Source organism: Pyrus communis, chromosome 6 (genome assembly GCF_041283825.1).
Source record: "Pyrus communis isolate YQ-2024b chromosome 6, ASM4128382v1, whole genome shotgun sequence".
Taxonomy (NCBI): domain Eukaryota; kingdom Viridiplantae; phylum Streptophyta; class Magnoliopsida; order Rosales; family Rosaceae; genus Pyrus; species Pyrus communis.
This window is the reverse complement of record NC_142570.1, coordinates 4924480-4992558: the sequence shown is the minus strand read 5'-3', so window position 1 is coordinate 4992558 and position 68079 is coordinate 4924480. Positions and strand designations below refer to the sequence as shown.

General features: G+C 37.1%; 11 protein-coding genes and 1 long non-coding RNA gene across 24 annotated transcripts in view; 4 read left to right on the top strand and 8 right to left on the bottom strand.

The window, feature by feature from the left end:
- Positions 1-13295: 13295 nt before the first annotated feature.
- Positions 13296-15600, bottom strand: LOC137709684 (Pectin lyase-like superfamily protein). The gene is made up of 4 exons (XM_068448669.2): positions 15377-15600; positions 14379-15125; positions 13933-14071; positions 13296-13831 (listed from the first exon to the last, which is right to left on the bottom strand). The coding sequence occupies exons 1-4, from the start codon at positions 15511-15513 to the stop codon at positions 13610-13612; spliced, it is 1245 nt and encodes a 414-aa protein (XP_068304770.2). The 5' UTR covers positions 15514-15600; the 3' UTR covers positions 13296-13609.
- A 6714-nt stretch (positions 15601-22314) lies between these two features.
- LOC148696148 (uncharacterized) lies at positions 22315-23541 on the bottom strand. Its single transcript, XR_015963446.1, has 2 exons — positions 23448-23541; positions 22315-22568 (listed from the first exon to the last, which is right to left on the bottom strand). It is a non-coding gene; the product is annotated as an uncharacterized LOC148696148 (long non-coding RNA).
- A 434-nt stretch (positions 23542-23975) lies between these two features.
- On the bottom strand, positions 23976-24395 carry LOC148696147 (uncharacterized). Its single transcript, XM_088696168.1, has one exon. The coding sequence runs from the start codon at positions 24393-24395 to the stop codon at positions 23976-23978; it is 420 nt and encodes a 139-aa protein (XP_088552294.1).
- Positions 24396-25142: 747 nt separating this feature from the next.
- On the top strand, positions 25143-30255 carry LOC137709685 (centromere protein X). Of its 8 annotated transcripts, none has more exons than XR_015963445.1 (8): positions 25144-25275; positions 25357-25405; positions 25501-25541; positions 25678-25717; positions 25827-25880; positions 25979-26083; positions 26953-27019; positions 29924-30255. XR_015963445.1 is itself a non-coding variant. In XM_088695502.1 (7 exons), exons 1-6 carry the CDS (start codon positions 25252-25254, stop codon positions 26080-26082), a joined length of 312 nt encoding a protein of 103 aa, XP_088551628.1. In that variant the 5' UTR covers positions 25143-25251; the 3' UTR covers position 26083; positions 26217-26466. The 8 variants fall into 8 exon arrangements, 4 of the variants coding, with proteins under 4 accessions (XP_088551628.1, XP_088551627.1, XP_068304772.1 ...); XR_015963444.1 differs by having other exon boundaries at positions 29921-30255; XR_015963443.1 differs by having other exon boundaries at positions 26798-27019.
- LOC137709683 (leucine-rich repeat receptor-like serine/threonine/tyrosine-protein kinase SOBIR1) lies at positions 27330-29508 on the bottom strand. Its single transcript, XM_068448668.2, has one exon. The coding sequence runs from the start codon at positions 29350-29352 to the stop codon at positions 27460-27462; it is 1893 nt and encodes a 630-aa protein (XP_068304769.2). The 5' UTR covers positions 29353-29508; the 3' UTR covers positions 27330-27459.
- A 5009-nt stretch (positions 30256-35264) lies between the features above and the next one.
- Positions 35265-38620, bottom strand: LOC137711453 (protein SIEVE ELEMENT OCCLUSION B). The gene is made up of 7 exons (XM_068450696.2): positions 38244-38620; positions 38019-38123; positions 37386-37843; positions 37192-37301; positions 36954-37096; positions 36376-36855; positions 35265-36140 (listed from the first exon to the last, which is right to left on the bottom strand). Exons 1-7 carry the CDS (start codon positions 38463-38465, stop codon positions 35520-35522), a joined length of 2139 nt encoding a protein of 712 aa, XP_068306797.2. The 5' UTR covers positions 38466-38620; the 3' UTR covers positions 35265-35519.
- A 1781-nt stretch (positions 38621-40401) lies between these two features.
- LOC137711204 (protein-L-isoaspartate O-methyltransferase 1) lies at positions 40402-42731 on the top strand. Its single transcript, XM_068450415.2, has 4 exons — positions 40402-40754; positions 41254-41524; positions 41708-41872; positions 42188-42731. The coding sequence occupies exons 1-4, from the start codon at positions 40500-40502 to the stop codon at positions 42436-42438; spliced, it is 942 nt and encodes a 313-aa protein (XP_068306516.2). The 5' UTR covers positions 40402-40499; the 3' UTR covers positions 42439-42731.
- A 364-nt stretch (positions 42732-43095) lies between these two features.
- On the bottom strand, positions 43096-45621 carry LOC137710634 (28 kDa ribonucleoprotein, chloroplastic). Its single transcript, XM_068449709.2, has 4 exons — positions 45052-45621; positions 44842-44943; positions 43462-43743; positions 43096-43342 (listed from the first exon to the last, which is right to left on the bottom strand). Exons 1-4 carry the CDS (start codon positions 45499-45501, stop codon positions 43277-43279), a joined length of 900 nt encoding a protein of 299 aa, XP_068305810.1. The 5' UTR covers positions 45502-45621; the 3' UTR covers positions 43096-43276.
- A 2397-nt stretch (positions 45622-48018) lies between these two features.
- Positions 48019-50710, top strand: LOC137711473 (proline transporter 2). 2 transcript variants are annotated; one of them, XM_068450720.2, is made up of 8 exons: positions 48020-48208; positions 48608-48832; positions 49110-49204; positions 49298-49484; positions 49580-49704; positions 49807-50022; positions 50112-50342; positions 50431-50710. In XM_068450720.2, the coding sequence occupies exons 1-8, from the start codon at positions 48088-48090 to the stop codon at positions 50578-50580; spliced, it is 1350 nt and encodes a 449-aa protein (XP_068306821.1). In that variant the 5' UTR covers positions 48020-48087; the 3' UTR covers positions 50581-50710. The 2 variants fall into 2 exon arrangements, with proteins under 2 accessions (XP_088551623.1, XP_068306821.1); XM_088695497.1 differs by lacking the exon at positions 48608-48832 and having other exon boundaries at positions 48019-48208.
- Positions 50614-53646, bottom strand: LOC137710163 (putative pentatricopeptide repeat-containing protein At3g15930). 3 transcript variants are annotated; one of them, XR_015963439.1, is made up of 3 exons: positions 51891-53646; positions 50944-51784; positions 50614-50867 (listed from the first exon to the last, which is right to left on the bottom strand). XR_015963439.1 is itself a non-coding variant. In XM_088695496.1 (2 exons), the coding sequence occupies exons 1-2, from the start codon at positions 53291-53293 to the stop codon at positions 51760-51762; spliced, it is 1428 nt and encodes a 475-aa protein (XP_088551622.1). In that variant the 5' UTR covers positions 53294-53646; the 3' UTR covers positions 50614-51759. The 3 variants fall into 3 exon arrangements, 1 of the variants encoding a protein (XP_088551622.1); XR_015963440.1 differs by having other exon boundaries at positions 50614-51118; positions 51560-51784; XM_088695496.1 differs by having other exon boundaries at positions 50614-51784.
- Positions 53647-57335: 3689 nt separating this feature from the next.
- LOC137710738 (E3 ubiquitin-protein ligase RGLG2) lies at positions 57336-61650 on the bottom strand. 3 transcript variants are annotated; one of them, XM_088695493.1, is made up of 11 exons: positions 61290-61650; positions 59774-60066; positions 59380-59605; positions 59176-59292; positions 58989-59086; positions 58767-58846; positions 58564-58669; positions 58311-58438; positions 58022-58199; positions 57856-57912; positions 57336-57765 (listed from the first exon to the last, which is right to left on the bottom strand). In XM_088695493.1, the coding sequence occupies exons 2-11, from the start codon at positions 60041-60043 to the stop codon at positions 57685-57687; spliced, it is 1341 nt and encodes a 446-aa protein (XP_088551619.1). In that variant the 5' UTR covers positions 60044-60066; positions 61290-61650; the 3' UTR covers positions 57336-57684. The 3 variants fall into 3 exon arrangements, with proteins under 3 accessions (XP_088551619.1, XP_088551621.1, XP_088551620.1); XM_088695495.1 differs by having other exon boundaries at positions 57856-57934; positions 61290-61520; XM_088695494.1 differs by lacking the exon at positions 61290-61650 and adding an exon at positions 60847-60870.
- Positions 61651-67654: 6004 nt separating this feature from the next.
- Positions 67655-68079, top strand: part of LOC137710164 (uncharacterized) — a 1821-nt gene continuing 1396 nt past the window's right edge. The window contains exon 1 of the mRNA XM_068449113.2: positions 67655-68079. This exon is cut by the window's right edge and continues 1396 nt beyond it. Within this exon, the coding sequence (XP_068305214.2) occupies positions 67655-68079 (425 nt within the window).

The following is a 68079-nucleotide window of genomic DNA, read 5'->3' as shown; positions in this document are numbered from 1 at the left end:
ATCTCCATTTTTTAAAAATAAAATGAAAATCTCTTCTCTTAAAAGGCCTGTTAAAACTCATTAGGGTTGGTTTGGGATTGTGGTGCTCTAAAAAAAGCAGATTATTAAAAAATTTGAAACATTAAATATGTTTGGTAAAACAAAAAAAATATATTTTTTTTAAAACTGATGTCAATGAAAGTAAAAAAGCAGAAGCAGAGTCTATCATGCTTCTAAAAAAAATACTTTTTTTTCAAAGCATAATAATCAATGCTCATTTAATGAAATTTTCAAATGGCAAGTATACCCCCACATGTTTTACAAAATTACAATCTTTGTCCCTACATTATTGTATTTGACAATTATTGACACACCTTGACCGAAATCAAAGCGTGTTGGCCGTCACGAGAAGGTGACGTAGCCATGTGCACATTACGGAAGCTAAAGATAATAATAAAAGTACGAATAAATAAAAATCAAACTACTAAACAATGTAGTTAACGTACAAGTGCAAGTGTAAGTGTGAAAAACAATATTCAGAGCACAGAAAGCCTATTGCAGTCCAGAGGAACAAATACTAACTAAACACATCTAGAAGTGGTCCTACACTGGTGATAATCTGTTAGATACGCCGTGGATTCCTCGTAAGCCACCAAAAGAGCAAACCAAACTAGAACCTGGAGGGGCGCAAAACAGAAAGTGTGAATGGGCAAAAACAAAACTTTTCAAAATCATATCATTAACAAAAGTTATAACCCCCCACCGTAAAACCTGTATAGTTTCCCAGAAAATAGAATATACACATATATCGAAAACATGCTCAGAAATATGCCATGTCGAATGCCTCCACATAAAATGTAAGTAACCCAGGTAATGTCAATCAATGCAAGTAATATGTCAACTGGAGTCACCTAACGTGACCTATACGGCATATCATCCTCAGACAGACAGACAAGAGAGGACCATTCAGACGTTGGAAGATATGTTGAGATCTTCAGTGTTGCAGTTTGGCGATGCTTGGCACAAGCGGTTAGGTTTAATGGAATTTGCCTACAACAACAGCTTTCATTCGAGTATTGGCATGTCACCATTTGAGGCATTGTATGATAAATCTTGACCCATCGGGAAGTTCTCGTGTGAGTTCCCAAAAACAAAACCGTGAGGGCGTGGTTGGGGCCCAAAGCGGACAATATTGTGCTACGGTGGAGTCGGGCCTAGAAAGTGGTCCGGCCCGAGCCGGGATGTGACAATTATTATATCACATTAAATATTATATATATTTTTTAGTCATTTAACATATTCAAAGCAATTTAAATAAAAATTTATCAAACACTGAAACACTGTTTTTTTTTATTAAAAGCACTTTCACAAAAAAAAAAGGTTTATCAAACACTTAATAATTTTATTTTACAGCTATTTATTCTCATAGCATAGTAGAAACAGTTTTTTAAAAAACACAATAATACCAAACTAGCCCTTAGATACTGTTTGATTCTACGACAATCGATCATGAGATTTTAACACATTGAAGATCAAATGCCACTAAAAAAAAATGGCAATGGGTATTTCAAATTGAAGTTGTTATGTGTGTGTGAGTCCATTTATCATGATGCTTTGTGATTTATAAATGAGTGTTGTTTATCTCTCTCTCTTTTTTTTTTTTTTTTTTTTTTTAATCTCTAATTTAAATTCCGTTTCAATAAAGACCAAATTTTAAGTTTCAATATTAGCAATGTTTAAAATATTGGTATTGGTCGAAATATTGATATGTAAATTTGTGAAAATATCAACATAAATATTTGTATTGATATTATTTCTCTTCAATGGAAATGATGAAAATTTGCTTTAAAATGTGGAATTGAAAATGAAACTTGAGAGAATATCGTATGGCTGTTTGTTGATATTTAACTGATATGTTGAAAATATCAACGAAATTTGTCAGCCAAAGTTTAAGAGTTTATTCGACACAGGGTGAAGTCCCTTTTCTATATATTTTTCTAATTTTTCCGTTGTTTCTACGTAAACATCGACCCAATCGAGGAAATTTTAAATATTGAAACTACTATCTACCATTATTTTCAATTCAATAATAGTTTTTCTTTGCATCACGTTATTGGTCTATTTAATCGTCGTTCTTCAATTGTTAGGTTTCTCGTAATGAAGATATGGTATAACATTGAACAAATTGTTTTGAAAAAGTAAATTATAGTTTGGAGACTACACTATCGATTTGTCTAAAAAACGCAACAAATAAAATAAGAAAAAGAAAAAGAAAATAACTTTTTTGTTTGAATAAATGATTTTATCTATATTAAAGGGGTATAGGAGTCCGACGTAAGACCTTTCATTTATAAGTAAAAAGAAATATTATTAGACTGTAATACTTAGTGATAATATTTTTCATTTTTATGTCATGGCTTTAGTTGATTGAAATGTCCAAGTCAGCCATGCGCGTGGGGGAACATCCCATAATTTGCTAGCAAAATAACTACACTTCCATAATTAACCCTGCCAATTTGGAAGCTTTCTATTTTTTAATTTCGTAATTATCCAAAGACTATACGGATAAATTGATCTTTTTCGTCTGATGTGGAAGGCATAGACCGACTTGACTGAGGTCGTTTGGAATGGAAGAGGATGCTCTCCGGATTTACTTTGTGGGATCCTAGAAATTATCACATTTTAATTATATATCATATATTGTACTGTCAGTTTATAATATTTATGTTTAATTTTAAATAAAAAATCAAATAAGTTCTTAGCTCACGATACATGATGAATTACAAAGATGTAAGAATCCTTAAAATCCTCGTAATTTGAATCCGGATATGATCCAATTATGTTTAGAATAAATGGAAAATGAACCTCGTCGGATCCTTTTCCTGGGGATCCTAAGAATTTCGTGATCATAACCGTTCATTGTATATAGTATGATTTCTAATTACACGATATACGATAAATAGTCACGATCACATAATCTCAAAAAAAAAAAAAATCCGGCGCCGAATCCTTTTCCAGAATAAATGGCCTTTCGTTTCGTGAAGGGCTTGACTCGGTCTGACGTGTATTCACTCGTTTCAATCCTTTTTGCCATCTCAACTGGTTCGATCACAAACTAACGTACACTTGTACTTACACGTGTCAACAGCTCACCCACACAAAAATCCACATTTGTTTACTTTATTGGAGATCAACTCAGTCTCGGCCGTCCATCACCGCCGTACTGGGACCCACTGAAACTCAAGCTTTTATATTTATGTAGAGTAATGTTAGCCGAACAACATTTTAAAACCAGATTAGTATCAAAAGTGTACCGTCTCGTATAACAAGTAATGCATAGTATCAACATCTAATTTGATAGAATTCATAATTAACGTGACATGTATGTCTCATTTGCCACAAAAACGTAATCGCCTTAGCATTGTCTCTTCATTTACCATGTGTTGAGGTAGTATGTGGTTGCAATTAAAGCATATCACACCTTTAAGTATGAGTAGGAGCGAGTATGATTTGGTTCAAATTAGAGCATGAAATGTTATCCGGTTGACAACGTAAATAATTTCTCCATTTGTAAATATTAATCAAGTAAATAGAACTAGATATATTTCTTTTGAGTTAAGTTGACTACAATAGTTTAATGTTATCTGGTTAACTTGCCACAAAAACGTAATCTCTCTAGCATTTTCTTTTTTTAATTTTTTGTTTACAAACTCAAACTTAAAATCCAAAGCACATATGTTTAGTTTTAGGGAAGGGTAATTTCGAACACACATTTCTATTGCAAGTTTATCCAAATCAACAAAATAAAAAGGCAATAATAATCCAAATTCCCATAAGAAAGTGACACGAGTAGTTGTTTTATAGCAAATATATTAAGTTGGGTTAGGTTTATCAATATTTAACTTTATTTTTTTTAATCGAGGTCTCATTCAAAATCGGATTAGCATGAACTATGAAGGATTTAAAACAGCTTAATAATTTTAAACCAAGTAGAACCGTCGAATTAAAAAAACTAAATTGAACCGTCTTTATTAAAAAATTGAATGGTCTAGATAATTTCAATTTATTTTCTTCTTTGTAATTTAAATTAATTTAGTATTATTATTTTATCTTTGTAAAAAATATAACATCATAACGTCTTTTATCGCGGATCTCTTTGTATTGAGATTAGTATGAAGCATGAGATATAATATAATAACTTTAAACTAAATAAAATCATCACGTTATTATAGTCGATACTCAATTTTCCTGCTAAAAAAATTCTCAGTCGTAGAAAAAACTTATTGATGCTCATGCACAATTTGACACACCCCGACTGAAATCAAGGCATGCTGGCCGTCACGTGAGGGTGACGTAACCATGTGCACAGTGCGGAAGCGATAAAGATATAAGAAATATGAGTGAATAAAAAACCAAACTACTAGCAGTACTAGCTAGGATAACATGCTAATGCGAGATTAAGTGTGGAATACACAATCAGAGCATAAATAGCCTAAGTGCAGTTCGACTGGACAAGTACTAATTAAACAACAACCAAAGGTGATCCTACATTTGTGTTGTTCTGTCAGAACCAGTGTCAAGATCCTCGTGAGCCACCAAAGCACTTCTACCTAAAACCTAGAGGGGTGCAAAACATAAAGTGTGAATGGGCAAAAACAAAGCTTTTCAAAACCATTTCAATTATCAAAGCTAGTAACCCCTTGCCGTAAAACCTGTATAATTTCCCAGAAAATAGAATATATTCGTATCTCAAAACCATGCTCAACAAGCTTTAATCATGAATATGCCATGCCAAATATCTCAATATGAAATATGTAATCCAGGTGATATAGATCAATGCAAATGATATATCAGCCGGAGTCATTTAACGTGACCTGTACGGCTGAATCTAGAGCTCAAATCCACATCTCAGCAACAATATATATATGTCTCATCAACAATATGCCTGCACACGAGTCAGAACCACCTAAAGTGGTCTGTACAATAAGTTGGGTGTAAATAAATATGTTATAGTGCTACAATCACATGAAGGCTGTGTGAAGTATCGCAAGTCACCTACAAGTCAGAACCACCTAAAGTGGTCTGTACGACAGACTGGCACCTGCCTTGGATCCAAGTTGAGCGTGTGTGGTGCAAGAGGTGAACGATCACGTGAAGGCTAGGCCCTCAACTCTGGCGGAGCACTAACACTGGGGTGCAGGTTAATGAGCTCTCTAAACATCTCACATAATCCTCAATTTACATAAACATTCAATAACTCACCTGGTACTTACTTGAGCGTCCACAACGTCAAGCATAAATATATGCAACTATTAATGCATGTATAAAACATATGAATACTTGGCATGGTACTTCAAAATATACTTTCATTTAAAATGAATTTCTGGGAAAAATCAAGTATATAGATATATACTGAAAACCAAAAGCCCATTCACTGGTATGTGGAAGGGTCGTAGCCCCCAAGCCTCAAGTGACTGCACTCGTCCTCAGGATAGGTCTCACCTATATGCGAAACAACTATATAAACGTAAATTTAAAGCACATAAACAAAACTAGGTAATAACTTCTCATACATTACTCAAATGGGGTATTTGAATATACCAACGTGATTAACTCGACAGCAAGAACATCCCCATATTTTTAGAAAAATTTTCCAACCACCCACGCGCCGGCCTGGCACACGTACGGAAACCTAACTGCGTTAGGGAATATTCCGTCCAAAAATGGAATATACCGTTATATATACCTGACGCCGTTAGTATATTCCGTCAAAGTTGACGAAATATTCTTCGTCTTCTCCAGTGAGTCTCGCCGGTCGCCGTCGTCCGCCGCTGTCTGCAACTTGAATTTTCGCCGGTTTCTGGAAAAACTTCAAAACTTCATATCTTTTTCAATTCTTAACCAAATTCCATGAAATTTGTACCAAAATGAAGCTTACAACAGGTAGAACAAAACCTTTCCACTTTTGAAACTTAAATCCAATGGAATCTCGCCGGAAAACCCACGATAATCTAGCCAAACTTGAAACTCGCCAAACTTAACTTCCCGACGTCCAAAACACTTCGTTTTTCTTCTCAGAGATTCGTGAAGACATTCTAAATCTCCCTAGAAGCTTAGGGCCTGTTTGGTATTGAATTTGAGTCCAAAGTTTTTAACTCAAAAACAATTTTTAAATTTTAAAGTAAAAAAATCCGTTTGGTAAGCCCATTTCGCAAAATTGGACTAAATTTTTTTTTAAGAATAACCCATTATAATTTGCAAAACAACAAAAGTGAGGTTTTAGTATTTTTTTTTTCACAGTTCAGATCGCGATGGAGGTTTGAGTGACCTGCACTGCGCAGACCACGAACAGGGCTTCCACCTCACCAACCATGAACGACCAAGAGATTCCGGCGAATAGCTTTAAGCTTCGAATCTATGAGTGCTTGATTGGGGATGAGACTGGGCCTTTCTCTTTACTGCCAGGAACGATCAAGGTAATGGGTCTTTCTCTTACTGTGAACGGAGAAAATGATCAGAAAGTTGGATTTATGTGTTTTATGTGTTGGGTTGTGAGAAATTGAGTTTATCTGTCTAATTGGTGTGATTCATTTATGTACTGTGTATATATATTAACCTAACCTAGCAGCGGAGCAGAGACAGTGTGGCATTGCAAATCGCAATCCAAACTGATCGAGCTCAAGAATCCGATCATCGAACAAGGTCCTCCTCCTCATCTTCTCTGTTCTTTGATATATATATATATATATATATATATATATATATATATATATATATATATTTTATAAAAACCCATGCTTTAATGCTTTGATTGTTCATCACTCGCATTTTACCTAGTTAGTTTCAAAAAAGGATTGGGAACCACCATCTGTTTGTGATTAATTTACATGAAAAGTTTATTAAAAATCCATTCTTTGTTAGTCAGATGGTCATAATTTGCTATCCGTTCTTCCAATCAGACTCGACTTTTGAGGAGTTTTTGGAAGTGGGGTTTGTTTATTAGATGGCTAAGAGCTTGAAAATCATCTGTTTAAGCTGGATTTTTGCAATCTTGAATCGATAGATGGCACGAATTAGTTGATGGGTTCAGATCCTTTTTTTATGCTGACATGGTAAATATATGGTTGGTTACAAAATTCATATGGTTGCTTGTTTCATAGAATGGATTTCTGACATTTGCTACATGTATGTAGCAAGTAATATTATGTGATATACTTGTTTCATTGGATGGGTCTTTGGAGTAGCCAAAACGTCAAATGATTGAGGTCAAAAATGAATTTTTCATATTTTCCCTGTGAATGCTTTAATGATAGACTTGGTGTTTGAATTACGTTGTGTTTTTTAGCGATGGTTCCAGTTTGGATTAAATAAGAGAAGTCTCGTTTTCATTTTGGTGTCGAAAATTGTACAATTTGGATTTGAACCCTTGGAATTCAATAAGGGTAGTGATTTTCACTTGTGTTCTCATGTACCCTTTTTTTTTTTTTGGAACCCTTGATTTGCTTTGATTCTCCATTTGATTCATCATGTTCAAAGGCTGTAAAGACGGGATGAGTGCAGTGGTAGAAGCACTTCCCATCTAACCGAACTTGACAAATTTCAATAGGAGAGCCTTAGTGAATATCCTGTTTTTATTCATTAGATACATTGGATTCTTTGGTACAAATAGCTTCTACTTACCTACAAATAGTATGTAGCTATTTATTATAATCGGAAAACTATAGATCCGTTTGTTGTTGGAGGGGTGGTTTTTTATGGAGTTTTCGATAAGGGATGTGATATCCACACATTTCATTTTATTTCTTACACACTTTTTTAATTTTCAGCCGTCGGATCGAATGAATTGAATAAGATCAACGGAAAAAAATTATCAAAGGGTGTGTGAGAAGTAAAATGAAGTGTGTAGATAACATATCCTTTTCGATAATTATAAAAAGGGTTTTCGCAAAGTTTCCAGGTTGGGAAAGTGGAGGTGGTGATTTCAATATTTCTGGTATTTTCTGGGCTAGGAGTAGTAGTACTACATACTGGTGTTCATCATTATGAACATATCCTCCATGTCCTCTTTTTTTCTTTTGTGTGTGGTCTTTTTCCTTCTCAAATCCCTTTCTTTGCGGCTGCTGTCTTTTTACCTTTCTCTTTTTTTATCTAATGGCATTAACATTAACATTATACTTTAGCAATAACATTCATAAGTTGATGCCAAATTTTCCAATTAGTAAGTAAAGACGTATTCCTGTTGCATGTTGTGCATAATTTCATTAGAATGCAATTAAGGAATGATACTTTGTTTCAACAATTTGAAGACAATGATGTTGATGTGGTAGAGAAAGCTCGGAGGCAAGTCAAGAAGGGGAAAACATGCATTTGAATGACGACAATGTTATGAATGATGTTAGAGACCATAGCCAGATCAATATGGCTTGATTATGTCAATAACAATTAATCTCAAAGTTTATTGGTTTTCTAGAATGTTTTAATGTAATATTTATTGTCTAAGACTTGAAGTTTAATTTGATTATCGAGCATATATGTGTTGTATTAGCACATGGATATCAAAATAGTATGTTTAAGGTTTAATTTCATATGTTTTGTATATCTTAAAACAAATATATAATTGGGGGGAAAAAAACTGCTTTCAAGAGTTAAACCAAACAAGTTTTCAAATTTTTAGATTCAAAAATAGTTTTTAAGTTCAATACCAAATAAGTTTTTGAAATCTAAAAAAATACTGTTTCTAAGAGATGATTCAGAAAATTAGTTTTAAAAACTATTCAAGTTTTTGTGTAAGATACCAAACAGGCCCTTAAAAACTTCTAAAAACTTCACGATCATGATTGCATGAACAATACCTAAATCGGAGCTCGCGAGACACAATGGTTTTCGAAGGTTTCACGTCCAACCAAAGGTATAGATCAACTCCTAGGCTTGCAAGGAGTTCAAAAACACCAACAACGATCTCGATCTGCAACTTGAAGGGTTGGTTTGAGGTTTGTCCGTACAATTGTACGGAAATGGAAGAAAATCCGAGAGAGAAGAGAGAGAGAGTCTACGGGAAAGGGTATGGGTGTGTGTGTGATGTCCAGCTAAGTCACCAACCAAAAACAAATCATCCATGACACCAACTAACGTCCAAGGGCAAAATCATCATTCCACGCCATCGATACAAATATTTCGAGACGGGCTGTCACACAATTACTGCAGCATTTGGCACCAATAATATAACGTTATTCATACGTTTTTCTCTTCATATAATATTGTATTATTAGTACAAAACGTTAGCCTCTATAAAACTTGCTATTTTAAATTGGTTGATGTGTTTTGACTTGCTCCAAAACGAAAAAAGAAAAACAAATAGAAAAACGAGTGCAGGGTGGTGCGACGCGATGCCAGGAAGGCAGGTACTGGCGTACATACTCTCAATTTTAGGCAAACCAAAAACAACTTATATTTTGTTCTATCTTTATATCTTATCTAATATTGAAAAAATGTTGTGTGGTTCATGTTTCTTTTATTCAAAAACAAAAATTTTGGTGATACATCAGATATTTTATCGAACCTACTAAAAAGGAATATAAAAATCGAAGGGCATGTTTTGTTCCGTGGATGGAATTGAGTTGTAGGAATATGATTGGATCGGCAATGATTGGATCGGCAATGATTGGTTAGGTTTATAAGACAGGACTTGTAACCTATGTACAATAACAGGTTAGATAACGCACTCAAGTCTATTTTAATTTGTCACAACTATCATAACCAGCCTACCAAACAAACCCAATGTGGCATGAATGAGGTTTGGTTTTTGTTTATTTTAGACACAATGGTTTTTGTTTATTTTCGACACAATGAGGATGGAAAACACTAGAAAAATTAGAATTAAATAAAATAAGGTATCAATCTTAATCTTAATCTTAATTTCTGATTATATTGTGAGCAGTGGAATACGAGTCACACGATCATATTTTTTCAGAGGTGTGTTTCAACATTCTTAGAAGTTGGGAGGAAGAAAGCAACCTGCAGAGCTAAATGTGGAGTGGCAGGCAAAGGACTCATGCATGGCTCCTTGGGTAGGGAGGGAGCAAGGAGGATGGGAATTATATGCGATAATGATGGACGGCTGCACGAACAATAAGTGATTTGCCAAACTTAGAAACAATGCGACACCGACGCATAAACAACACTCTAAAAAGTTGCGTGTGATTCGCACATAATCATTTTAAATTGTATTTTTGACATTTAAAAATCGACGCATTTTTTTAAAGATTATTAGTAAAGCACATGCAACTTTCTGAACGGGATGATAGACGCACTTGAGCTGTATATAATCCACGTTGCATTTTGTAGTAAAATTTAAAATCTAGGTTTCATTGGGATAGAATTTAGGTAAAGGCACTTAGATATGAACAACAATTTGAGGTCATGTTATACTTAATCCTTTATCATATTTTAGAAATTTTTGTGTATAACGACATTCTTTATTAAACGACAGACGCATTACTTGTATTTTTAATATTATATTAATAACATGTTGGTATATTTTGTTAGCTATCACCAATTTGTAAGTCAAGAATGGAGTCAGAATTTTAGCCTAAAAGGGACACAAAAGTCTCAATACGAAATGCTCTCCTGATCTTACAAAAATTATTTTGCCGCGTCTTGTGTGGTGAGGAACCGACCACCGTCGTTTGAGTTTGGTATGGTGTTATCTTCATCATCCTCTTCCTTAAACCTAAACCCTAAGCCTTTATGAATTTCTTCCTCTCTCTCCTTCCACTGATCCCCAGACCAGACTTCTCCTTAAAGTCCAAAAAAAAAAAAAAAGGGATTGCCTAACTTTGTAGGAGCCACCAACCTCCAATCAAACCGATAAAAGAAATCAAAGTAAAAACGTCGAATTGGGGTCCTGAGTTTAAGAAAAAACCTTGAAAATCATAAGTATAACACTAGACTTTTATTCGTGAAAAAATTTCGGCGTAAAACCATCCTGGTACCTTCATGATTCCACCTCTGTTGTAAGTAACGGTATGAATATCATATATATGACATAACCTTTAATTTATTTTTTAACCTCATGGGTTCGTTGTCACAGTTTTTGCACTCCCCGCCGAGAAATGGGGTTTTCAATCCAATGGCCTTTGGCAAAGGGCCTAATCACGTTCAAGTGGTTGATCCTCACGAAAATGGGCTAGGCTAACTGGCAACTGGATCTGTCCATGATGGCTTGGCTTCATTTTGTTTCCCAATTCTTTTCTCTCCTTCACGTTGCGTAATTTTAAGCATAACCGCCGAAAAATAAAATAAAAAAAAGAATACAACGAAAAATCAAATATACGTAACGATATTTATTAATTGACGTGGCATAGCCATATCAGTTGCTAAAATAGAAAGTTAAGGAAAGAGGTCGGTTTACTGTGTACAAATAGCAATTATAACATTACTGTCAATAAAATAAGTATCATGATATTTTGAATTCTTCGGTGCGACTTAAGCTTCGTTAATCTTGTAGAGAGAAGTTTCACCCTCTTTGAGATTAAGCTAAGAGACTACAATTTCTAACAACTGACTTCAGTTTAGCATGGGTATAAATACAAAAATGATGAATTAACTTTAATAGATGTGCGACATGTCCCTTGCTTGATTAGGGCAAAAATGCACGGCTTCTTAGTTCCTAATCAAATTTCATTAATGTCGGATTTAAGAAGTTCTCCCTTTGGCAAGATGAAGTATGCCCGTCATTTTCCTTAGTTTCCCTTAACTCCTTACCTTGTCTCATTCTTAAAGGCGTTTCGTCAAGCATCTTGCTCTTTGGACATCCATACTCATCTGAGCCCTGTCCTGTATGTAAAGCTAATGCCAATGAAAGTTTTGCTTTTTGGTTCAAACTTGTAATCGTCTTTAGACTCATGTGGTTTTGGGGTAAAAGGGGACCTAGTTTATTGGTCTTAGTCGTGTTCCAATTAGGTTTCTGTCCGCTAATGTCTGCCAGATGGTTGGGTCCAAATGGCTACCTCATTGCATGCACTTCAAAATGCTTAACCTCTTTGGTCCCCTTCACTCCCTCAAACTTCGTATCAATCATAGCTACACACTCTGATATTAGACAAATTATCCAAAACACTTCTTTAATCTTATGAATTGTTAACTTAAACGCGACAGGAAAATTATCACTCGCTCACACTTATAGACATGTAATGTCTCTATATTTCTCATGACGCATCGCATTTTGAACTTTCAACTTGTTGCTTTTATACGAATTTGAACTTTTGTCTAGAGAAATGACAACATATGAAGTTTCGTAGAGCTTTAAATTCAATGTTTTTTTCATTAATCAACAATTGTCGTACATGAGACAACGACATTTGATACGGGGAAGACAAGCAATCGATGCATTGGATGAGCTCTCCAAACCTAAGAGCTGCATCATATAACTGATACCCGCAGGCTATCATCTAGATGCATTTTTCCATGTGAGAACGTACTCATGTAGTCAATTTCAACCTGCTAAGTAAGAACAGGGATAACTTTTGTAGCCTTCTACAGTGGCTGCATGTGTTTGCTTGGAAACGTGGCTTGCCTCAATTCGGCAACTTTGTCAAAGATGTGGTTGGTCGTAACTTGTAGCTAAATAAGGCCCCAAATAAAATACTGTTATTCTAAAAGCAGACGGCTGAGGTAGCTCCATCAAAAGGAGGTCCAGTTTTAGGGTTTGCATGTGTCTTCTCCTTCAGTAGTCGTAGCCCTAATCGAGTCCCCAATGTTTAAATTCAAAGCCCATGCCCTACCCAATTTTTTATTTGTCGGGGGACAGTTTTGCTAGGTTTTTTTTTCCTTTGTTGGCATTCTGTTTTAACTTTTGGCATGTAATCTTCTTTTGCTCTATATGCCTTGTTGGGTGTGCAATTTGTATCTCTTGGTCAAAAATTCTGGGAGACTGTTTGTCCTTACAGAAAATCAAGTATTGGATTCTGTTGTTCTGCCTTTTTTTTTGTCTTTTGGGTCTAAATTGTACATAAGTTTGAACGAAAATTATAGTATGCTTTTGCATTTACACGCAGCGAATGAATTGAGAACTAAATATGCGACGAAGAATCGAAGATTTAAGGACTCTCAATGATGAAGAATTCTCATGTCTACTCTACACGATGCATATATAGTAGAAAAAAAATTCAACTTGAAAGTACTCAGATTTGTTTATTTCGATGTTTTTAGTTCTTCCGTGTTTTTAATGAGTTACCCTTCTCTATCTCATATTATGATTTACATGTAAAAAGCATAATACTAAAGGTCAAACAGGGAGAAAAACACAAAGAAAAAAATTATCAAATATCAGGAAATAGATTGATAATTTAGTATAGTCAACACTTCAACACTTGTCTTCTCTTATAGGTCATCAAGATTCTTGAACAAAAACCCTAATGCAGCCTTAGAGAAACAAAGCGAGGTTGTAATCATCATGAAAATTGACTTAAAAACAGTAAAAAAGAAAAGGGACAAAGTAGAAAATATTGTTTGGAGGAAATGTCGTTTTCCTTTCACTTCCCTCCTAAATATGTCTAATTGAAGTTGAATAGTTCTTCAGTTAATCACTTTAGGAGTGTCGTTTTCAATAGGCCACAAGCTCGATATGCAATCAGCAACGAGAGCCCTTCCGGCAACTGAGTGCGCCGGAAGCCGTGGTAATCGCACCCACTAGAGAAGATGGCTTTGCACCCAAGCTCGAAGCCCTGGCGTAGCTTGAGGAAGCTCCGGCACCTGATGCCGTAAAAAACGCACCGTTGAGCAGCAAGTCTCCTTCCGACCTCCAGTTCCAATTCTTCCATTCACTTTCGGGTGCATCCTCATGTTTGGTCACCTGCGTACAAAGTTTGTAACATATTAATTACAAGTTAAACACAAATTATAAAATTCAAATTAAATTGTAACATTTTTCTTATGTGCATAATTGGTTTTCACCTCTTTGCTGGATCTGATATCTGGTGCAGCAAATCTGTTCCCTTGGCTATTGATTGTAGGGTCTGCACTCCCACCAATGGCATACATCTCCCAATGGGTGTAGTCATTGTTCACCACATGGAAATATCCATGCCTACATCTGCAAATGTAAATCAAAAGGTTAATTATTCACAAACAATCCTCGAAACTCTATGTCATAATCAAAAGCACTTAAATCACCGTTTTTTAGAAGAAGACTTTTGCGCCCAGTTGTTAATGTACAACAAACAATTTATTCTTTTACCGTTTTTACTAACATTATTAGCGGCCAGCAAGACTAATACTAATTAAGGATCAAGTAAAAATTTTAAAAGCATGAAAGCCATGGACCACCAACCTATCTACTTTATGCAAATTAATTTAAAAAATTAATGTCCCACTAATTAAATTTTACTTTTTGTAATTACCTTGGCATTCTTTGGACCAAGCCTTCTCCAAAGTGATTGAACGCAATGGTGATTTGCATGTTCTTGTCGTTGGTATACGAATCGCTATGCCCCAAAAGCATCACCTTATCATGGTGCGTCATGTAATTGTTCGAAATCGTTATCGCAGTGGACCCATAAATCGCATCAACCAACCCATCTTTGCAGTTGGACAACGAGCAATGGTCCACCCACACGTGGCTCCCACCGAAGATCGACACGCCATCGCCGTCCGATACGGTCCTCCACCCGAAGTGACTGGGGGAGCTCCTCACCATAGCGTTCCCACCCTGCTTGCAATCGTGTATGTGCAGTCCGTGGATAATAATGTTGGTCACGAACTGGATGGTGATGCATGGCCCACCGGCAATGTGTACGGACGCTCCCCGGCCGTCGATTGTCTTGAAGGAGTTCATGATCAGCTCCTCCTTCAGCTGGATGGTCATGTCGCGCTGGAAAATGATCCATAATGGCTCCTCTTGGATGACGGCGTGTCGTAGGGTTCCTGGCTTGGGGTTCACAGCATCGTCGTCGCCGGAATCTGTGACCACGTAAATCTTCCCGTCTCTTCCACCTATGGCGTTCTTTCCGAACCCTATCGCACAATCTGCTAGGCTCTGCCTGTTCTTCTCCCAGTTCGGGTCGCACCGCCAGCAGTCGTCGATAGGGTTGCCCGTCCCGCATGACAAGTAGCCCAAGTTCCTCCTAGACACTGAGTCGCTAATATTCCTGCAACCACAAAAATGTGACACATTCTAATGAGTAACATTCTCTTATCTTACTTATGTTGACAGAATATAAATCTAGGGAATATATTCTGCAAATTATTCTCGTATCAAACATCCATTGTCAGATTGTGAACCTGGGACGCACATTGGAAAAGGTCAGTGGTAATTCACAATCCGACGAGCTAACATTTTTGGATATGTATAAGGCTTACTTCTAGAACAAACACAAAATAATTACTTGTGGAGCCTTACCTTTGTACCTCTTGTACTACCAATTCAGGGTCTTGGAGATGAAGTGGCCTGGAGGAAATGAGGGTTGGGGAGAGGAGAGAGAGGAGGAGGAGAGAGAGAAGTGAGGGGCCTGAGGAGGGCCTTGCCATTTTTGGCATTTTTTTTAATGTGCAAGGCACTGAGGCAAGCAAAGAGAGAGAAGGTAGAGAGAGAGGAAGTGTGTTTGTGAGTGGAAAGAAGGGAGGGAGGGGGAGTATATATAAAGAGATTTTAAAGGGGCGGATAATTAGCATGATTAAATGAAACATGTGGGACCCAAACTGCTACGTGATTTCAGGTCTTTACGGAATCCAATTGGGTAGTTTTGGCCGTTAAGCAAGCCTTGAATAATGCTACAAAGGTCATCAAATACCTTTAACAGAAACTAACCTTATCTGCTCTTCTGTTTTCTACTCATGTTCAGTGGTGAAGTAGGGTATGTTCGTTGTTACTCTTTTCTTTTTGTCTATGGGTTTTTTCTAGCGTCAGATGTCTACGCGCATGCATAACTAATATAATTTCTAGACGCATCAACGTTTTAAAGTCACCGACGTGAACGTGAGTAATTTTTGACTATTTGATGAAATAAGAGTCCTACAAACATCAACAATCCAAAGTCGCCAACACTCTCTAGTTTTGGATTTGAGACACGAAACTAATAAAAACATGAAAGATTTTCTGGTTGAAAACTTTGGGAGGAGGAGTGCCATTTGAATGTAGCGAGAGGTGGGTTGGACTGCCTTTTGTCTTTTCGGACCCCACTTTATATAAGTTAGTTCTACCACGATTCGGGGTGTGGGATAGCTTAGACTTCATTAAAAAAAAAAAAAAAAAAAAAAAAGTCACAAACACAAGCATTTGTAGTTTCTAACAACTGAATAGATGTGAGTTCAAAGTCTCAACAATTCATAGTCGCCCACTTATATGCTTATTAATAATTTCTGACCGTTAATAAGAGGTGAATCTCGCATGTACCAACGCACGGCCCATACACAATAGAGGGACTGACCATAGAATTGATAGATCATTAGATCTTCTATGGGTCTGTATTTGCAAATCCTTAAGGTAATTTTGGTAAAACAGTTGTGCTTTTCTCATAAGACTATATGAACCCCACCACAGCTATGCGTATTGAAAACACCTGCTTTTGGTTATTAATTTCTCCACTGCATGCTGTATTTATTTCGCATAACATCAACTTAAGCTGGTAGAGTAGGTTTTACTCTTTAAGACGATACACAATTTAAGGTAAGACCTTTATGCATTTCACATTCTTTTGAATTATTAAATCATTGTCGCATTTCACGTGGCCATTGACAGTGACACAAGCTATGGACGGAGTATGATTTTCTCCTCTTCAAATTTCTCACTCTTCCAATCCCTTCTCTTCCAATCCTTTATTATTTAAACGGTCACGATTAAGTCATGTCAATACTTGATGTTGATTTCTTTATAAAGAGAGAAAAAAAAAAGAGAAAGGTGAAAGAGAAGGGAACTGGAGCCGAAGGAATATGAAAAGGAGAGAATCGTACTCCGACATAGACAACCAAATATGGTGGAAAAAATAAGTGAAAATGGAGAATATATAGACATTGTTAATTAGCAGTATGCTTGCCACTTTATTTGCATATTTTTGGCGGATTTTATGGCCCCTAAAATTGACTTAAATGCAATGGGTTTGAACAAACTACTTTTCAATTTTAATTTTTATGAATATATTATTTTTAGCTTGAAAAACGAAATGCTATGAGTATCGAGCTAGCAGACATGATGAACATAAAAAGAAGACCAATGTTTTAGGTACACCAAGGACTAATTAGTACTCTAGCTAGGCGTGACAAATTCAAAGATTCAGTAATGATTCATATATATTTATATAGTTTGATGGGTTTTTTTTCATCCCTTTTGAGTATTTTCTACATCTCATGCAAATAATATAATCCCTACACAATCTTTACCTCTCGAGAATATACTATTAGCTCGTTTAGAAGTGCTATTGAAATAACTGAAAACACCAGTTATGTGCTTCTTCTATGAAGTACTTTAGGTGCTTTTCTAAAGTTTACTTGCATTTTCTTATTAAAGATTGGTTTCAAAAATATTTTTATTAAAAACATTTTCAGTCATTTTAAAAGAAATTCATAACGAATTCTATAATTGTGAAGCTTTTGCATTAGTACATCTTGTGTAAGTATTACCTCCGTAAATGATATGAATAATTAAGTAATGCGATCATTTTCTTTGTAATTTAGTGATGCAATCATTTTCTTTACACGAAGATATTCTAAACTACTCATATATATACAGATGAAGATTTGAACTACTCTAGCCAACTGACTTGATTTATATCAACAAAATACGATTCTTAGAACCAATTCTTATGCGATCCTAAAATGAGCTGGAACAATTTCAGAAAACGGCTACATTTCTTCAGAGACTCGACAAATGATCCGGCGAAAATGATCAAAAAATTGTAACGCATACAGTTTTACCATATCATATTTTTTATTATTTACTTTCCAATTTGATAATCGGACAAGGCACTTAAAAATGTGACACAATTGTGATGCATTCAAGAGCAAGCAACGCCAAAAATTCTTGACAACCATATGAAATCTGTTATTTCTGAATTTAATTCAAGCAAGCAAGCAATTAATTAGACCTAAAAATGCTCGTGACAGAAGCACATGCATGTGCCCACAAAATCAAACCCCCTAAACCCCAAGTAGGCCCAACATATCATCCTTCCCCCAATTTTTCTCCATTAAAATTTCTTAGCCGCAAACTTCGCCGGAATTGTTCAAAAACGTGGCCCACCTGCTGACATGGCACATCGGTAACCGTCTCAGAAGCCACGTGTTTGAAAGACCAATAGTGTCGGTCCAATTTGCTCCCTCGGGTTGCCATGCAACGATTTTATTCCCTACCGATGATACGACTGTCGTCTCCATGAATCGTAGCCGTTGATTGTGGATGGGAGAGCAAGTGTTAGCCGTTGATTGTGAAGGGTGGGACGGATCGAACTTTTTTTAAGGAAAGAGGTGCTGTGGAACGTTTCAGTTTAATAATATATTATTATGTGTAAAATTTTCTTTATACTATAATACATTATTAGACTAAATTGCTAGATGATAAGAAATCTGTTTCATATAAATTGCTCTCGATAAAAATAGAAATGAGAAGAGAAAGTGACAGAAATAAAAGGCATAGCAAGCATGAGCGAGTGGAGCATGAGCGAGTGGAGATTCACTCCGGACCTCTATGTTTGGAGTCCAAAGACAAGGAGATTTGGAACGTTGAAAAAAAAGAAAAAGAGATTCAGACACTTGATTTACGTGAGGTGGACCAGTGAGAACCGCATGAGGTCCGAATCTCCGAATCCATCGGCTCCGGATACAAAAATCCGAAGAAGATTACAATTCAGCATGAGCGAAGGCATGTGAGTGAAAATTATATGGCAACCGACACATGCATTTGAAACTTGACGATCAGGTGCGAGCTGCCATTTGGCATATTTTTCTCAACCAATGTTTTCTTTGATCTGCACATGCTGGGAGCTTCCAACTTCACATCAAGCAATCTCAATTTTGTTGGAGTTCGATTCTCCCTAATTGGCTGCCTAATTTGTGGGTTTCCCCCAGTCATCAAGTATGAAAGCTTTGTACGTGGTCCGTTGAGATTAAATGTTGTCAACAATTGATAATCGTTTACGTAATTGTTCTTAATATGCCAATTTTACGAGTTAAAAAGTCAAATTTTGCACATAGGCTTTTTTGTTAGGATGCACCACCGACATTTTATTTGCATGAAGACTTGTAAGTTTGATTAGATTTTTTTTTTTTTTTTTTTTTTTTAAACACAAGGGGATTACCCCAAAAACTAGCTCGACTTATTACAGATGGTTTGAGTCTTAGAGACTCCCATCATAAACGAGTTCTAATCCAATTAGAAGGATTCTCAAAATAATGGTACCTAAGATCCATATATAGCTCCGATTGGCAATGACATCTGCTACCATGTTTTTCTCTTGGTAGACATGCACTAACTCACATTCGGCTATGTGTGTCATAAGTTGTCTACACTAATCAATGATGATAATCAGAAGCTAAAATATTATTAATTAAACTAACCACTAAAGTTAAATCCATTTCCATATATTTGTTTCCGACTTGTATTGAATAAATAAGCGGGAGGGCGTCGGACGAGAAATAAAAAGAAGTGTGGCAGAATCTTTTCCCTACAAAAAATCTTACAAGATGATGAGGATGGGATAAAGAGGGACCAACATGGCCACTAATCACCAAGCAAATTCATTAATCTAGGTTAATTAGAGAAACCATACCAATTATTAGAGATGTTGATCTAATTACGAGTACTTTAAACCATTGGTTTGACAGAAGAGGGAAACGGCAGAACCCTACCATGTTCATGTGGGGGCTATTTGGTGGAAGCCTTTGATGTAAGCCTTGATATGAGCCTTTGATGGACCTTCCCACCCTACAAACTAGATAACATGAATGCTTCTTCAGCCAGCAGTTCAGTACCTGACTCATCAAACGCAATCCTATCAACTAATAAATTCAAAACAAGTGGTGGATGTAAGGTTCATGTACAAAAAGTTCCCGCGGATGCCTCCCGGTATAGAAAGGATAATGAGTTTTCTACTCCTTTCATCTGCGTGAATGAATTGGCAGTCAGATGTTATGAATAACATATCAATGATAGGCATACATCTAGCACTTCTACTTGACACCCATCGTAATGATAAACGGCTGAGCAAGTTTCCTACTCTTTTCTGCCATGCGTGATTCAGTAGTCAGATGTTATGAATCATATACCAATGATAGGCATATGTCAATGCACTTTCATCTGACAACTATCGTAATGATAAACGGCGTCAAAAAGGATGGTGAGTTTCCTACTCATCTTTTTCACCATGAGTGAATCAGTAGTCAGATGTTATGAATCATATATCAATGATAGGCATACATCATTGCACTTCCACTTGACACTTATCGCAACGATAAACGGCTACAGAAAGGATAACGAGTTTCCTACTCTTTTTTCCGCCATGAGTGAATCGGTAGTCATGTTATAAATCACATATCAATGATAGGCATGCATCATTGCACTTCCACTTTGACACCTATCATAATGATAAACGGCTACAAAGGACATCAAGTTTCCTACTCTTCATTTCCCCGATGAGTGAATCGATAGTCAGATGTTATGAATCACATATCAATGATAGGCATACATCATTGCACTTTCACTTAGCACCTATCATAATGATGAACGGCTCGTCTCGCTATGACCTTCTCTTGAGTTCTCAACATAAGTTTCGATTATCAGAATTCTAGTGAGGGAGGGAGGGAGGGAGGGAGAGAAAGTTTTGTGAAATATATCACATAATCATATAAAGTCACGTGACAAAGTCTCAAAACTATAATGTTTAAGTGTCCAGTTGCTAGACCTAGTCATATCAAACCAATGTCTTGTTAGCTACTTAACTGAGGCATAATTACCACTCACTTTAATCAATAGGGCATGAATCAATCAAATGTCAAAACCTCCACATGTTCAAATCATTACCAGCAATGCCAATCCTCTCTAGTTTTGTTCACTTTTTGGGTGTTTCTTCTGCAGGTAGTGCTATTTACACACTCATTTTTACCTTCCTTACACCATTGTTAATTTTTGTCGATTGATCTTCTTCAACTCATTCAATCTGACGGTCAAAAATTAGGATGAGTGTGTGAGAAATAAAAATGGACGTGTGGATAGCACCATCTTATACATCTACTTTTTTTCCCCCTTTTTTCTTTCTTTTCCCCTTCCCAAATTGGATAGGTCTAGGTGTTTTGAAGTTTGAACACCAACAAAAGCAAAAATTATGCCGGTAGACCAGATTGGAATGGGCTTCATGAAGGCCTATATGTTCGAACATTATCTATATTTCTCCATGTATCAAAGATTCAAAATACCCAATTCAGAACCAAAATCTAAAGAACCAATTCTTGAATTTAGTAAAAGTAAATAGTATCCTAAGATTTCGTTTGGTGTCTAGGATTGGAATGAAACAAATAACCATCTAAATTCACGGCATATTGAACGTAGGTGAGAATGAATTCTCATTTGATAGGATTACAAGGGGATTAAGAACGAAGGAAACTTCTTCTATCTAATCCTACCATTTTGGAGAGGATTGGAATTGATAAGTTCTCTTTTTGACTTCCTTGAAGGTAGGTGAGAATGAATTCTCATTTGCTAGGATTACAAGGGGATTAAGAACGAAGGAAACTTCTTCGGTCTAATCCTACCATTTCGGAGAGGATTGAAATTGATAAGTTCTCTTTTTGACTTCCTTCAACATACCTTGAAAATAGTAACTTCTATATTCCAATCCTCTAAACCAAACGAGGCCAAAACTAACTAAGAAACTACACATTCTTATAGTTCTAATTGCAATACATCTCTGTTCTCCTAAACATATACTTTATAAAAAAAAAATTATGAACATAAATATCAACCAAACTCACTTCAATTTCAAATGCAACTAAACTGAGTCGAAAAGATAAGAAAGATAACTTGAGTAAGTAAATAAATACTCAACCATGAATTACCTAGGACCCAAAATGAGGACATAAGGCTAGCTACTACTAAAACCAACAACAAAAAGATATAGCCATGAGCGAAGCATGAGTTGTCAAAAAGGAAGATGATCAGAAACACACCAGAAAGAAGCTCCGCAAAATTAGGGAAGATCTCAAACATGAACTAAGTAGACATCTCCTAAGAACAACGAAATCACACACACACAGGTAGTACACTTGTTTTTTGGTGAGGTTTTTTTTTTTTGGTGTTTTTTTGGGGGTGGGGTGCTCACTATATCTGCAACCAAGCTAGGGAGGACAACTCAATAATAACAAGCAAAATATATTTGATTCACCGGTTATACAAGGTAATACACATTCAGCTTTCCCGCTCAACTACTTGATCAAGGGATAACAACTTCGAATTTTGAAATCCCCATTTTTGTAGTTGTCTCATTGCACAGCACCTATCACTAGCTCCTATACTAAACAATAAATCCCACCATTTTAGGAAAATGGCAAGGATATTTGCCCATCTAGTTGACAGTTTATCATCTGGGAGCACCATCCAACCAAGCTAACTGCCAAACCAAATAGAATAACAGGATGTTATGATGTTATCTGTTATGATGGCAGATGGGATGTAGATGGGCGAGAATACAACTTTAAAGCCAAGAAAGATACACTATCATACAAGAAGACCTCCAAACAAATCAAACGTGTCTCTAATATTATGTGCTGTATTGAACTATGGAACAATTCCAAAGCACAACCGTGCCATGAAGTCAAGCATTTAGCCCAGCCTGTATCAGGGCAGCACAAAGCACAAAGCATCTTACTTCCCCTCATACTCTTAGAGTTTATATCGTCTCAAGAGGGAAAATATACAAACCCATTTCCTTTCTCTCATACCACAGGGGACTCAGTGGAACTTCTATTAAATGCAATGTTCTGTTGAACTGTTAGTAGACATAAGGCTCCCAACCCCAAGCACATTGATAAGTGCATCAATGTTCGACTAATATATGAGTGTCAAAAAACCAATTCAGCAAAACCAGAAAACACCAAAAGGACCACTAAAGAAGGATACAGTAGGGAAACCAACATGAATGCTAGCTTTGGGCCACTAAATATAGCTTATAAATGTAAGAAAGTCTAATATGCTATCAAGGGAAGTAATCTTAACCTCAAGCATATAATCCAAAATGATGCACATTCATGTCATACGATGTAAGTGTAGTCTAGGTATCTATGTCTAGGTACCTATCGTAATGTACCAACCTAGGAATGAACAAAACCTGAGAGAAATGCACGCATTAACAGTTATGGGACTTTCTAATGCTCTCATAGTATACATCCACAAAACTGGTTTCAAAGTATAACTTGCATCTCAAACAATCATTAAATGCTGTATATCAAAGTTCAGAAAGATGAACAACAAAGAAAAAAAATCAAGAAACCTGGTGGGAGATTTGGATAATAACAGAGAGAGAAGTCAAATGCACGTGTTCTATCAGCAAGGTTATCTTTCATGTAACCTTATGATGACTACACTGCAAGTAAGAGAGTATGAAATTAGAACTTATTGACAAAGTAGGTAACACCGAAACTGAAACCTGAAAATTAGCACATATAAGCCATATACATAATCATCTGTGAAGACGCATGCATTCTTATCGTTAATGCACGACAATGCTATTCTTCAACCATACTAACATGAGCATTATACATAAACATGATTAACTACACGTTATAAACATTTATGCAAACCAAAATAAAGGAAGCAAATTTGATTAGTAAAATGAGATCGTTAATCCAAAAGTGTAATGAATCTTATTCTAAACTCAACAATGCTCACATTTTATAATTTATGCAAAACAAGCTGATCATTCCATTCAAATTTCTCAGACAATGCATAATAACTTCTAAATGTAGAGCCCTAACTGAGATTTCACAAAAATCTAATCCTAAACCTGCTCACTATCACATCAAGCTCTGGACTTGCGGCGAAGACTCTTCCTGAGCTTCTTTAACTTATGCTTGTTCATCTTCTTCTTCCTCTTCTTCTTCACACTGTCAGCCCAAATCGTCCTTCCATCTTCGGACTCCACCTCGACCGCCTCGAAAACAGCCAACCGCTCCAACCCAGCTGGGGAAATCGGATTTAAGCTAAACCCAAATGGGAAATTGGGGAAGATGGGAAAGGAGTTGGGAGATTCAGCATTGTGGAAGCTTGTGCGACCAAATTGAGGAACTGGGTCTTCTGCGAAATCGGATTTGGGCGAGCCTAGATGGCTGCGGTGGGAAATAAGAGAGGGTGTGGGTTTGGGGAAGAGATGGGTTCTGAGGGACACCGCTGTTCTCAGAGACGGTGCGTTTTTGGCGAGTTTGTGAACAAAGCTCGCCATCTCGGGGCGGAGAGAGGCGGTGAAATTGACGGATCAGAAACTGCTCCGTCGCGGAGTGACTCACCGTTGGGAGGATTTGAAAAGCTGGATTTGCTATGGCATTTTTGGTTATGCCGAAAAGGGTTTCATTTCGAACTGGAGAATGGCGACTACACGGGCTGCGAGTCGCTAGAACAAGAAAGACGCGACGACGTCGTTTGGTGAACAGAATGATGAGAAATGTTTTACAATATCCCCAAACTTAGTGCCATATTCCAATTTGACCCCTGGTTTTTTTATTCTCTCTTTTTTGGCACTTGATATTTTGTTTGAAACTAATATACATGGCAAGGAAGATTCGAACTTGTTGCATAGAAAGTACATTTACACTAGTCAATTTGACTAAGATGCTTTGGCCACAGGTGGAATTTTTTGAATCAAAACCAAAAAGCGATTGAAATCGACCAAACTAGTCAGCTCGGTGTACCAAATTTTGGTTCGATTTTCTTACCTGACGAGCCGTCTTAGTATTGGATTTGTCCCTTACGATTTTTTTTTTTAACAAATTTGTTTTAATTTATTTGTTGGATCATAGTCTTTTGAAACGTACCAATGTTTCAGCTCACGTTAGATTTTTCATCTCTAGTATTAAATTACAAGTTATATTTATTTATTTGAGCGATAAAAATTTAACAAAAAAATTGTAATAAATTCAAGGATCCGACTCAAATCCAAGGAAGGTGCTTAGTTGAGGGTTATTGCTCAAAGAATTTCTTATGACTATAAACGGCGCCGTCCCCTTCAAGTTAAAAAGAGCGCCAGCAACTCGGAACAAAAAAAAAAACACACGAGAAGAAAGAGCGCCTGATTCTCTCCCATGGAGGAACCCACATTTGAGCCTGTAAAACCCTAATTTCTCATCCCAATTCGCACTCAGAAACGTTCGATTTCGCTTCCTAACATTTTGATTTGCATTTTTCAGGATCTAATTCACGCGATTTTCAAGATCCTCTGGTCCAGAAGAGCTATCGGTTTGAATTCCCCGCCAATTTTTGTTCCTTCTGCTCCGTCAATTTGTGACTTCTTCTTTCTCATATGACTTGTCCATTTCTGTTTCCGTTTCCAGAGCGTCAAATGATCGAAGGCACCGATGCGTTGGATGGCGAGGTACTAATTGTTCTTCCACATTTTCGTAAATTGATTGCTGTTAAATGTGGAAGTAATTTGGGGCAAGGAAGATTAGATTTCTGCTGTAGAAACCCTAATTTTGGGATTCACCGACATCAAACTTTGTTTGGTGCAGACCGGAGCTGGAACATCAAAGAAGAATCGCCCCACATCAGGTTTTAATCACATTATAGGTTTCACTATTTTTATGGGATTTTTTATTTGTTTGTATGTAATGTGGTTTTTTATTGTTGATGCTTACTTTGTTCCGCGATTGTTATGCAGCCAATGGAAATGCCTTAAAATTGAGCTGTGAACTTCTCCGGAATTTTACCACAGGTTCGCACAGACTTTTGGTTGCTTAGTTGAGATTGAATGTGGTCAGAAGTTTTGTGCGTTTATTGTGACATTTTGAGAAGCATTTTGTGTTGTGGCAGAGGCTGTGCAGCGTGCTGCTACAATTGCTGAAGCGGAGGGCGTGAGTAAAATTGAACCAACTCACTTGGAGCGGGTTCTCCCACAGTTGCTTTTGGATTTTTGAGGTATCCATGAGGACCCTAATCTTATTTTTTTTATTTGTTTTGCTACTTTTCTTTTGGTTTTCTTATGCTTTATAATTCCATTTGAATCCTTTACAATATGGATGCATTATTGGAAAGTAATGCACTTTGATAGGTGGTGTAACTTGAGATAAGACAGCATTCATACGCTTGACCCAAAGGCGGCCCTCACATCAGCTTTAAAGTAGTTCCCACAGAAACTGAAGTCTTGATGTTTAGGTTTATGTTTCTCTGCTACCGTATGATTCACATGTCGAACCCAAGAAATTTCCATTTGATTTTCTTACTGTCCATGTAAAAAATTTATAGATATTAACAGGGCAAGTGGATTTTATACCTATTGAAATTCATTCTGCTTAAATTAATTGTTCCTTTGTCCATGGTACATAAAAACATGTTTTCCTTGCTCAAGTGACCGGAGTTATATACTTTGCCTTCGAAATTGGAGTTTTATGTTTTGTATTCAATTGTCTCTGGCACCAATCACCATATGGTGAACTCAAGAATTTTGTATTTGGTTTTCGTTCATATAACCTGTAGATAGTGATATCCATGCTGATTAGAATACTTTTCTTGTGACGGAGAAATGAGATAAGGATCCAAAAGAAAAGGCTGAAAATGAACAAGGCAATGAAAAAACCCTAATGTGGGGAAGTTGATTAGTTGCTTCCTATAAAACACTTTTCTTTTCTATAGGGATGGTGATGGAATGCCTTTACATGGGACCTTCATTTCTATGGAGTGCACTTAGATGGACTTTGATTTTCTTAGTGGAAGTTCTGTTTTGTTTTGAAGCATGAATCTGAGGAAGCATGTCTATTGATAATTTGACTGCCTGCGTTTTGCTTCAGGTTCCAAAATTTGGTGAACTAAAACAAGAGTATGGACGGTAATATTCTCGGAGGCATTGACAATAAGGTTGTTTCTTTGGAACCAAACCTCGTATTAGATGTTTGTTTGCTGCTATGAACTCACTTTGTAATTTTTAAGCTAGAATCCTTGAATTTCTGCTGGAAATCTTGGGAGTGGGAGTTTAGGATATGCATGATCTTTGGTGTACTGTAAATCTTCGTTGAATTAGTATAAGTCTAAACGACAAATTGCCCCTCATTCCTCTCTTCTTTTACTCACTTAACTAGCTCTGCTAGGTGACCGGAGACGGGATAGGTACAGATGAGCTCTGTGGAAGATAGGCAGGGGTAGAACTTTAAACAATGTTGGAATATCGTTTGAAGGGGAACACAATATTTTCTTATTCGTCGTGCTATTTTACATCATCACTTTCATTGAGAATACATATGAGATACAATTAATCTAGTAGGATTCCCATTGATAACAAACATGAAACATATATCCACCTAGTGCTTGATTTGAGACAGCATACACCTAACGTCCTTACTGTTAGGCCTCTCTTTCGGGTTATCCAGAGTGCAAAAGCAAGCAATCTTGAGAACCAGGAGCATTTGCTCCTCATATCCATTTCCCAACAGTTTCGGGTCGATTGCCTGCCTAGGGTTCTCCGAAGTCATGACGTTCCTCATCCACTTAACCAGACTCATCTCATTTGTGTTTTGGAAAAACTCATCGGATGGAAGCTTTCCCATCACCAGAACCCCCAACACCACCCCGAAACTGTATATATCACACCTGTCAGTGAACTTGAATGTCTGATGGTATTCTGGTGCTATATAGCCAACAGTTCCTGCCACATTCGAAGTTGAAATGTGAGTCTGAGCGTCCGGCATTGCTTTTGCAAGCCCGAAATCTGCAATCCGAGCTTCCATATCGTCATCCAGCAGGACGTTTGCGGGCTTGAGGTCTCTGTGAATGATGTGGGGGGTGTTGTCCGTGTGAAGGTATTCAAGCCCTGAAGCCACTCCAAGAGCAATCTTATGCCGTGTAAGCCAATCCAACTCCCTTGTTCCCGCCGCAACTTGATTCAACATGTCTTGCAAGCTCCCGTTCTTCATGAACTCATAGACCAGGTAATGACAATCCGGTCTAGACACGTGGGCTAGCAGAGGAATAAGATTCCGGTGCCTAATTTTGCTCACGGTGTTGATCTCCGATCGGATTTGACGCATCTTCTTGTTCATAAGCTTACTTTCCTCGTCAGCGGTCAGTTCATCGGCATCTTTTGGGGGTTGAACTATCTTCTTTATTGCAATCATTTTGCCGTTGCTTCCCGGCAACTCGGCTTTATAAACCTCTCCACATCCACCCCTTCCTATGAGTTCCAAATTAACCAGGCCATCATCTTTTTCCAGGAAAGCCAAGTCCTCTTTCCTCTTGATCAGAGAACTGAAAATCGCAGGACCGCCATCTTTGCCGCCACCTTTTACTACGGCCAAGAGCAGCTTGAACAGCAGAGAAAAGATGAATCCGGATACACATCCGGCCAGTGCTCCGGCTAAAAACCCGAGCAGCCACCCTCCTACCTTCTTCTTGTTACTCTTCTTGTGCTTTTTTGTTGGAGATGGACCCGGAGCAAGAGCGTTATATGGAGCTTGAGCATTAGCAGAAGGTGTGGAGTTGTGGTGTTTTGTGGTTGAATTCTCAGCCAAAATGTAACGTTTTGGCACATCGGTTGCTGAAATCTCGACCCCTTTCATCGTTGGCACCGAGCCTTCGAGGAATTCGTTTCCAGCGAAGTTGAAAGACCGAAGATTGCGAAAGGAACGAATGGTAGCTGGGATTTTCCCGGAGAAGAAATTGTCAGCAATGGAAAGGCTTTCCAGGTTGGGAAAATGCTTGAGGAAGCTCAAATTCCCGGACAACTTGTTGGACGAAAGGTCGAGGGTTCGAAGGCGAATGAGGTTAGACAGCGCGGCAGGAACTTCCCCGGAAAACTGGTTGTCTCCGAGGTTGAGAATCTCAAGCTTTCGGCAGTCAACGATTTGAGATGGGATTTGGTCAACGAGTTTGTTGTGAGCAAGAGAGATCTCTTTGAGCTCGGAGAGTCGCCCTATTGCCGGGCTCAGAAAGCCATCGAGGCGGTGTGTTTTGAAGACGAGCCGGGTGATTCGGAGGACGTAGGTGTTGTTGTCCGAGAGCCTGCGCTCGCAGAAGACACCGGGAGTGTTGCATGGAGCTGGTTGATTGATATGGAATTGGAAGCCCAGGGTTTTTTGGATGGTGGTGAGGGCTTGGAGGTCGGAAGGGTCGAGATTGAGTCTCGCGTGGATGAGGAGGAGGAGGGAGAGGAAGGTGAGGAGGCTGAGCTGGGCGGTGGTGCCGGATATGGCTGCCATTTGTGGCCGGAAATTTGTGTGTTTTTGGACTTTGAACTAGGACCAGTTCATACTTGTTGGTTGGCTCGGTTGTTGGTTTTGTATTTTATAGAAGGAGGGTGTGGAATAATGGACGGAATGTGGAGCCCCCATTCGCAGTAGATTCCAATCTCCAATCAGACAAGTTTACTCTGACTAAATAATATCAATTAAATTATCTCGTTAATGCCGTTTTTAATTGGTTCTCACTTTTCCAGCGAATCCACCCCCTTTTTCCCATAATCCCAAGTTTGTAAAGTTCTTTTTTTGTTTTTTTGTTTTTTTTAACCATAAACGATGTTATTCTCATATCTCATTTTATCTCTCACACATTCATTTTAATTTTTGATTGTCAGATCGAATGAATTGAAGAATATCAAATGATGGAAATCATCAGTGTGTGTGTGAGGTAAAAAGAAGTGTTGGATAACACTACTCTTTGAGTTTTTTTTTATATTAGCACTCCGTATATTGTTGAATACACGTCATATAAATTTTAATATTAAATAACTTATGCACTCCACTTAAATATATATTTTCTTCTTCCTAGTAGATAGCAGACGATGCAGAAGAGCATTCGTAGTAGAGCAGCAGTGGTGATGCCTTGCAAAATTGACATCCAGTTTGGTTGATATCGAACAGAAAATTGAATCCAAGGCACTCACAACTTTTCCAATATGAATCCTTGCAATCACTAATGCAAAGACTTGCATGCAAAATCGAATTTTCTTATGGCAAATTCGATACTAAATTATGTTGCTCATTGGTGGCTTAACCAAATTCCCCCTCCCTTTAGTGTAAACAATATCATTGTACAATTTTTTTTTTTTGAATTATCTGGGAATATTAAATAAGAGGTGATTAGCCTAAAGGCAACATTAATAAGCTCAAATCTATCATCGATATGTCTGTAAGTTGGATTCACCGCCTGCTCATACAATATATAATATACATTTAAATAGTTGATCGTGGTGAAGAAGATGAGTTTAATGTGGGGTTTAAGTGGCGATTGTAGAGTGTATGTAGAAAGTGTGGCGGGTGAGGGAAATAGTGGAATGCATGTGGAATGTATTAAGATAATTATAATTTAAAAAGTAAATACGGAGAATATTAAATAAGTGGAGTGTAGTTAACAAACCGTAAGGAGTCAATAAAACAACTTGTTAATTGTAAGACTAATTCGTCAATGACTCATCTTTCAATCCACCCATAATAATAAAAGAGTTAAATGTATGTTTGGATGTGGGTGTAGTTATATTACTTAGAACGGATGTGCTTTCTTTATGTATTTACTAAGCATTAGGCTACTGCCCACTGTTATGATTAATCCTTAAGCGTTTAAGAAATAAGAAATGACGCTTAGACCTACCTAGGCACCTAGATTTGCCTAGGTGCCTAGGTCAGACTCTCGCTTAGACAGAAAATAGATAACTTCCATTTTGCGTTTTATTTTATTCAATAAATTGTTAGAAACTTATTAGATACTTGGACGAACACTCATTATATGTTTGTTTCAATGTTTTCAATATATTCTAGTACTTTATAATTTATATGCCATTGTAGTTTGCATTTATACATTCGAAGACAATTATATATTTATTTAAGTATAAGTAGACATTTAGTTATATATTATATAATAAAAGTAATTAAAACACAAAAAACACCTAGGCCCCATCTTAAGTCCTGTCTAGACAGACATTAAAATTCTGTCCACCGTCGACTAGCGCCTGGCGCGTTTTAAAATCTCACATATATTTGAAATAGGTAACAAATTTCACCGTTGTATTGGAACCCCATTATACACGGCGATAGACTGCCAATGGACTGCATATAGTCAAGCACTCAATATTTCGTAATTTCATGCCCCGTTCCTAGGGTTAAATAATTTTCTTGACTTGGAAGTTTCCAAGTCCACCCCCACTCAAATCTCCATCGGTCAAGTCAACACAAAGGGCAAGCCAAGTCTTTGGGACGTTTCTGGCCGTTAGATCCAAGATTATTTTTAAAAGGTTTCTTTCAAATAGTTATTTTGATATTGACTTTAGAGATATTAAGAATTAAAAGATTTTTTCGCTGAGAGATTTTTCGGTGTATCAAAAACACAGTTTGATATTTTAAATGTAATAATATAATTGGTTAAAAATATAAAAAAAAAAATTTACAACCAGTTATATTGTAATACATATAGCTCGTTTGGATGCGCTTTTAAAATGATTGAAAACGCTTTTGGTAAAAATATTTTTTGAAAACAGTCCTTAATAAAAATGCTTGTAAATCTTGGAAAAGCACTTAAAGTGCTTTTGGAACCTAAAAACATTTTCTCTAAAAGTGTTTTCAGTTATTTTAAAATCATATCCAAACAAACTCTTAATGTATCAAATCGTATTGCAGACGTACTAAAAAAATTCCCTCCTTGCTATGGACAATGGGCCACCATCCCCTCCAAAGTCTCCCACTGGGGCCACTCCTCCAGTCCCAGTCAACACTCTTCTCTTCTTAATTTCCAGTAAATTATTTGCTCATTGTTTTGTCCTCATATATTATCTGCAAGTTGGAGCCGAAATAAAATGAAGAAGAAACGAGGGAAGAAATAAAGTTTGGTTTTCTTAAATGAATAACGCGTGAATGAGCACTAGACTGTGTTTTGTGTGTGAAAACAAATAACTCATTGCGGCTAAACATTAAAAAATACACTTTTATTATATTTATCCACACTAGGGTTACTACTCAACCGGTTTGAAATCAGTGATGATCCTTACCAAAATCAAAACAAGAAACTTAAGTATTTTTTGTATGGTAATTTACGTTAACTTTGGTTATTCATATATTTCGGTTTGTTTTCGGTCTTTTTTTTATTTTTTTTATTTACTGAAGATGGTTTTCATATATTTTGCATTTTTTTCCTTCCAAGTCCGGTATTTCACATTTCTCAATTTATTTGGAGAATACAAGCAATTCTAACATGCTAAACTCACTAGACAATGTAATTAGAAGTTCATTTATTTGAGTAGAAAAACGAATCAATATGTAAAAGTTGAACCAATCGATTGAACACATACCAATTATAAAGCTAATTAGTGCTCTAGCTAGAGTTTTAGAGATGTGGATGGGGGTGCAACAACGACAACATGGGAGATACTACGGTCTAGTGATATTCCTTTTCACTTTTAAGTGAGAGGTCTTAGATTTGATTCTCACCAAAGACAAATTTGAACCACATTATTGCTAGCCCATTGTGAGATTAAGCCCCCTCCCCTTAGTGTCGATAATATTGTTTGTTAAAAAAAAAAAAAAAAGATAAGGGGCTTTGCCCGATGGAGACAATAGAATGATTAGGGTTTTATTTTTTATTTTTATTTAAGTGATTTAGTTCGGTGTAAAAAAAAGTTTGATTGAGTTGGTTTTGATAAATAAGGGCAGTTTCAGAAATAATGTCGAATGTAAAGAGATAATGATAGATAAATAAAATACAATGCAAGTCTAAAAGTAAGTTGGCTGTAGAGATGCAAATATGAGTTTGAATAAAATTTCTCATATTTATATAGCCGTACTATTGCTGAACGTTATAGTAACTAATATTTATGTCCTTGATAATTTAATAGGCTTTTCCGCTAAAAAAAGGCTTTGAGATTGACATAACTTCTCACTTTGGCCATTGAGATTGAAAATTGATACAAGTGGTTTCTAAGTTTGTCCACCGTAAATCATTTTTGATATTTTCGTGAAAAATCTATCAATATCATCTTTATATTGTCAAATAAACGACCACATGACCATTTTTTTAAGAACATTTTCATCAAAACCAGCCCCTTCACTTGTTTTTTTTTCTTCACATTTTTCTCTCATCTCTCTTGTCTTTTGACCTTAGTCCTCATCTCTCTCATCGGAAGAGGATCCTCTCCGGATCCTCTTTGTAGGAATCTGGAGGATCAACCAATTGTGTCCGTTCATCATACATTGTGCGATTAATTTTCTTTAAATACTATTTATATTTAATTTCAAATAAAAATTTTAAAATAATTTTTAACCATACGATATAAAATAAACGGACACGATTGATTGGTCATTTGGATCCCCACAAATAGAATCCAAATAAGATCCTATTCATGTCTCATCAATTTGTTCTTGTTAGCACATAGAGTAAAGAAAAAAGAGTACCACCAATGCAGCCTTGTAACTATTGAGAACAAATGATAATAACTTACAATTAGTCACCCTATAAATACAAACCAACCACTACAATACCATTTACCAAGTCAAAATGCAAACTAAGGCAACCTATATAACGAATTAACAAAAACCCTACACCTTAGGACAAATTGATGAGAGAGATGTCTAAGGCTAAAAACACGAGAGAGATGAGAGAAAAAAAAGGCGAAAAGGCAAGTGGATGGATCGATTTTGACAAAAATACCCTTTAAAAACTGGTCACGTGATTTTTTTTTAATGATGATGTTGACAAATTTTTTACGGAATGATTAAAATGATTTACGGTGGATAACGTCAGGGAGCACTTATATCAATTTTCAATCTCAAAGACCAAAATGAAGAGTTACCCCAATATCAAAGATAATTTTGGTTTTAAAACATAATTTAATATGCCTTTACAAGTAGAGCATAATGAATGGACAAAGAACACTAGTTAGCTGCTGCAAATTCAACAGCAGCTCTTGCATCAACTTGAACACAAAATAATTAAAATTGTAAATACAAATTAGACACGAATTCATCGAGCTGCTGCTGAATTTGTAGCAGCCAAGTAATATAGATAAACAACATACCCTTGAAAGCAAAAATGGCTAAACAAATAAACCTTACAGAAGTTGACCCTCGACTAATTAGTGCGGTCAAACTTTTGTGCCTTGTCGGCTGATTGTCTTTTTCTAAAGAAAGAAAATTTACATATACTCATTTGTATTCTTATTCAGACCGTTTAACATAATTTAATTTCAGTCAGTTCTATAATTCTGTTTCTTTTTTAATTATATAAAAATTCGACCAGGCGTTCGGATTTTGATGAAATGGGAAATAGATTCCTGATCCAAATTCCGTCCGAACAAACATGGCTCATCATTGACTGAGAGTATCTTCAATGGAGACCTTAAAAGAATCCTCATCACCGTATAAACCTCACATTTAAGGGCAAAGGGCTTCCAATGAGTCCGAAAAGAAGTCACTGAAGTATATGATAGTATAAAGACTACATGGAATTCCTATAAAAATCCTCAAACGTAAGGATGTGGACAGGGACTCTAAATGGTGGTACCCAGTTTGAAAATTTGGAAAAATTGGATGGGCTTCAACCCACGTGAATGCAAAAGCGCCAAAGCACAACATCAGTGTAGCGTACAGAGTCAGATTCTCTGCCCTCTCATTTTTCATATTTTCGTGCCCTTTTGTTTTGTGTGGTCACGGTTAAATCACGTTAATATTTTATATTTTTTTTTATAGAGATAATAAAATAAAAAGAAATAATAATATAAAATGTTGATGTGGCTTAATCGTGACCACACAAACGAAAGGGTACGAGAAGTGAGAGGGTAGAGAATCTGCCGCCACAATGCACTTGCTATCTACGGTTTTTTTTTTGCTATGTCAAATCAACAGCTTGGATTGTTTCATACGATCTTCTTTTCCTTATTGTTGGAGATCCAACAGCTACTTTTCAAACTCCCAATTTTTTTTTCCATTTGTTTAGGATTCTACTATAGGGACTCCTTCATTGAAGCAAATATTTTTTAGGGACCCGTACATTCTTGTTGAGTTCCTAAAATGTCTTCAACAATGGTGGTAAAGACTCTATTTTAGGGTCTCCCATTAAAGATGCTCGAGCTAAACCTAAAGGTTGGCACCTTAAAATAATTATAGAGAATCAGATATCAGAGACACAGTAATTTAAGCACTGAAAAATCATTCAAGCAACATTTTCAACATTTAATTAGGGTTTATAGCAAAACCCAATTAGCAAAAGACCCAGCAGCCCCGGACTTGGTGCTTATGGAGTCCTAGCAATTTTCACAACTTCACACTAGCAAATTTATTTTTAATGCACACTAAAACATCCAGCTCTCTCATGAAAGAGCCATAATTAATGTAATAAAACATGATTAACAACAGCATTATCATGCATACGTTTAACTAAACATGCCTCAGTCGAGACAGCAGCGGAACATGAAGAACTTCTCCATCTCGCGGCCGCACTCAGCGCACGCTATTCTGTCCGGTATGTCAGGACCGAACCCTGGGATGACCAAACGAGTGCAGTGCTGTGGCGTGTGACGGCGTTCGAGTTCATCTTGAAGTGTTGGGACGAAGCCTTTGTCCGCAGCTGGGGCTTTCCATGCATCAAAGTCATCCAAAGTGAGTAGAGTGAGGTGTCCATTGGCCCTAGCCCTCTCATTCGAGCCTCTCCACACCATTACCCAACCTTGGTCACTTCCGTCGTAGCTAAGCAATGTCATAACCTCCCTCAGTATGTTATCATTGTCTAGAGTCTTGTGGTGTTTCGCCTTTGAGCACCGCATGCTGTCCATTCGGTTCCAGAAGAACCAGGTTGACGTGTATTCAGGCCAGTATCGACTGAGGTTCTCTGTTTCGATGGTCTTGTTCACTTTCCTTATCCTCTCCTTGGTTGCGGTGCTTCTTCCTACGTAAACCAAGTCCAAGGAGATGCCAGCGAGTTTTGCCACATTTTTCGCCCTGTCTGTGAACTTTCGAATCCAATCCAAGTCGTCGCTTCCATACAAGCATACGAATCTCCCTTTTTCTATCTGACAAAGCAAAGCAAGTTCATGTTAGTTTTAAATCCCTTCAAAATGTTGGCTTAATGAGTAGATAGTTTTGAGTATGTGAGGATATTATATTATCAAACTGTCTAACATAAAGACGTTAACTTGTCAGATAATCTAACACGTTATGTTGTCAGATGATCAATATGAATAATGGAATATATGAATTCTTGCTGTAGTATTAACAAAGAAAATCTTGTGATAGGGAAGTACTTACCCCTTCTAGTATGTTTGGATCAATGCCGTCGGCAACGAGCTCGAGCCTCCAGCTCTCTGCATTCCACAGTTGTTGCTCTTTCTCATCAGTGAAAGGGAAGGCCACATTGCCCCAAATCCACAGCATGTGGATGGCATTCAGAGAGGACACCCTCCCTTGTGGATCCAATGCCACTACGATCATCTTCTTGTCAAATTGCCAATCATTTCTGATAAACTTTACAACCGGAGGTTCGATGATTAGAGGGTCGTAAACTGTGTACCACTGCATCTTTGACTTCAAGTCCTCGAATCTCAAGCGCTTCGCTTCATCCCAAACATTCCTGTCCACCATGGGGATCCAAACAAACTCGTACTCAACTTCCGGCCTATTCTGCTTATCTTTGTAGATGTGATCGAGGATTAAAATCTCTTCGTTGCTCAGACTAAGATCCGTAATTAGGAGCAACACATGCCTTCTCCTCAACACTTCAAGACCATGCTGTTTTTGCCAATGGAATGATTTATGAATAAATTTGACTGTTTGGTTAGTTGGTTGAAATGTAAGAGTGGGAATACAAGTTATAAGTAGACATTTACCCTCGACTTGGTTGTGCCGATTTGGAGAGGTTGAATATCATCCCTCTGTGAAATCAGTACACGTAAATTCTTCAGGTTATCAAGGTGGAGGCTTTGGAAGAGCCGTTTCAGAGTCTCATATTCTTCTTCATATCTCTTCGCCACTGGATCCAACAGTAAATTTTGTTCAGTATTTTGTTACATTAAGTTGCAAGAGATACATGTCAATAGTTATAGAGGTGAAAATCCAAGAACCTACCAATGTATTGGCGACAATTTTCAAGTTCGTTCGTGAGGTGATCGTGTATGTTGTTCAGCTTATGAGCCAAGCTTGACAGTTCCCATACCTCTGTGGTTGATGCAACGTACCTACAAATGAGTGGAAAAGGAGCTGCAATTAGCTTAGGCATAGCTTGAGATGGATGCGATGAAATATGTTACCGAATGGCTTACTCGTGCCTACTGCCAGTAAGGATGGCAATATGGGAGGCACTAGCCAGAATGCCTCGAATGACCCAATACGCAGCAGCAGGAATATGCGCCAAGGCAATTGACAGTGGAGGTTTGTCTTCTGAAACGTACTGAGACTGCATATAGACCATATCACCGTACTCAACAATGCGCTTGGTGACATTGAGAATCGCCTTGTTGAGGTTGTTGATTGCCTCAAGTTGAGGTTTTACCGAGTCAGCATGCTCTACAATGTCCGAGAGTTGCCTCAGGGTGGCCAGGGACTTGGCTAATGGATCGGTAGTGCAAAGCTGAACCACTAGCCAGAACTCTCCATAGTACACAGAATATGCAGCCAGGGTTATCACCACTTTTGCATCCCATGGGTAACTCGAAAGGGTCCTGAGTAACTCGATTGCACTCGCATGCGCATCAGCGCCGCCTGAGCATTGGCAAGTTATCTGCCATTACATGGATACACAGCGCTTACAGATTTGTGTATTGCATGGAAGAATGTAATAGAAACAAATAATTTAATATATCGACATCAAATCTAACTGTACTCGAAATAATATGATTTTCGTTGCGTAAAAAGTTCTTAGCTTTAGCAAAAAAGATTCTATGCTTAAAGATAACCTCGCAGTAGATCTTTTGTATGAGATAAGACAATCCATGGAACACGGCATCCGCACTTGACAACGGGGTCCTGTCCTCCACAGTATCCAAGTGTTCTGGAGTACCCTGCACCACAAGCAAAGCAATTTCGTCACCGAAACAAACAGAACTATTGCAGTATATGAGTGTTTTCAAGCAACTAGGGAAAAATTAGCACAAAATAAAGAGAATGGGGGAAGGGAATACAAGTAAACCGCCAGCATGGCCACGAGGAGTGCGATGAAATATTTCCTCGATGACTTGGAGAATTTGGTTGACATCGACGCTGTGACTGTCGGATCTTCCCGGAGTATGAGTGTCCCGGATTTGCCTCACCAATGCACTATCATCAGATTGTGGTGCGGACATTGTTCTTTTATCCCTCGGAATCTGCTTCGGAGCTGCCAGCTGATATTGTTGGCTTGCCATTTTTCGGAGCTTCGAATTAAAATGCTTAAGGGAGAGCGGAAAACTTTGGGTTTGAGTGGTTTTACAGTTTCAGAAACTAAGCCTTTATATAACAACAAGAAGATGCAATAAAAGGTAAAGCCTTAGGAACATGTACCTTGCTTGCAATGAGAGTCTAATTAAAGTAAAAGCCAGGCATGTACTTGATAAGGACATAAGTTTTTTGTTGGTGGTTATTCCGCTGCATTATCTTTGATTTGAGGTTTTCTGTCGAAAAGTAAATTTAGAAGTAGAGCTAATATGCATGGACGATTGTCACTCGTTGATATGTACGAGAGTCTCATGTGTTAGAAGCGTCGTGTAGACTCTAATACGCTAAATATGTACATGAAGACGATATTTTAAAATAGAGATACGAGGTGAATCATGTCAAGCACTATAAGAAGAAAAAATCTAAATTTACACCAAATACACATAAATATGGACAATTGTCGGTCTTTATTAATAAGTATGAGTAACATAGTAAGAACGTCCCGAAGACTCCAAACTCAAAACATTTCTTGTAAATAGAGGCCATGGCAACGTGTGCATACCTCGTCATTTGAGTTAACTTAATCTCCAGATCTTTTGGGCCATTGATTCCTAAGCGAGAACCATAAACAAGATTTAAAATTTGGATAATCAAACTTTTGCCAAGCATCCAAGTAAACAATAGCATTCTTTATTCGGGTGGTGCTATTCATACATTTAATTTTACCTTTCACATTTTTCTTCTCAATCTCCATCCATCAGATCGAATGAATTAAAGAAGATGAATGAAAAAAAATTAACAAAATATATGAAAAGTAAAAAATAATATGTAAATAGATCTACCCGCTTTATTATTGTTCACTTTCTTTTCTTTATACTTAATTAAGATAAAATCCAGGATAATCTGCTCCCTTTGGTACCTTTTGTGCTTAACTTTTTTTTTTCTTACCTGGTGTGGATCATGTGGAATTTTTACATGAAATCATGGGCAGTTAACTGCAAGCTTCAATCCGAAACCAATGAGTATGTATTGTCCTGAAGAAAGGAATTATTTGATGAGACATTTCTGAATGAAAGGGAAAAAAGCAAGGGACACAGACACAGTTGAGGGGTCGTGAATACGAACGACGATCTTCTTCAGATAATCTTTGTGAAGATCCTGAAGATCTTCCAATCACGTCCGTTCATCATGCGATCAGAAATTATTGTAATTTTTTTATTTAAAAAATTGAATATAAATAGTAATTGACAAAAACTGGCTGCATAATGCACTATAAACGAATGTGATTAGGGGGTATCTGGGATTCTCACAAAGAAGATCCAAAGAGAATCCTCATTCCGTGAATACTATGACTCTATTAGGCAGATAACTTTTATGATACGTATGCATTGTTACTATGACGTTTCGTGTTAATACTATATTAATGAGCAGTTATATATTATTTCTATAACAGTGTAAACCGACATGTGGGGAGATAGTAAGTAAGAGAGGTGAACTTTACCAGACAAATCACATGTGTGCATATTTGCTTGTTTGATCGCTAGGCATAAAAATTGGACACCTCCCACCTTCGACTACCATAAAGACATGGGCTTGGGTTATCATGGGTTGGCCCAAGAACCAAACTAGCTAGGCTTATAGAGAAAATGGGTTCGACGGTTCGACTGGACTGGCTGAACCTAACTAGCTAGCTGAACCAAACTAGTTAGGGCTTCACTGGGTCCCAACCCAAACTTGGGTTCGGATCAAGCTCTCCTTGGACTAGTATATCAAACAGTGGGCCCAACAAACCATTTCTAAATCTTGGGCCTTAGCAAGTCGAAGGCCAATTCAAATAAACAAAATGAGCCCAAAATGTGTGGGGCGTAAGTCGGTGCGGAGAAGTGGCAGGGCCATGACAAGTGTAAAGTTGACGGTGCCGTAGGAAGAGAGAAGCAAGAGCTAGAGAGAGAGAGAGAGAGAGAGAGAGAGAGAGAGAGAGAGAGAGAGAGAGAGAGAGCTAGAGAGAGCGCGTGGCAAATGAAATGCGCTGTGTTTTTATATCCCCTGTAGCAGCGAGAGCAACAAGTGCTTTAGGCCGCTTAGCGAATGGTTTCCGCTATCCAGCGCCCGGTGTGCAACAAGTCTTAACCTTCACCACTCTCGCTCAGCGCCATAGTCGTCGTCACGCACTCGCACTCGCACTCCTCCCAACCACTGTTCTCTTTTCCTCGTTCCCTCTCCTCCAAAACCCTAATTTCCTCACGGGTAACCGTAACTCTGTCTTCCGCGGAATGGAGGTATCTCTCTCTCCTTGTGACTAAACAGAGCGTTGGGTTTCTGGGTTTTCGTTCTTTCTGCTTATGTTCGTGTAAAAATTCAATCTTTGTGTTTGTTAATTAGTTTCTTATAACTTTATTGTCAACCCATTGGATTTGGATGTCATTTGTTATCGGTAAATAATAGAGTTTGAATAATGATTAATTGTGGTATGATCTGATTCTTGTAGCTGTGTTCCCAAATAATATGGATTTGTGATCATTTTAGTCCCCAATTCGAAGCGCTTTGTTGCTTTGTTTGTGTTTGTAATCTGATTAATGTTAATAGGATTTGGATTCCAATGTGGATTGTGCTTGTTTATGTTTATTTGAATTCCAATGTGGGTTCTGCTTGTTTGTGTTTATTTGAATCACTTTGTTGATTAGTTCTATTTCGGCGTTAATTCTCTGTCAGTTTTGATTGTGGGAACAACATCGCAACCGAGCTTTTCTTTTTGTAATTGTTTTGTTTAATTTGCAGCAATACTGGTCCGGGAGTAGCATTAATAAGAACAAGGGGATGGTGGATCATTTGAAGAGTTGTGGAGTGATTAGATCCAAAAGGGTTGCTGAAGTGATGGAGACTATTGATAGGGCTTTATTTGTGCCGGACGGGACCCCACCTTATGTTGATTCCCCCATGGCAATAGGTTATAATGCCACCATTTCTGCACCTCATATGCATGCAATGTGCCTTCAATTGTTGGAAGAGCATTTGCAGCCTGGAATGCGCGCTTTGGATGTTGGCTCGGGTAAGATTGTCTATCACATTTCTATATTACTTCGTGTTTGCAGTTAACACATTCTCGGAAGTGAAAATTCACATTTTGACTTTCGAATACTATGTAAACCAGAATAGTTTGCAATTGTTATGCTTCGTGTTGATGGCAGTCGTAGAAGTCCTGGAACTTCCTTTACTGTATATTGTTTTGCAGGGACGGGATACTTGACGGCGTGTTTTGCGTTGATGGTTGGGCCACAAGGGCGCGCAGTTGGCGTCGAGCACATTCCTGAGTTGGTTTCTTCCTCAATTCCGAATATTGAAAAAAGTGCAGCAGGAACATTATTGAGAGAAGGCTCCCTCTCAGTGCATGTCGGTGGTATGTCTTCTGAAACCTTGAAATGGAAACATACACAAAAGAAAACAAAATTCACTGTCTTGTTAATTTGTAATGAAAACTTGCTTAGCATTAATTTATGCACCGGAAACAAAACACCGGCTTTCTTCCAATTTGTTTCATTTCAATGGATAAATTGCCAATTGAGACTATAACACTTGTTGCCAAACTTTGGCTGCCATTCACTCGATGCATATGGTCAAGTATATCCACCTGCATACGCATCAGCTCAACACACGATTTTACTAGTGCAGAGTGCAATTACTCGTTTTATTGATTCGACATTTGTTGTGGCAGACGGAAGGCTAGGTTGGCCAGAGTTTGCTCCTTATGATGCTATTCACGTCGGTGCAGCTGCACCAGAAATCCCACAACCACTTATTGACCAGCTGAGGCCTGGAGGCAGAATGGTGATTCCAGTGGGAAACATATTCCAGGATCTTAAGGTTGTGGACAAGGACTTGGATGGTTCTATCAGTGTCCGGGATGAAACTTCGGTTCGTTATGTTCCTCTCACAAACCGAGATGATCAGCTGCGAGGCTCGTGAGGCGCTATGTATTTCACCAACCGTCATAGCGATGCTCTATTCCATTCTCGGGTGCTACCAGCTCAATATTTGTGCACAGATAGATAGATAACGCTCTGGATTTTTCTCTGTAAATTCATCTAGTCTCAAGGGCATTCAAACTTTTGCCTGTTGGGAGATACATGACTTAAATAAGTAGTTTCTACTATGTTTTCCGTCGCGGCGGTTTTGTTTAGACCTTTAGTTCTTGAAATGAAATGATTCCACACAGAAATACAATGCAGATGGAAATATAGTGACATTCAAATGCTCCATTAGCGCTTCTTAACAGAATAGTAGCTAGTGTTTAAAGTATTCATGTAATTGTCGATATTTTTTTACGTGTCAATATTTTCGTTGATAGAAAGGAGGTGAAATGCAAGCTTCACCTTATATCAATTAAATAGAAAAATCAAAGAATCATCAACGATATTTATAAATTTACTACAGAAATTTTGCCGACATTTATTGCACATGTCGAACTTTTGAATTTTTTATTTATTTTAATTTTGACTAAATTTGAATGAGTTATCTGATCTCACTGCAAAGTTTCATAAATTTCGTTGAAAGGCAACTAGATATCGATATCGATACATTCATCGATCTTTCCAACTATATCGATATTTTAAACACTGATAGTAACCACAAACAGTAGTTCCCCAAAATTTATGGAGTCAAACTTGGACTCTATATATCGTTTTGGACTTGAACAATAATTCTACAAGTAGAAATCACAAAAACCTTGCTGAAAGCCGGCTAGCATGAACCTTATCTAATGAAAAAGGAACCAAAACGGAGCTTAGGTTTCATCCCGGCTACGTCAATAAGGACTGCGCCTTTGTCTTTCTTCTGCAACATTTACTCTGATCGCCCTCCCGTCGATACTCTGCAGGCACAAGCCAACTCAAGTAAGACGGTATTTAACTCATATTAAAACATGAACGACGCATCTCATTTGCGTAAAAAAAACCGTACATGAAGGTGGAAAATGTAAACGCTTAATACCTGTCCATCGAGTGCACCAATGGCATCATTCATTTCGCTTTCACTGGCCATTGTTACAAAGCCAAAACCACGGGATCGTCCAGTTTCTCTGTCAAAGACTACACGAGCCTCCACAACGCTACCATGTTCACTGAAAATTTGCTCCAGTTGAGGAGTATCCACATTCCATGGGAGGTTACCAACATAGATTCTAAAAGCAGATCCAAATGAACGGGGTGGGCGTTCTTGGCGTGTTCCTCTTGGGGCAGCCCTATTGACAGTCAAGAGCCTTCCATTTAAATCCTGTTCAAAGTATAAGACCACAAAAAATTAGAAGCAAAGAAACCTTAAAGTTAAAACATGCTATAAAATCCTTTTATTAATATGTGATATAATAGTATGGAAACATTGAGGGCAATACACTTGAAAAATATTGTTATTCATATGCACCCAGAAGTCGAACAAGAGCCAGAGGTTGATTGGAACCTATGAGCACCATGCTTTACTTCACTACCCATTGGGGAACCTACTGAGCACTACTCATGACACATGCAAGAAAGCACATATGGGAAGAATTTCAAGAGTTTCACCACAAATGTTCCACGATGCATTTCATACCTAACCTTTGCCAAGGGAATGACGGAATTGATTTGGCTACATGCAATGCCAGACATTGGCAACATCATAGGGCTTGATTTATGCTTTTATCTCAACTTATTTGGGCAACGAGGTAGCTGTAGATACTTTACCTCGGTGAGCTCTTTTCTATGTCAAGACTACTTTCTACAAATTTGCTTCTCTCCGTCTTAGGACGAATGACCTTGCAGGTCAGATGTAATAATGACAGTTAATATTTACAATGGATTTTCCAATTTTCCACTTTCCATGAATGGAAAATTACAATACATTCTCCTATTACCAGAAGTTATCTAGTACCTCTGAGAATTACCTTCAAGGTTACCACAATCCATACAAGCTAAACAAATATATAACCAATTGCTCATGACTACCTAGCAACAAGCTAAGGGTAAAGGTTCTGATGCGAAGCTTTCTTGGTTGCCCTAAGTTGATAGATGTTCCTCCATTACATCATTCGATCGAATGGAGAATAGAAACCAAAGTATAAGTGAGAGGAACAAAGGATTTTAGGCACCTGAATATTTGGGTTAAACCACCAGAACCTCAAAACAATACATCATCAACTACTCGCCGCAAACGTTGGCCACTTTCAGCCATCATTTCATTCTAGTTTACTTTATCATATCATATCGAAAGGTTCTATCCTTCTCGTATCGAGTCTTATTTCATTTCACATTCACATTCAGGCATAAAAATATACAAATCAAAATCACTAAAGAACCAACTTTAAGTTTCAAGAAGCGAAATTTATAAGCGACTTACATAACGACTGTAGAGTTCCACAGCCTTATCAGCTTCCTCAACAGTGCTCATAGTCACAAATCCAAACCCGCGACTCTGATCAGTGTCCCTGTTGTAAATAACCTACGAACAACAAAACAGAAACATAGAAACCTCAAACATCCGAACACCATCAGAACCGAAAGACACAAACTTTTGACGAAACAAATCAAAAGAAATTCAAAGCCTCACCTCAGCAACCTCGACAATTCCAGCCCTCTCAAAAAGCTCAGCCAATTTCTGACTATCAACGTCAAAAGGTAAATTCCCAACAAACACCTTGGCCTCCTCCGGTGGCTCGACATTCGACTCCTCCTCTCTCTCCTCAAAGACCCCTCCTTCCTCGCTCTCGCTGCCCTCCGCGCCGTCAATGGTGAGCGTGTTGTCCTCTTGTCCCCAGTCCGAGGTCTGGGCCACTAAGGCGACGACGGAGGAGAAGTGGGGTTTGTTCCCGAGGGACAGCGGCGGCGAGAAGAACGAGGAAGAAGTGTAGGAGAGGTGGAGCTTGATGGGTTTGGAGGGAATTGAGAGAAATGGGTTGGTGGTTTTGGCGGCGGAGAGGTAAGGGAGGGAAACTAGGCATGAATCCGCCCTTGATAAGGTCTTGAATAGATTGGAAGTTGCAGAAGAAGCCATAGCCATTTTTTTTGTGGGAGAGGAGAGGAGAGGAGAGGAGATAGGGAGAGAGAGTGAAAGGGTTTTAGGAGGAGAGCTGTGAGAGGATAAGGGTGGAGGGAGAGGTGCTAGAGGAGTAGGAAAGGAAAGAGGGGTTATTGGGAAAAAAGAGGGGAGAGAGAGAAGGAGATTTTGTTTTATGGGCTTTGAGATGCTGAAGCATATGTTGTAAAACCCAATATCCAACTTGTGATGCACTTGTAGGTTGAATTAAAAACCCAATGGGCCTAGAAACAACATTAATCTATGTTAAATTTCTAGAAGGTTTCGATATAAAAAAAAAAAAGTTCTCGAAGGTTTCCAAGAACGAAGGAGCGAGCTTGGTTTATTATTATTTTTTTAAATATAGAAAATTTGAAATGGATAATAAGAATTTTAGAATATTAATAATTCGTTTTATTTATATATATATATATATATATATATATTTTTTTTTTTTGTGTTGCAATATCTTGTCATTTAGCCAATCATATGTTTCTGTATAACTTGGAAAATTTTGGCTCAATTTTTTAATGAACTAAGTTATCAGAGGAAATTGTCAAATTGAAGAGAAAGCCTATAAGGAAAATGGGTGTCCCCAAAAAACAAAAAATGAATGTCCAGAAAAAAAAATAAATTCATAAATACTAAATAAAAATGGTATTCTCGAAAATCTAGTAGTTCTGGGTGTCAAAAAATATGTGTGAAAGTAAATTGAGTTTTTAGAAAAAATAACAGTGTTCATAGACAAAACTTGAGCGTACATAGAATCTCTCTAAAAAAAAAAAAAAATAAATAAAAAAAAAAATAGAAACAACATGAATAGAGGCCGCCCAATCATTTGAGTGTGTTTCTGTAGAAGTAATATATTCCTTGTTAGTGATTTTGGTATCTTAGAAGTTTCCTAAAAAGGCCTCAAGTATTTCCTTGTTTTCAACACCCTAGAAAGAAACATCTTACAATTACATGTGTAAAAGTACTTACATGATATTAATCCTCATTTAAACCACTTCTAAGATGAAATAATTTTTGTCACTTAGTACTATGATCTAGTAGTATTATTCTTCACTCGTAAGTGAGAAGTTTAAGGTTCGATTCTCGCCAAAGGCGAATTTGAATCACATTATTACTAGCTCAGTATGAGGCTAAGCCCAACTCCCTTCCATTTAGAATAGATAATATCGTTTGTTAAAAAAAAAACGAAATGATTTCTGCCTTCATAGTCATCTTCATAAAATCATCAAAATGCTATATTTTCATTTATTTATTTTTAAAAGACGAGAGATTGGACTTGAGATGTACGAATTGCAATTATTCAACTGAATTACAAATCTCTTACACCAAAAATTCTTATTTGAGCTAAAACAAAATGCTAATTTTATTGCAAAGTTTTCAAGATGTCTTTGAATATTTTTTTTTTTATGTCTATCTACTAACAAATTTTCCACATTCAAGACCATGTGCAATCAAATACCTTCAAATTTCTTGTACAAGTGACAGTGACCATTACATCAGTTTTCATAGGTATTTTATAATATTGATATGAAAATTAATATTAAATTGTGATATGATAGAAAATTCATGAAAAATCGCACAAAGATTCCTTAGCATTTTTCTTATAAATTTTAGGATTAGATATAATAACGACATTAAGATTTTAATATGATATGAATCATACTGACTAAGATTTTAATATGATATGAATCATACTAGTGGGCTTCACTCATTAATTCATTATGATTACGACATTAAGAGATTCTTTATGGAATCTCGAACGCTTAGGACCGTTAGGTCATCTCCAATACTTTGATTATTATAGCCGCCATGCTTTTTTTACTCTAAAATGATGGGTTTTTAAATCTGGTCATGGACTGAATAAATCTAAATAAAATCATCAAATAAAATTAAATAAGTGTGTGTGAGAATAAAAAATACATGTTTATTATTTTCTTTTTAAAAGTAGTATAGAGACACCGATTTCTTTTGGGTCCTTCATTGAAAATGAGGGTATCTCATACCTTTTTTTTACTTTATACACATTCTTAATTTATGGTCGGATAAACTAAATTAAAGAATATAAAATGACAGAAATTAACAAGGGATATGAGAGAATTTTGAATCATAGTTCACACTATGTCAAGTTGAACATTTTGGCATTTTTTTGTTTTCAAATTTGTTATTATTATTAAGGAGATGTAAGAGAATTCGAAACTATTCAATAAATTAAATGAGGGAAAAATTTCGAACTTGGAACGCATGAGTAGAAACTCAACATTATACATTTCAAGGGTTAACAAACAAATAAACGCACATGAGACAACCATGTCGAGGGATAAACAAATGAAAAACGTAAGTTAGTCAACAATAGGGGCCAGTCTATGCAATAATGGTGTTAGGAACTTAGGACGATGGTAAGACGATATGCATGGTAACGTGACATCTGTCTGTTGAAGTCGTCCTGCACTGTCTCAGATAATTTAGTGGGAAATAGGAACGTGGGATATTTGTATAATTAGAGGAGCTGTTGTGCTTGCTTTTGCTTTTGAGATCTAAGCTTCTTAATTTGTAGCTGCAATGGAAGGAGAAGAAGGTAACACAAGAAACAACAAAGAAGCTTTGAGCACTGAAGGAGGCCATATAAAGGGTGACCAAGATCGTCGATATGCCCTCCCATCTGCTCATACAATTGGCCACGGTACGATTTTACTTATAAAATTTAAACTTAATAAAAAAAAACTTCGACAATACGAGAGAATTTTAGCATAATAAGGTCGCCTTTATGTTTACTTCGTAAGTTTCCATGCAGAAAATATATGTTCTACCTGCTAAAATTTGTATCAGGTCTTCTGAAAATCCTATGCTTTTTGTTGTTCTTCGTGTATATGGACGTGAACCCTCTCGGTAAAATCTTGGGTGAAACCGGTTGTTTGCCACTATGTTAGATAAACATACGACGATAAATCACCGGTTACACGGGAGAATTTGTTCCTCTTTATGAGTTTTTCTAAAGGAATTTATAACTTTAATTTGGTGTTTTTTCTTTTCTATATATTTCCAAGGCATTCATTAAACTGGATTCTTGAAAACTAAACAGATTCATGGCAACAAGTTGGGGTGATGCTGGTGACAGCCTTTAACTGTGGATATATATTGAGCTTTTCAAATCTTATGTTGGTGCCTTTGGGATGGACGTGGGGGATCATATGCCTTCTGGTTTTTGGGCTCTACAGTGCCTATGCGATCCGGCTTTTGGCTGCTTTTCACTTCATCGATGGCCAAAGGTTCATCAGATACAGAGATCTCATGGGTTTTTTATTTGGTGGGTACAATTTGCAACAAGTATACTAACCAAAGTTTGACTTTTAAAGTAGACAATTTTTTCGTGGCTCGGCCTGGACTGAAAAAAGGACAAAAGTCTGACATATATGTCTTACGAGTCCTATCTAGCGAGTTGTGACTCGCTATAGGACATGCTCGGACTGAGTTGCAGTCTTGTCTGGTCTCAGCGTCCAAACGAGCCCCGAGTATATATAAACTTGCAGTCAAAGCAAACAAGGTTACTGATTAGTTTGTGTTTTTTCCTTGTTTTTAAACAGGCAGAGAGATGTTTTACACCACCTGGGTTTTCCAATTTTTGACCCTTCTACTTGGAAACATGGGTTTCATTCTACTTGGGGGAAGAGCACTCAAGGTACTTAGCATTCCTAAATTCTAAAACACTATCTATCCAAGTACGTGTTTTGTTTATGGAAATGAGACTCATAATTATTGGCTTTGCAAACAGGAAATTAACTCCGAATTCAGCGACTCACCATTTCGGCTTCAGTATTTTATCGCCATCACCGGAGTGACCTACTTTGTATTTGCATTCTTCATTCCAACATTGTCTGCAATGAGAAGTTGGCTCGGACCATCTACCGTTATCACCTTCGCTTACATTGTCATACTCTTGGTGGTAGTGGTTAAAGATGGTAGAAAATCCTCGTCTTTCAGCTCCTTTTGTTCGAATGTCTATAATTTCGCTTTGCAATGAACGCTTACTCGCAATGTGATCATTCTCGTGAAGGGAAAGCTAACACCAAGAGAGATTATGCGATCCATGGAAACGAAGCAGACAGAGTACTCAATGCCTTTGGTGCAATTGCTGCTATTATCGTGTGCAACTCCTCCGGATTGCTACTCGAAATACAGGTTTGTTGCTTGTATCTCAACAGATAGACTTTCTGAATCACCAACAACATGGAAAGACTCAATGATTCTGGTTCGGAAATTTGGTTTTTTTCGTATATGCAGTCAACACTAAGAGCTCCTGCAGTAACAAATATGAGGAAAGCTTTATATCTGCAGTTTACTGTGGGACTGGTATTTTACTATGGAGTGAGCATAGTAGGATACTGGGCTTATGGCTCAACTGTATCCGAATACCTTCCTCAAGAGCTAAGCGGTCCTAAATCGGTTAAGGTTCTCATAAATGCCGCTGTTTTTCTACAATCCATAGTCTCCCAACATGTAAGTCATAGCAATTGTGCACTTGTTTCTCGTTCTTTAAGTCTTCACTTTATGATCTACTGAACTTCCAATTTCTCCGTCAAAAACAGATGTTCGTGGCACCAATCCACGAGTTCCTCGATACCAAGTTCCTCAAACTCGATAAGAGCATGAACTCAAAAGGAAATTTGAAGCGCAGATTGTATGTTCGAGCCCTCCTCTTTGCAGTAAATACATTTGTAACAGCAGCTTTTCCTTTCATGGGGGACTTTGTAAACTTGTTTGGATCCTTTACACTCGTTCCTCTAACTTTCGTGTTCCCGAGCATGATTTTCATCAAGGTAATTTCGCTCTACCTCACCATATTTCGGACCAAGTTAAAGATCGTAAAACTTAACTTGCTATATATTTGGCTTTCTTTTCTCACAGGTGAAGGGAAAGGCAGCTTCACTGGAGAAAATTTTATGGCATTGGTTCAACATCGTTATTTTTTCGCTCCTTGCCGTCGTCACCACAATTTCTGCCGTTCGATTGATAGTCAACAATGTTAAGGAATATAGTTTCTTTGCAAATACATGAAGTACATATAAATATATTGCTGCAATATTCTTATTTCAAAAAAACAGAGTTCAGGTAAATATATTGCTGTAATATTTATACAATGCCACGACATGGTACATCGAATATATCACAAACTTTTCAATGCCAACGTCATATATCAAATACAAACTCGAGATCTGTAAAAGTTATGACCCGAGCCATCACAACCATATAACCCATATCTAGTCGACTACGTGACATTTCTGTCTTCCATGCTTGCATTGTCTTTGCACGTGTGGATCTGGACGGGGTCTCCGGTATACATACTGCGGTAATACATAGACATCCCTTATAATCCAAGTGTCTTTATCTGCGTATTGTAGTTGAGAAGCTTGTGCTTACCTTGCTTTTGAGATCTAACATTTGAAGCGAAGGTTCTGCCCGCTAGCGCTCTTCTTCATAGGGAATACATTCGTGACAGCAGCTATTCCTTTCATGGGGGACTTTATGAACTTGTATGGATCGCTTTCATTCGTTCCTCTAACTTTCTTGTTCCCAAGCATGGCTTTCATCAAGGCTGCATCATAATCAGGACAAAGTAAAAGATAATATAACATAACTTGCTCAACTTTCGGTTCAACATTGTATTTTTCTGTCCTTGCAGTTGTAACACCAACTACTGCACTTCGCTTGATAGTCAACAATGTTCATCAATGTAATTTTTTTGCAAATACATGAAGGCAAGTAAATTAGTGCAGATGGTATATGCCTTTCAAACGATATAGTAGACAAACATAGGATGATTTTATTGCAGCATGTTCCTTTTTCCAAAATATGTTGTGCAAGTAATTACATTCCTGTCGACTACTTTTCTATTTCCCGCGGTGATGATATTACATTCACAATTTTCCAATGTAACATAAAGATGCTTAGAATTCACATATCCATACCAGAAGGCATCACTTTTGAGGCTTGGTAGCAGGCTCTTATGATTCCGAAAGTGCTAGAAGTAATTTACCTTGGTATCTGCCCTTGGTTACTATATTTAAGCAGGGTCGGCCGTGAGATAAGGTGACAAGGGACCACATAGGGCGCTCGCCAGTTAGAGTATTTGCTTCAAATCAACTGAGGATTTAATGGATTGAGAAATGGAAGCTTAAGCAGGGCCGAGGAGAACAAAATCTGGCAGCATGCGGTTCATTTATTGGTTGGTTGCTTTCAAATTCTTGCATTCAACTTGGACCTGGGGATTGACGATCATCTCAAGCCGCATACATCCGGTCTTACATTAGCAACAGTAAGTGTGCATTATAATGCAGTTGAATGAGAAGGGCATGTAAGAATTCTACCATTGAATTGCTGTCTCAGTTTGGTTTTTCATTTGAGCTGCATGACCTTTGCTAATTTCAACCCAACTGCACCCAGGAAGCTTAAGTGCATTTCTCCCGTTCATTGCTTCCCGCACCTTTCTGGCTTCATCCCACAGTTCTTTTGACGCATAGATACTTGAAAGTAGCGTATAATTTCCAGTATTCCCAGGTTCTAAAATGAAGAGTTGCTCAGCAACACTTTCTGCAATCTCGACATTTCCATATGTTCTACATGCTGCAAGAAGGGCTCCTAGTGCTCCTGGCTGTGGCCCCATAGGCATTCCCTTGACCAAATCGCTGGCCTCATTGAGTTTCCCAGCACGTCCCAGCATATCAACTATGCAAGTATAGTGATCAGCATCAGGCTCAATGTTGTAATCTTTAACCATGCTTTCCCAGTACTCCATTACATTTTCAACGAGTCCTGCATGGCAACAGGCAGTGAATACCCCAATAAATGTGATGCGATCAGGTTCAATATTTTCTGCCAGCATTCTCTGGAAGATCTTGAGCGCTTTGACCCCATGACCACTTGAAGCAAGACCTGTGATTATTGCACTGTAAGAGAAAACATCCTTTAGGGGGATCTTTTCAAATATGGCGCATGCCTCTTCCATATTCCCACATTTGGCATGCATGTCAACTAGTGCAGTAAGCACTTGTTCATTCTGTTCTATGCCTTCTCTATCCACATATGCTCCAATCCAGTTTGCCAGATCTGCACGACCCAACTGTGCCAATGCAGAGATCACAGCTGTCATGGTGAAAGCATCTGGCTTTACTCGTGCCTTTTCCATTCTCCGGAAAAGTGAAAGTGCTTTGCTTGGCCTCCCATTTTGGGAATACCCTGAAATCATAGCCGTCCAGCAAATCAATCCCCGCTCAGGCATTTCATCAAAGAGGGCCTTAGCCTGATCCATAAAACCGCTTTTCGTATACCCCACCAACATTGTACTCCAAGAAACAGCATTCCTGTCAGGCATCCTATCAAACACAGCCCTTGCCGAAACCAGATCCCCACTATTTTCATAACCCACGACCATGGCGTTCCAAGATATCACATTTTTCCCCAGCATCCCCTCAAACAAAACCAAAGCACTCCCCATATCAACCCCGCCTCTTGCATGAGCCCCCAAAACCGCATTGTAAGAAACAACATCTCTCTCACACATTTCATCAAACAGCTTCCGCGCCCTCCCCACCTCCCCACATTTCCCATATATATCAATCAAAGCGTTCGAAACCGGAAGACAAAACCCAAAACCCATTTTCACAATGCGTCCATGGACTTCAGTCCCACCACAAATATCACTCAACGCAGCGCAAGAATTCAGCACAAAAGGGTACGTATAGTTATCAGGTCTAATTCCAACAGAAACCATCTGCGAATACAAACTCACCGCCTCGAAACAGAGCACGGAGATCTTAGAGAAAGCCCTGACGGCGTGGTTGAAGAGAGATAGATTTGGGTTGGGGAAAGAGGTGAAGACGAGGTGGGTGTAGCGAGGCGAGGCGGAGAGAGGCGTAGAAAGAGATGAGAGTGGAGGCTAAGGAGGCGTTCCGGTGGAGGTTTGATCGGAAGATGTGGGCGTGGATTTGTTTGAGGTGGCAGAGCGAAGTGCAGGATTTGAGCAGAGAGGCAGCTCCGTCTGCTTTGTTGTTGGGATGGTTTTTGGCGACCTTTGATGCTTTCATCTCACTCTCTTTCAAAAAAAATTTCAGTTCGTTGGTTTAACGGCTATTTCTCTATCCTTTCCCGGTAAGGGTAAGGTCATTTCGGTCTTTGTCGTGGGGATGAATTAATTTCTTTTATTTTTGAATGAAGCTAGATGAACTAAATTTTGTAAATTAAATGACATGAAAGTTAATGATTGGATTATTACTTAAATATTGATTAACATGTTTATTTATGATTGGTTACACATAGTTTGCAAATTTAATCTACTTAACATTACCCTTTATTTTTTATTTGAACTCTGTTTATTTTGAGTGGATACGCTATATACTGCTTAGTTTGTTTTACACATGGCCTTATTTTGTCATCAGATATTTGATGTTTGCAAATTTAGTCTACCTAACATTACGATTTAAATCATAAACCTCTATTTTGTTTTACATCATTATTGTGTCAAGGTTTAAATTAATGAAAATAAATTTAAGTGTTTAAATTAATGAAAATTAAGGACATCTAAAACATGCATACAAATTATATCAAAAGAAAAGTAGATCTTGAAATAAAATTAGAGCTTTCATGACTTAAATGTCGGCAGACAACAATACAGAAAAAACTAGAGAATACGAAATTGTAATATAATTTGCCAGAATACATCAAGCATCTTTACACCATTCATGAACATATGAAATGAGCATAAACAATACTACAATTTATGTATTTACTTCAGTTGCTTGGAACATTGCATCCGTCCTGTTATGGCCGAGTTCAAATCCTTCGGTTTTTCATAATTTAGACAAATTTGTAATATCGTCTTATCAAGCAAGAAGAGTATAGAGAGGGTTTGCCTGCATGAACAAATAGTTCCCACCAAGCAAGTCATTCATGTGAGCCTGCCCATGCTTCAGTCTCTTCAAAACTTTGCTCCATGAAACTTTAATCCTAGTGAAAATCCTAGCTCTTTCCCTCAGGAACCTTCTCAAGCCCTGAATCCGAACCCTTGGCCGCCTTCGCCCGGTTAGCTTCCTGATCTTGGACCAACCCCCTATGTTCTTGAATTTAATTGCTGTGTTTTGCTGATCTGTTTTTTCATCGAACAGACCTTCGTTTCTCAGTCTTTGGTAAGCAAGTTGTGAGATCGATGCCATTTCGAAGTAGAAAAGGTTTAGAGCTAGATGGAGTCAGCCTTTTGTTTTCTTTCTTTCTGTGGATTTAGATATCAAATGATGAAAGTGACAAATTTAAAGTGAAGAAAGTAGTTTGCAATGAATGCAGCTGAAATACTTGGTAATGGTAGTTTAAACTCTGATGATTTAAGGTTCCTAAGCTTTATCAGGCTAGGATCTCTATCACAAGGGAGTCCCACAAAAGTAGTCACCTTAACATTACTACTAAATAATTCTTAATCTAGTGATATTTCTCGTAAATGTTGGAAGATGTTCCAAGTTCTAATTCCTCATGCCCATTTATATGATAATCAAGAAAAAAAATATCTTGTGAAGTCATGCAATCTATTGAACTATAATATTTCAACCGTAAGTTTGAGTAAGAAATTATTGGACTAATATTTAGATTGACAGTCGAACATAACATACCAAACTATATGGCAAAAACGTTCTCATGGGAAGCCGATCGAATCAAGATATATGCTTGAAACAAGAGGTAATTTTGTATGGCTACTCAACCTAAACCTTCCCCACTTGTATATGCCATTGACGTTCATGGTCTAGAAACCACACATGCAAATCTACCAACGTCAATATCATCTTCTATCAAGCATAAGTGCACAAGTTTAATGTAGGCCTCGTTTAAAAATGAGCTTTTTAGGCAAAATGGTTCTTGACATCAACATAACTTTTCACTTTGATCTCTAACAATGAAAATTAATAGAAGCGGTCATTGAGTTTGTCCACCAGTAAATTATTTTGTTCATTCCATGAAAAATATGTCCATATCCTCATTAAATTATCACGTGAACGACCTAGTGACCACCTTTTTACGAATATTTTTGTCAAATCAACTATTACACTTAACGAGAATATTAACAGAGTTTTCACATAAGGAACAAAATGATTAACGGTGGACAAACTCAGGGATCATTTTTATCAATTTTCAGTGTCATGGGCCAAAGTGAAAAATTACGCCAATCTCAGAAATCATTTTGGCTAAAAAGCTTTAAAAATACTTTTTAGAAAAACACTTCTGTTCATAAGGGTTTTGAAAAAAAAATTTAATTAAAATGCAAATGCTTCTTGGAAGTGAACCTTTAATTTTTTTGTTGTCAAACACATTCATAATGGTTTTAAAAGTGCTTTTAGTTATTTTAAAAACATTCTCAAACAAGCACGTAAGAAAATAAATAAAGAACAAAGATAGGAAATCTTTTGATTATAATCATGAGAATTACATTAAAATGGCAATTTCTTTTAAAAACATGAATTATCCTAAATGTCCTTGTTCCACCAACCACAGTAACCCTATCATGCTCCGACTGCCACCAATCACATTTTCGATCACCAAAAGTCCTATAGTACTGAATTCTTCGAGTGCCACTCCCATATCCACCCGTCTGTAGAAGTGTCCCGTTGCTCAAGAAAGACCCCGATGAGCACCAGGTATCAGTGTACAGCCTCAGTGGCCTGACTTTGTTGCTAGAAATATCATACTCCACGGAGTGAGCATAGCACGACGAGTCTGCTATATCATCGCGGCTATCCGTGCATCTGTTTCCATTGTGGCGCCTGCGTAGCCTGTAGCCCAAGGGCCTGCTTCTGTTGGTCAAACATGATGACAGTGTTGTGGTGTGTCAACGCCATATGCACAGTCACATGGTGTTGTTTAGTAGCAGTGGCCATTCCCCTTTTCGGCCTCCTGCAACCGCGTTGCTAAATCCGATACAATGCAATGTGAAGAACCAGCAGTGTGGAAAGATTTCATCCCAGAAGGGAAGCGGTTGTGGTGCGCCATGAGAGAGTAAGAGTGTTTGAGTGATGTGAAAAGAGTGGAAGCTTTTTAATACTTAGGCTAGTTGGCTAAAATTTAGGCTGCTCACATACAAAAAGTAGTAGAATTTTTTGAAAGACTCTTCCTGTGAAAGTGTGGGCGCTTATTACATTATCGGGGCGTTTGGTTTTGTGATGTGCAACTTATTCGGTCTTCATGCAATAAGCGGTGAGAATGGACAATGGAGTGATGTTTTGACTGTGACTGTTACACTGTCATATGATGTTACAATTTTACTTAAATTATAACTTATTTATTTGTTTATTATTGATATAAGTTAGGTTGGGAAAGTAATCGTATCGTCCACACATATCATAACACATGTATTAGTAATACTGTGTGCTAATATGACAATCATCCTCAAGTGTTCAGTATCATGTGATGCTACAATATCACCTGTGTTATAACACATCTACTTTCATTATTAATGTTACTTAGGCTGAGAAATGATCAACTATATCGTTCACCCTTATCATAATACCTGAATTAATAACACCAGGTATTTTCTTGTGAAGGTGGGATTTATCTTCCAAGAAACTCAATCAATTTATCCTATGAATTCTCCATGCTTATTGCTTATGAAGATCTTTTCGAATTTACATTAACTCCAGCCAGAAAAATTGAACATATTGTACAGTTGATGAACGACAATTCATCTTTCTGTTTGTGTTGGACATAGAAACGACATGACGCTTATGCATCTATTGAGCTGAAACGACATGCTATAGCTGAGATAGGTGCCTTGTAGATGAGCCAGAAAGTGAGCTTTACTGACTGATTATATAAAGTATGTCTTGTGTACATACATGAGGCGTACAACCACTTATATGTTGAATTTAACCGGACCAAATAGAAATAAGTAGATGCGAAAACAACGACAAGAACAAAAAATTCAAACAAACACAGAACTCGCAGTAGCAGCAATTCTTACCACGAGTTTCCAAGTACGACCATGACCGCCAAATGTAGACGTCCTTCATCCCGGAAAAGGGAAGATATCTACAAGGGACTCAGTTCCTTTTGATGAAAGACGATTGAAACGAATTAAAATGGTCCCGGTTGAAGTTGCAGCGGTCCAAATTTCAGAGAGACTAGCACCTAATAGAGCTTTATTCTGGTGTGGATGCTGGTTCTACAAATGGGACATAAGTCGAGATCTTGTCCACAGTCACAGCATGTCTGCAAACAATATTAAAATCCAACTCACTTATTTGTTGTTCAAACCTTCATCCAATTCTGAAAGGTGTAAAAGATGTGTATAAGCCATACCTGATGTCCACAACCAAATGCCATATTCTTCGGATCGGTTAGGCAAATGGGACACACCTGCAAGAATAAAAAAATATGTCTAAACTTGTCATTTTGACAGGAATTTGATGTCCATGCCATACGTAGTAAGCCTCCTCATAAAAAATAGTAGGAAGGGGGCAGTTACTTGATTGTCAGAAGCTGAACCGGTAGGACGTGCTGCGCTAACGAACTCATCACGTTGCCTGGAAGGTGCACTTGGACGAAAACTACTTGATCGTGAAGTTTTTGGGGAGCTAAAAGGAGATGAACCGTAATGAGGTGGGGGCAGAGGTATCCTATCTATAGCCTTCCCTCTTGTAGCACTATATAAGCAATGAAACGAAATGATGATTTGCAAATGAACTTATGTAACCCAAAGCTGCAATAGTAAATCCCTCAAAGCCCATTAGCCAGGAGGAGTTATAGATTATTACCCTAAAATATTAAGCTCTAGCGTTGCTTTATACTGAGAGGGTATTTCCATCAGTGCTGCAAGAGCAAACTCCGCTTCTTTTCTTGAACGATCCATATTCTTTGCCATAATTTCCGTAAAATTCACAAACTACAGAAGGCAAAATAAAGCAGCACCTTTTAATTAAAGTTTGAAGAAAGAAAACATAATAAAGCATATATACTCCAACAAGATGATATAGACCATCCATTGCAATTAAAGTTCGAAATATTTGCCTGAAAGTTATCAAAGGCCCGGGCGGGGATGTTGTCATCAAATTCCTTCATCATATCCCACGGCCCGTCTCCAACACCAACTAGTATAATTGATAAGGGGTACTCACTGCAATATAACAAGGACATTGTAAAATAAAATGGAAAAAGAAGAAGGAAGGAAGGAAGGAATAAGACCAAGGAAAACAAGCATTCCAAGAATGTACCTTGCTTTCACAATTGCTTCAACGGTTTTCCTTTCCTGTGGGCTTATCTGCCCACGTCCAGTATCAACACTTCTGGTCAACTGTGACAATTGACAGTCTCCTTTAACACCAAGTAATTGAAGATACGAGATCATATTGCTACTAAAATAATTTGCTGCTTGAGCAGAAAACTCTCGAACAGGTATAAGTTATAACTATAAGATAGAGACCGAAAGCAAATACCTGCCCATCGGCTATGATCACCAATACATGGTACTGACCGCCACTTTGCTCAACAATAGTGATGCCCATTTCAACAATAGGGGCAAAGGATGTCGGCCCTGTCACAAGGTAAAAAGGGTATGAATCTCCATAAGCAACCAACCAACCTAGAAAAAGAAGGGGAAAAGGGAGTAAAACGAATTCCAACCGGCCAGTCGTAGCTGAGGGACTAATTCTCTATATCGTCTCAATACTTCTTCAAATCCATTGCAATAAGATCCCTCATCCGGGTAGAAACTGAAAACTTCTTGGTCATGGGTTGATGCTGCAAATATATGAAAATCACAATATCTATATCGTCAAAACTCAAAAGGCTAAATTTCAAGAGTAAGACAACTGTTAGATAAGATACCATCTCCAAATCCGAAACAGGGAATCAAGTTATCTTCATCAAAGGAAGACAATGTTTTCCCTATAATTGCTATTGCCTGTTCGTAAGGATTTTGCTCTCCTCCAATGTGATGCAAGCTTTTCCGATGAAATGACCTTGCACCTGTCCACTCGTTGCTTTTTGTGAAATCAATGCCAACAATAAGATTGGATGACTCAAGACCAGCACGCGCCAATGCATCTGTGACCTTTCGAAAGATACGAGTAGGAATGTCATGATGATTACACAAGTAACATTAGCAATAACAGTGATTTCACATCGTATTTGCTTCAAAGACAGATGACAGTGATATAACTATTGAATATGCACATTGAGATATTGAGCCAAACATTGAGTACATTATCTTGTGTTTTACCTGGTCCAGGCTATTGTAATCATCATTTATTCTCCTAAACTTGGTACCCGACCCCACATTTGAGCCTGTTGACCAAGCACTGCCATGGCTTTGAGGTGGAGGAGCATAATGCTGCTGGTGCCGGTAGTCTTGGCTTGGCGGTGCATATGATGGTATCAATGGTGGTTGTGCATATGGTGCCTCTTGATAACTCTGATGACTCCAAGAACGTGATCTGGACCCAAAAGAAGACTGTCTTGAAGTTGAACGTTTTGAACTCTTCCCACCCATAAGTTCTATATTCTTCAAGAACACTGCACATTCAACAAAACTAAATTAAGTAAATTGTTACAGATCAATCTCCGATCGAGTTCACACTCCGAAAGGCTTGTTCTTTTCATCTAACAATCACTTTTAGGGGAAAAGTAACTATTAGTCAATTATTCCATTTGCTTCATAATCCAAATGTGGATATATCATATAACCCAAGAAACAGAATTACTAAAAAAAAATTACTTTGATCCAGGACCAAAATTTTTAGCTGTTGTTGGATTTAGTACAGTTTCCTTATTTTTCAACTTTAATTAAATTTTTTTATTAATACATCTTTACTCAAAATTTTAATTTGAATTTTAAATATGAAAATCTAACCACTTCCATGGAAAATAGTTAAAAGAAAATTTATATGACCTAATCATAGGTTGATAAAAAACATTTACCATGTGATAGAGGTATCAAAATAAATAAATAAAAATTAATCTACATATAATCCATGAAAATAGTAAAGAAGTTTCATCTTCCATACATTAATAAATTCATACTAGTATATGTACATCCATCATAGATTAGTTAACACAGTTGATGAGTGATCGAAGTAGAAGAAAAATTTGAGATACGAGTTAGGAGTTGGAAAAAAGAGAAACAATATTTAAGATTAATCATAAAATTGAGATAAGAATAAGGGATGACATTTGTCACAATTTAATAAAAAGATGATAAAAAAAAAGCTGCTACGGATAATTAGTGAACAAATCACATTGGACTTTTTATTTTTTATTTTTTTTAACACAAAATTGGAGTTATATCCAGTTTACCAAAACAAATAGTCTCAAGAAAATTGAAAAAAACATTTCAGAGACAATAAGGGTCATCTACTCCAATTTCCAAGCTTCATTCACAGACAAATCGGGGCCGAAAATTCGATAATGCCGGGAAAATTAAGCCGAATTCGTATCAGAATTAGTGAGATTGAACACAACCCAGAAGATATGAGCACATTTTCAGGCCAAAGATGCGCAATTCTTGTTCCATTTCATAGTAATTATCTAACAAGACCCAAACTTTTCCAAAACCCACATTCCAATTCAGAGAAAGACAAACTTTTTTACATCTTTACAAACAATTTATCAATAAATATTTAGCCCCAATCCCCAAATCCAATTCATCAAAAACCTAATACATACAAAAAATTAACAAAAATGGGGCAGAAAAATAGAAAAAACAAAAACAAAAGAAAAACAACAAGAAGAATTGGTACCTCTCAGACAGATATTTTCGAGTTGACGATGATGTTTTGGAACATATCCGAGTTGAAGATGATGTTGTCAGTCAAGAGGGCGGAGAAGTCCACGGGTGAAGTGGTAACTTCGCAAAGCTTTGTTGTTGTCGTTGTTGCAAGTTTGCAACTTGGCGACTCAAGAGTGTAAAAGTCTTTGAGTCTATTGAGAGACAACTTGACACTTGCGTTCGTAGTTTACCGGTGAAGGCTGTTTCTAGGCAGCTTCCCTTCTAGATAAAAGGTTCGTTCTCTTTGTTTTGGCTGATAGCGTTGCCCTCCGCCGATTGGCTTGGTTACTTTTTTTTTTTAACATGGATGGATATCCTGAATTCGATCAGGTACGGATTTGTAGTTCAAGTAGTTCAATGTAGTGGGTTTTATGTCCGATTTTCACTTTTACGATGTTGAACTTGTCAAGATCAAGATGTTGCGTAATGTTATGTGACCCTGAAATTTAGCTATTTGTTAATCTTGAACTAGTATTTGTTGTTAAGTTGGTGGTGAAGATTTAATCGTTAAGATTCAAATTCATCTCATTTACCATGTAAATCTCGTCTAAGAAAAATATATGCATCTTTTACTTTTTGTTGATGTGTTTTTATGTAATTGGTTGTGGAGCGCCGTTCTGATGTAAACTAAGGCTTACGAAGAAAATTCAAAGAGGCATTCATGTTTAGTCATAATACATTAATAAGTGAAATTAGAAATTCAATTTACCAGCCATCTATGTACCATTAAGAATTTGGGGCACATCGGATGAGATTTAAGAAAACAAGGGTAACTTTGGTTTTTTCCTTTTCTTGCATCGAGAATATGATGAATGAGAATTTTTTTAAAGATATATTTAAAATAAGAGTATGAAAAAATAAGATCTGACTTAAAGTTGCGACTTAAAACGTATGTCTTGTTTGTGTTGTACTGTAAATCTTAATCATGTTACTAAGTCATTTCTAAAAAGATAAAAAAATTCAACAAGGGAGTTTTCATGATAGCATCTGCTGATATGCCTGCACTTCCCAAGATTGTGGTAAAATATTTTGATTGAGTTAGTTTTAAAGGAAAATAACATTTGAAATAATTGATAAATTGCACCTCTCTTTTCCAGTTATTTCTTCCTTCATCATCCACTTGCTAGTGGGGAACTTGGGCATATATAGGATAATAGGAGGCGGCTTTGGGGGAGTGAAATATGCAATCTCATAGTGTCCCAAACTGGCAGAGGCCCCAAATTTTGCCTTATTATAGTAATGCTATATATTAAAAAATTATCTTTATTAGCACTTAAAATTTTTTTTATGCACTTTAAAATTTTATTGTGCACTCTTGGTAAGTGTGTGTGTGTTTTTTTTTTTTTTTTAAATATAAAAATTTAGAGTGCACAATGAGTATCTGGAGTGCCAAAACAACATCCTAAAAAACAATTTTTTTTCTTCCAGTTTTATTATATAATAATGCTATATATTCCAGTGAAACTTTAAAATTATAGTTTTTGAAGCTTTTTTTTGTTTGATTGTTTACGATTGAACTGCTTTTGATTATTTAGTGAAAGTTATGTTAGTAGCTCTTTTTAATTATTATTTAATGACATTTATAAAAGATTTAATTGTAAGATGGATTACGATTGAACGACTTTTAAATATTGAATGAAAGTTATGTTTGTAGCTCTTTTAATTATTATTCAATGGCAAGATGGATTATTACAACATGGTTCTAGGATCACAACTTGACATGCATCATGATAATTACAATAAGAAGATGAATGATACTAACCTAAACTGATGGGAGATAGAATGGCTTGAGTTCAGGCCATCTCCCATTGACCTGGCCAAAGGGCCATAGGCTAAAATATAGTCCGTTTTGACACGAAAATCATCTCTAACCAAGGGCTAAGCTAAAGGGCTTGTGGGTCCCACCATGCCAAAATCAGACACCAGGCCAGGGGCCTAGCCAAAATGAGCCAGCCAGCCAGCCCGATGCAGCAACCCAACCTACTTGCAATGGTTACCTAACGTCAGGTTACCGTTGAAATTTGAAATTTTAGGGTACCTAAGCCATTCCTACACAATTTCTCACATTCTTTTCACCATTCCATACTATCTTACCTCATTTTATTTCAACTCTTCAAATTCTATTCTCTTACCTCTTCCAATAATCTTTCCTTTAATTTGTTCAAAAATTTTCAAATGGCTAACCAATTACATCTGGACACGTGACACTCGAAATTCTATCCAAAAATTTATTAAGATTACATAAGGATAAGAAAACTAAAGAGTTACTCACTTTAACGACATGCGACACTCAAAATCCTATCCGAAAAATTATTAAGATTACATAAAGATAAGAAATCTGGAGACTTATTCATTTAGCGACAAGTGACGCTCAATATATGTCCGAAAACCTTATTTTAATATGGTAGTTTAATTCAATTAACCATATTAATTCAATTAAAATAATAAATTATTGAGGGGACTAAAAAATAGCTCCCTTCGGTTGGAGATATGTTTTTTTTTGTCAAAGAGCTATATTTTGGCCTATGGCCTTTTGGCCCCTTAGGTTGGAGATAGGTTTTTTTGTCAAAGAGCTATGTTTTGACCTATGGCCATATGGCCCCCTCAGTTGGATATGATATAAAATATGGCCTGACACTGTCCATTAAAAAATAATTTCTTGCAGGGCTACAGAACTAAAAATGGCCCTTTGACCCCTTTTCGGTTGGAGATGACCTCACAATGTTGTCTTCTATTCTCAACAAATAGAAGTGTTTCAACAATATTAGAATTTGTTCATAATGGAACGTGTGTTTTGTGAGAGCATGGACTACCTAATATATAGTGACAAAACTCCCATTAATCCGGCATATCTCTACTATTAGAAAGGCAGAAGTCAATTTTGGTGTCCCAAGGCTTCATAAAAAATAACTGGACAACAATGCCCCTGAAACAAAAAAAATGCATTAACTGAAAAGAAATATAGAATTTTTTTACTAAGGGTAGTTTTGTAAGAAAAAGTAATAATTAAAAGAGATTAAATAGAAGGAAAATAAGAAAAGAAATTAAACGTGCAAAAGGGAATCATGATCGTGGAGGACTCCAAATAAATTGCCGCAATGGAGAAGATAAAATAACTCGCAACAACTCGCAAATGTACATTGAGTATTCCACAAATTCAGAGGAGGAGGGAAGAAGCTTCGTCCTTGCTACTTCGAATGGTTTGGGTATATTTTAAAAATTATTAGCGGGATTTGTTTCTCTCCCTTATCGCTCATTCTATGTTTTTGGTTTTTCTTAACTTTGGTCGTTTTATTGCAGGAAAACTAAGTTAGAACTCATATTGATTTGTTCATGTGAAATTGGTTTTTTTTTTTTTTCCTTCTGTTTTTTTTTTCTTTTTGGCAAGTTTGTGTTTCTCATTCGTATTCATGGTTCCGTTAAGATATTTTTTTTATCTCTCTATTTTATATCTCCATCATAAGGTTGAAAGATCCAACTCCAGAAATTGCCACCTTGGTTATCAAAAAACCCAATTAATTCTAAAGCACCACTTTGGCATATTGATTTATTTGCCATAATTCAACAGCTCGGCATAAAAATCTAAAACTTTGACATGAATAAGTTCAAAGACTTACGAAGCTACTCCAATTAGAATTACTCCAATATTCATCCGTTTGATTACATTTTGCTCAGAAGAGATTCTCATGTCCTACATTAGAATTATGGATCCAAATATCAAAATTCTCACAAAATAACTAATAACTAATACTAAAAATAGAGTAAAAATATACAATAATATCGGCTCATTAATAGTCAGTCACATGTTATGCATTTGATAACATACGATACAGGGTTTGTTTTCTTTGTAGGAATTTTTTCCTGGCATGGAAGCTGACGGGATATATATGAATAGCAAATAGGTAGGATAGTGCTAAGTGATATTTTCTTTGCATTAATGTAAAATAAAAATTTCTAAATTTCACATACACAATTTCTTTGACGTTATATGACTGTTGAGTTGTTTGCTGTCATTAGATGGATTTTCAGGGATTGCTTGTCGCAGCTAAAATTTTAGAGTTAGTTAATATCTTCTTATTTGGAACAAGTTGTTGTTGGATATTTGATATTATAATATAGTATTATAATATTTAATATTAGTTTGAATGAAGAAATTAGTTTGTAAAGTGTTTCATGTAGAGAATGCAACACTCGCCGTGTAGTATTTAAAACATAATAGTTGTAACCTTTCCCTAATTTACTTACGGTTATGTCATAGCTAATTGGTTGTCATGGTTATAGAAGTGGTGCGAACCGCAAAGTATCTGTATAGAGTTAGTCATGCTATTTAGAAAAAGGCACTTGGGTTGTATATAAACTCAGTAACACTAAGCCATGAGATAAGTAGAAAATAACAGAATTAATTACTCTTGGGGAATAGGGCTTCCCCACTCTATTTCTCTCATTCTTCGTTTGTTTTCTGAGTCGTGTCTTGAGAGTACGGAATATATAAAGTTCGTCAAAGTCCGAAGATTGAAGTGCTTTGACTTCGGATTATAGATTGTTAAATCCTGGGAGACGGACGTCTACCAAACTACAAGCACAAGAGTAGGGGTAAAATTCTGTTTTTAGGACATTGCATTCATGCAAGCCTCAATCTCTAAGTTTGTTAGTATTTCTAACTTTCTCTCTAGTTGTTTATATTAATCTCATATATAATTGATGTTGTGAATTTCCTTATGATTATTATTATTGGAATTTTTGTGTTATTTCCATATTTTCTATTATTGCTCTAACAATTTTTTGCTCGACACCAATCGGATTTTTACCTCCCATACACCTTTGTTAATTTTTGTCCATTGTTCTTCATCAATTCATTTGATCCGAAAGCCGGAAGTTGACATGAATGTGTGAGAAGTAAAAATTAGTATGTAGATAACATTATCCTTTAACGAATATCCAAAATACTTGGGACAGTTTGATTTCTTAGTAAGTTGTTAATGTTTTACTCCTGTACGAATATGTAGTTTTTTCCGACGGACGGACGGCCACGATCTTTTTGTGCAGTTATGCACACGGTGAGAGATCTCTCAACTCTAAGAAATAAATTTGTTTGTTTATTACTGAGATAATATAAATTAGTTACTGTTACTCAGTACTACAGTCTGGTGATATTCTTCTTTACTTATAAATGAAAGGTCTAAGGATCTCGTAGATGACGAATTCAATACCAAATTAAGTTGCTCATTGTATAGTTTAGCCGAACTCTTCTTCTGTTTAGTGTAAAAATATCAATGCACTAAAAAAAAAAGAAAAAAGAATTAGCTATTTGAAAGGTGACCCTAAGTTCATTTTCCTTTAGACATGGAGAGTACGCATATATATATATATATATATATATATATATATATATATTTTTTTTTTTTTTTTCTTTTTTCCCTTTAGACATGGAGAGTACGCATATATATATATATATATTTTTTTTTTCCTTTAGACATGGAGAGTACGCATATATATATATGCCTCAGCTAAAGGGGATTTGTTTAGGAAATTAATAAGCATTCAATCCAATCGGTTATCTTTCTTGGAGCCAAAGTAGTCCACTCCTGTTCTTTTCACTAGATTAAGATCTAGTTTCAAATCCGCGGTTGGTAATTTCTCTTGATAGCCTATTTATAAAAAGGAAAATTAAGAGATTGAAAGGTGTTAATTATGAAATTTTTACTGGGAAGATACATTATTTATAAGTGGGATACTGAGCTCATCCCCAAAATAGGACCAAAATAGGAATGCAAATATTATCCTTAATTAATTATGTTTGAAGAAGGCCATCAATATCCTAATAATTATATTTGAGGAAGAAAGGCAATGGACAACAGGAAACAAATAGAATGGCTAAAATGGAAGAGAGAGAAAGAAGAAAAAAACTCTAATACCTTGAAGCTTAGTTTTTTTTTTTTTTTAGTACATTGATATATTTTATACTAAGAGGAGGGAAGTTCGGTTAACCCACACAATAGACAACCTAATTTGGTACGGAATTCGCCATCCACGAGATTCGAACCTAAGACCTCTCACTTATAAGTAAAGAGGAATACCACCAGACCATAGTACTGAGTGACTTTAGCTCTGTTTTTTTTAGTACACCGATATATTTTAGAATAGAGCGTGAGATCAGAGAAATTTTTGTATTAGGAAACAAATATCCGTGATACTAATCCCTAGAATTAAGGTTAAAAAAGTTAAGCAGCTCCTATATTATTAAATAGTGGTACCGTGGATATCAAGTAATTAATTAACATTTGCTGCTATATTAGAAAACACCATATTCATATTGTTATCACAAAAGCTTTGAAAATGGCTAAACTACTCTCGGCTGTGAGAGCACACCAAAGGCATGGCAACAAAGTTTCAAAACTCGTAAAAGGACTAATAGCTCCTAAGTATACAACTCTTGTCGATCCTCCACCTCCGGAGCTCAAACTACCCACACATACTTTCTCCAGAGCCAATTTCAATTTCGACAATGGGAAACCCAATACAACATTCATAAATCCAATCCCGTTGATTGGCTTGATTACCGGCTTGTTTAGTACCGGTAACCCCTGTGTTGATCTCTTTTTCAATGTGATCAAGCCGGAGAAAGCAAGTCCGGCTGAGGTGGAGGCTACCTGTATTTATTTGAAACAACTGCTGCCGCTGGCCTGGTCGCACAATCCGGTAACCACTCTCAAACTCATCTGTTATCTACGAGGTGAAAAATCCTATTTGGAAGCATTTGA

Excerpts from the sequence above, each read along its gene's own strand:
- LOC137711453 (XM_068450696.2), bottom strand. The coding sequence starts at position 38,465 with ATGGCAAGCCAACAATATCAGCTGGCAGCTCCGAAGCAGATTCCGAGG. Across the intron at positions 37,844-38,018 it reads TACAAAAGATCTACTGCGAG|ATAACTTGCCAATGCTCAGG; the intron begins GTTATCTTTAAG and ends ATGTAATGGCAG. Across the intron at positions 37,302-37,385 it reads CTTACTGGCAGTAGGCACGA|GTACGTTGCATCAACCACAG; the intron begins GTAAGCCATTCG and ends ACTCATTTGTAG.
- LOC137711473 (XM_068450720.2), top strand. The coding sequence starts at position 48,088 with ATGGAAGGAGAAGAAGGTAACACAAGAAACAACAAAGAAGCTTTGAGC. Across the intron at positions 49,205-49,297 it reads TTGGGGGAAGAGCACTCAAG|GAAATTAACTCCGAATTCAG; the intron begins GTACTTAGCATT and ends CTTTGCAAACAG. Across the intron at positions 50,343-50,430 it reads CGAGCATGATTTTCATCAAG|GTGAAGGGAAAGGCAGCTTC; the intron begins GTAATTTCGCTC and ends CTTTTCTCACAG.
- LOC137709684 (XM_068448669.2), bottom strand. The coding sequence starts at position 15,513 with ATGCCAAAAATGGCAAGGCCCTCCTCAGGCCCCTCACTTCTCTCTCTC. Across the intron at positions 14,072-14,378 it reads TTGGTCCAAAGAATGCCAAG|ATGTAGGCATGGATATTTCC; the intron begins GTAATTACAAAA and ends TTACATTTGCAG. Across the intron at positions 13,832-13,932 it reads ATATCAGATCCAGCAAAGAG|GTGACCAAACATGAGGATGC; the intron begins GTGAAAACCAAT and ends CTTTGTACGCAG.
- LOC137709683 (XM_068448668.2), bottom strand. The coding sequence starts at position 29,352 with ATGGCAGCCATATCCGGCACCACCGCCCAGCTCAGCCTCCTCACCTTC.
- LOC137711204 (XM_068450415.2), top strand. The coding sequence starts at position 40,500 with ATGCGCTGTGTTTTTATATCCCCTGTAGCAGCGAGAGCAACAAGTGCT. Across the intron at positions 40,755-41,253 it reads CTGTCTTCCGCGGAATGGAG|CAATACTGGTCCGGGAGTAG; the intron begins GTATCTCTCTCT and ends TTTAATTTGCAG. Across the intron at positions 41,873-42,187 it reads CCTCTCAGTGCATGTCGGTG|ACGGAAGGCTAGGTTGGCCA; the intron begins GTATGTCTTCTG and ends TTGTTGTGGCAG.
- LOC137710738 (XM_088695493.1), bottom strand. The coding sequence starts at position 60,043 with ATGGGTGGGAAGAGTTCAAAACGTTCAACTTCAAGACAGTCTTCTTTT. Across the intron at positions 59,087-59,175 it reads CCCTCAGCTACGACTGGCCG|GGCCGACATCCTTTGCCCCT; the intron begins GTTGGAATTCGT and ends ACCTTGTGACAG. Across the intron at positions 58,439-58,563 it reads GGGCCTTTGATAACTTTCAG|TTTGTGAATTTTACGGAAAT; the intron begins GCAAATATTTCG and ends TGCCTTCTGTAG.
- LOC148696147 (XM_088696168.1), bottom strand. The coding sequence starts at position 24,395 with ATGGCGAGCTTTGTTCACAAACTCGCCAAAAACGCACCGTCTCTGAGA.
- LOC137709685 (XM_068448671.2), top strand. The coding sequence starts at position 25,252 with ATGGAGGAACCCACATTTGAGCCT. Across the intron at positions 25,406-25,500 it reads CTGGTCCAGAAGAGCTATCG|AGCGTCAAATGATCGAAGGC; the intron begins GTTTGAATTCCC and ends TTCCGTTTCCAG. Across the intron at positions 25,718-25,826 it reads GAAGAATCGCCCCACATCAG|CCAATGGAAATGCCTTAAAA; the intron begins GTTTTAATCACA and ends ATTGTTATGCAG.
- LOC137710163 (XM_088695496.1), bottom strand. The coding sequence starts at position 53,293 with ATGGTTTCTGTTGGAATTAGACCTGATAACTATACGTACCCTTTTGTG. Across the intron at positions 51,785-51,890 it reads ACTGAGACAGCAATTCAATG|GTCCAAGTTGAATGCAAGAA; the intron begins GTAGAATTCTTA and ends GTCAATCCCCAG.
- LOC137710634 (XM_068449709.2), bottom strand. The coding sequence starts at position 45,501 with ATGGCTATGGCTTCTTCTGCAACTTCCAATCTATTCAAGACCTTATCA. Across the intron at positions 44,944-45,051 it reads GAATTGTCGAGGTTGCTGAG|GTTATTTACAACAGGGACAC; the intron begins GTGAGGCTTTGA and ends TGTTGTTCGTAG. Across the intron at positions 43,343-43,461 it reads TTGGTGCACTCGATGGACAG|AGTATCGACGGGAGGGCGAT; the intron begins GTATTAAGCGTT and ends TTGTGCCTGCAG.